The 72,089-nt window shown below is 44.6% G+C and overlaps 2 protein-coding genes across 2 annotated transcripts; both read right to left on the bottom strand.

Moving 5' to 3' along the window:
• Positions 1–27,025: 27,025 nt before the first annotated feature.
• LOC122930759 (odorant receptor 131-2-like) lies at positions 27,026–27,910 on the bottom strand. Its single transcript, XM_044284330.1, has one exon. It carries the CDS (start codon positions 27,908–27,910, stop codon positions 27,026–27,028), a length of 885 nt encoding a protein of 294 aa, XP_044140265.1.
• Positions 27,911–27,974: 64 nt separating this feature from the next.
• LOC122930758 (odorant receptor 131-2-like) lies at positions 27,975–62,237 on the bottom strand. The gene is made up of 2 exons (XM_044284329.1): positions 61,461–62,237; positions 27,975–28,022 (listed from the first exon to the last, which is right to left on the bottom strand). Exons 1-2 carry the CDS (start codon positions 62,235–62,237, stop codon positions 27,975–27,977), a joined length of 825 nt encoding a protein of 274 aa, XP_044140264.1.
• Positions 62,238–72,089: the final 9,852 nt, after the last annotated feature.

The raw sequence follows: 72,089 nt of genomic DNA, 5'->3' as shown, positions 1-72,089 counted from the left end.
GCTATACAGGTATATAATACATATCAATGCCAAAAAGGGATACTGCAAATATGAAGATAAAATAAAGGTTAGGCGTGAGATTATTTGTGTAATGATTTAATCTGCAGATTTGTAACTTTTTTATTATTTTACTTTTCTTTCATTTATATTAAGCACACAGAGGTATTTTATAGAGTACTGTATCTCTTTGGATTTTTAGTAATGTTCATTTCTGTCCATCCAGTCTGTGGATACAATGTGTTACAGCATACAATAGGCAATAGTTTCTGTGCCAACAGACTTAAGCCTCAGTCACACGTCCGTGTTTGGTCAGTGATTTCCATCAGGGATTGTGAGCCACATCCAGGTTGGAGCCTCCACAGACATAAGGTATAAGGGCTCATGCAAACAAAAGTATTTAGCGTTCAGTATACTGGCCGTTTTTTTTTGTTCAGTATATGGTACAAATACTGAACCATTCATTTCAATGGTTCAGCAAAAAAAAGTGTCTCCGTGTGCATTCCGTTTCAGTATTTCCGTATTTCCGTACTGTGAAAAGATAAAACATGTCCTATTCTTGTCAGCAAATCACGGTGCTTGGCTCCATTCAAGTCAATGGGTCCGCAAAAAAGGAACACATACGGAAATGCATCCGTTCCGTATCCGTTCCGTTTTTGCGGAACCATCTATTGAAAACGTTATGCCCAGCCCAATTTTTTCTATGTAATTACTGTATAATATATATGGCATACGGAAAAACGTAAAGGAAATGGAAACACAACGGAAACAAAAAACTGAACAGATGTGTAAAAAACGGACCGAAAAACACTGAAAAAGCCATACAGTCGTGTGCATGAGCCCTAAGGCCTAGTTCACACAAACTTATGGTTTTTATAGTTTTTTGCGGTCTGTTTTTCACAGATTCGTTGCTCCATTTTTGAGGTCCGTTGTGTTTCCATTTCCGTTCCGTTTTTCCGTATGCCATATACAGTATACAGTAATTACATAGAAAAAATTGGGCTGGGCATAACATTTTCAATAGATGGTTCCGCAAAAACGGAACGGATACGGAAGACATCCGGATGCATTTCTATTGACTTGAATGGAGCCACGGAATGTGATTTGCGTGCAATAATAGGACATGTTCTATCTTTCAACGGAACTGAAAAACTGAAATACGGAAATGGAATACTTACGGAACACATTCCGTTTTTAATGCGGAACCATTGAAATGAATGGTTCCGTATACAGACCGTATAAGGAACAGAAAAAAACGTTATGAAGAGGCCGGAGCCTCTGACGATCCATCGTCAGATATAGGAGTATAGGAGACCGGCGTCTAAAACAGAACAGGTGCAGATCTTTCCATTACACCCGATCTCTGTGGAGGTTCACTACTGGTTATGGCTCACAATAATTGACCAAATAACTAAAGTGTGAACTTGGCCTAAATGATTTTATGGATCCACATACATTGGATATAAAAAGTCTACACGCCCCATGTAAAATGTCAGCTTTCTGTGATGTAAAAAAAGAAGACAAAGATAAATCATATCAGAACTTTTTCCACCTTTAATGGGACCTATAAACTGTACAACTCAATTGAAAAACAAACTTTTAGGTGGAGGGAAGAAAAAATATAAAAATAAAATAATATGGTTGCATAAGTGTGCACACCCTTAAACTAATACTTTGTTGAAGCACCTTTTGATTTTATTGCAGCACTCAGTCTTTTTGGGTCTGAGTCTATCAGCATGGCACATTTTGACTTGGCAAGATTTGCCCACTCTTCTTGGCAAAAACACTCCAAATCTGTCAGATTGCGAGGGCATCTCCTGGGCACAGCCCTTTTGAGATCACCCCACAGATTTTCAATCGGATTCAGGTCTGGGCTCTGGCTGGGCCATTCCAAAACTTTAATCTTCTTCTGGTGAAGCCATTCCTTGGTTGATTTGGATGTATGCTTTGGGTCGTTGTCATGCTGAAAGATGAAGTTCCTCTTCATGTTCAGCTGTCTAGCAGAAGCCTGAAGGTTTTGGGCCAATATTGACTGGTATTTGGAACTGTTCATAATTCCCTCTAGCTTAACTAAGGCCCCAGTTCCAGCTGAAGAAGAACAGCCCCTTGGCATGATGCTGCCACCTCCATGCTTCACTGTGGGGATAGGGTTCTTTTGGTGATGTGCAGTGTTGTTTTTGCACCAAACATATTTTTTGGAATTATAGCCAAAAAGTTCAACCTTGGTTTCATCAGACCATAACACCTTTTCCCAGATCCTTTTGGAAGACTTCAGGTGTGTTTTTGCAAAATGTAGCCTGGCTTGGATGCTTTTCTTGGTAAGAAAAGTCTTTCGTCTTGCCACTCTACCCCATAGCCCAGACATATGAAGAATACGGGAGATTGTTGTCACACGGACCACACAGCCAGGACTTGCCAGATATTCCTGCAGCTCCTGTAATGTTGCTGTAGGCCTCTTGGTTGCCTCCCAGACCAGTATTCTTCTAGTCTTTTCATAAATTTTGGAGGGACGTCCAGTTCTTGGTAACGTCCCCGTTGTGCTATATTATCTCCACTTGATGATGACTGTCCTCACTGTGTTCCATGGTAGATCTAATGCCTTGGAAATTCTTTTGTCCCCTTCTCCTGACTGATACCTTCTAACAATGAGATCCCTCTGATGCTTTGGAAGCTCTCTGTGGACCATGGCTTTTGCTGTGGGATGCGACTAAGAAAATTTCAGGAATGACCAACTAGAGCAGCTGAATGTTATCTGGGGTTAATCAGAGGCACTTTACATGATGGCCGGTGTATGCTGACTCATATCTAACAGGATTCTGAATGTGATTGCTTAATTCTAAACACAGCTACATCCCCAGTTACAAGAGGGTGTGCACACTTATGCAACCACATTATTATTATTTTTTTATTTTTTCTTCCCTCCACCAAAAAGATTTCAGTTTGTTTTTCAATTGAGTTGTACAGTTTATAGGTCACATTAAAGGTGGAAAAAGTTCTGAAATGATTTTTCTTTGTCTAATTTTTTTTACATCACAGAAACCTGACATTTTAACAGGGGCGTGTAGACTTTTTATATCCACTGTATATGGATATATATTACCTAGTAATAAGCGAATCAAAGTCCACCAAGATCCGAATTTCAGGATAAATTCAATTCGCCGCAAAGCCGAATTTCTTTATGCTTCGCTGTAGCAAATCGATTTAAACTGAAATAGTGTAAAAATTTTTAAAAATAACACCTACCTGATACATTTGCTTGTGACGGGCCAGCCTCCGCCATCTTGCTTGAAGTTCTCGGCCAAAATTCTGGCATGATAATGTCATCTCGGGCCGTGCGAGATTTCAAGCCAGGTTCAAGCAAGATGGCAGCGGCCAGCCTGTCGTGAGCAAATGGATCAGGTAAGTATTATATATATATATATTTTTCACATTGTACACTCTGGTATTAATATCAGATGCCGCGATCATGTATGAATGCAGCATCTGAGCGTACAATGACAGGGAGCGGCACAATCATAATCTCTACAAAAGCAAAAAAGGACCGGCACTCACTATAAGTTGTCTGAAAAAAGGTTCTTGTTTATTGTCCCATAATCCTGTGACGCGTTTCGACACTCGCAGGTGTCTATCAATCCCAATCTCTGTCATGGCATCCACTTCTTACAAAGAAATGCGCTTCGTGATGAAGTAATTCGTCATGAAGCGGATTTTTAAAAAAAAAATTGGTGAAGTAGCCGAATCTATTTTATAAATACTTTGCTCCTCACTAATATTAGCTTCTGGGCCCACAGCACGGACACAAACACATTTCTGGGCTGCAAATGTAGTTTTTTGTTTTCTATTGGCTTTCAGACTGTTGCTGCGCCATATTGTGGTTATGTCTTCACTGTATTTTACAAATGAATATTCCTCACATATTCCTTGAGGCCCTCACTCTTTACATTCATCACTGGCCTTTTTAAGTACCAGACAAGTGAGAGACCTCGGATTATATCATAGACCTCGATCATTCAGTGCTCAATACATTTTCGGTCAGTTGAGCTGTTCATTACGTATTTTACATATCATTTTTGATCGCTTGATATCACACTTTTTGTGAGGCATGGTTATCCCAAAATTGCTCTTCTGGCATTGTTTTTATTTTTAGTTTTTTACGGCGTTCACCTGACAGGTTAGATCATGTGTTATATTTAAAGAGAAGGTTTTTACGAACGTGACGGTACCGAATATGTCTATTTAAAATTTTTTGTTTCAGTTTTACATAAAAGATTTTTGAAAAAAAAATCATGTTTTAGCACCTCCATTTTCTGAAAGACGTATTTTTTTTTTCTGCCAATCATTGTTTGTAGCGGCTCATCTTCCTGTGGGAAGAGTTTTTATTTTTATTGATACCACCTTTGGGTACAAAAGATTTTTTGATTGTTCAATATTTTTGGGGGGTAATATAGTGACCAAAAAATTGTTGTTTTGGCAGTTTTTATTTTAATTTTTTTATGGTGTTCACCTGAGGGGGTAAGTCATGTTATATTTTTATAGAGCCACTCGGCGATGTCTAATATGTCTATTTTTATTTTTTAAAAATTTGTAAAAATCGCCTGATGAAGGGAAAGAGGCATTTTTTTTTCTATAATATTTTTTTTTTTGCTTTTCTTTTTCCACTTTTTATTTTGTCCCAGTACAGGGACTTCAGCGTTTCAGGGTCTGATCCCTGTTTCAATGATGTATTGTACTACATTAAAACTGTCAGTTTCAGGCTACATGCACACGACAGTTGTTTTTTGCCGTCTGCAAATAGCGGATCCGTGTTCCTGTTTTTTTTACATCCACATCCGTTCCGTTTGTCCGCAAATTTTGTAGGTTGTGTTTCCATGTGTCTTCAGGTTTTTTTTTTTGCGTTCTGCAAAAAAAACCTGAAGGCTGTAATTCTTTAAATGTTATATATACAGGTTTCCCAGCAACCAAAAAAAAAAAACGGATGCAGATGACATACGGATGGCTTCCGTTGGTCATCCGCATTTTTTTGCAGACCCATTGACTTCAATGTGTCCGCAAAACGTTTATTGCAGACAAGAATAGGACATGCAATACTTTTTTTGTAGACAGGAAACACGGACAGCGGACGCGGAAAAGAAATTATTGACTACACCGCAATTCTAACGGCTCCATAGAAATGCATGGGTAACCATCCGATCAGCCCAAAATAATGGACTGGACGCAGAGAAAAATAACATGTTGGGTCTCACAGGCTTCCATATATGGCAGACCCCGAGGCCTTTGCTAGGCTGCAGCGTGGGTGGCCTTTTTATTGGAATAAATTACAACCACAAAGTAGCAATTAAAATTTTTGCATGAAGACGGAGTTGAAAGCCAAAAATACATTTTCTGCAGAAATTTGGAAAATGTATTATTAAGTTAATTTAGATTAGAAAACCCATTGTAGAAAATGTGGATTGACCAGATTATAAATGGAAGACATTCTATGACAAAGGCCTCTTTCACACTACCATTTTTTATTTCCGTTTTGCGGTCCGTTTTTTGCGTTCCGTATACGGTCCGTATACGGAACCATTCATTTCAATGGTTCCGCAAAAAAAACTGAATGTGTTCCGTAAGCATTCCATTTCCGTATTTCCGTTTTTCCGTTCCGTTGAAAGATAGAACATGTCCTATTATTGCCCGCAAATCACGGTCCGTGGCTCCATTCAAGTCAATGGGTCCGCAAAAAAAAAAAAACGGAACACATACGGAAATGCATCCGTATGTCTTCCGTTTCCGTTCCGTTTTTTGCGGAACCATCTATTGAAAATGTTATGCCCAGCCCAATTTTTTCTATGTAATTACTGTATACTGTATATGCCATACGGAAAAAACGGAACGGAAAAACGGAACAACGGAACGGAAACGGAACCACAACGAAAGCAAAAAAATAGAACAACGGATCCGTGAAAAACGGACCGCAAAACACTGAAATGGACATACTGTAGTGTGAAAGAGGCCAAAGCCTGTCCCCCTCATTTCTGTTGGTGGTCACCGTAGATCCTCTTTGGTCTTATAATTATGAGATTTTCACCGGATTTAAAGTATTTTTTTAAATCTTTTACTAAAATGGCTGAAATAGTATAATTGAGGTTTAAGCTAACATTTATAGAAAGACTCACCAGCTGTAGACAAGTCACAGTTCACTGAAGCTTCGCAGCAATAATATCTACAGAGGCTGACATTTATAGGGTTCTCACTCCCAGCAGAAATCTCAGGCTAATGTCAGGGCAGGTCTGGTTTTAATATTTGCATCATCTTTTTCTTCACAAGAGATTTGGATAAAGTTCATGCCCCAAATGTAGATGTCCCACATGAGAACCAATAATATTATTTATGGAATAAGGTCATAAAGTGTAAGAACATAGCATGAATGCAATCTGTTTAGATTTGTATGGCATAACCCATGAATGACCATATACCATAATGTACAAGTCAAAAGTTTGGACGCACCTTTTCAGTCCATGTTTTTATTTTTTTTCTTCCTATATTGTGGAAGGCATGAAGAAGATGAAGGAACACATTTGAAATTAACCCCTTCAGCCACCGTGACTTACCTATACCTGAGCCTGCTCCATACGCAATGGGTGTTGGCTGTATAATACTGTACATCAGGCACCCAGCCACAATGACCAGGATTGGCGATGATGCTGAAACAAGTTATTTAACCCCTCAGATGCTGCGTTCAATAGCAATTGCCGCACCTGTGAGGTTAGGCAAAGAGATGCAGTTGCCTCTACCTTCAGATTTCGAACTACTGCAGTGGAATCACATGGCTCCAATCATTTAGGCTAGGTCTACACGACGACATTTGTCGCGCGACAGATAGGGCGCAAAAAGTTGTCGGGCGACATTTTGTTGCACTAATGTCGCGCGACAATTTTTATAATGGCAGTCTATGGTGTCGCACTGCAACATGTGACATGTTGCGACTGCGACGCGACAGTCGCAGAAAAATCCATCTTGAATGGATTTTCTGCGACTGTCACGTCGCAGTCGCAGCATGTCGCATGTTGCAGTGCGACACCATAGACTGCCATTATAAAAATTGTCGCGCGACATTGGTGCAACAAAATGTCGCGCGACAAATGTCGTCGTGTAGACCTAGCCTTACCATGAGAGCCTGGGGCCTGCTGAAGCTTCCCAGGGCTTCCATGGTAATCAGCCTGCTAAGCTGTGCACGAGGCACAGCTCGGCAGGCAGAGCGGCAGAATCCCATTTACCATAATAGAGATCTATTATGGTGAATGGGACAAGGGATCAAAAGATCATAGGTGCTACTCTCCTAAGGGGCCAAAAGTAATTGTTTAACCGCCTCCGGACCGCCTAACGCAGGATCGCGGTCCGGAGGCGTCAGTCCCAGGCAGAGTCATGCATATATGCGTCATCTCGCGAGACGTCACTATGGAGCGCCCCGGGAGCCGCACGGACGGTAAGTATGCTGCTCCCCCACTCCCCACTACACTTTACCATGGCTGCCAGGACTTTAGCGTCCCGGCAGCCATGGTAACCATTCAGAAAAAGCTAAACGTCGGATCCGGCAATGCGCCGAAACGACGTTTAGCTTAAGGCCGGATCCGGATCAATGCCTTTCAATGGGCATTCATTCCGGATCCGGCCTTGCGGCAAGTGTTCAGGATTTTTGGCCGGAGCAAAAAGCTCAGCATGCTGCGGTATTTTCTCCGGCCAAAAAATGTTCCGTTCCAGAACTGAAGACATCCTGATGCATCCTGAACGGATTTCTCTCCATTCAGAATGCATTAGGATAATACTGATCAGGATTCTTCCGGCATAGAACCCCGACGACGGAACTCTATGCCGGAAGACAAGAACGCAGGTGTGAAAGAGCCCGGGCCGGCAAAAGTTCGAGGGGGGTCACGTCATCAGCTTGCCAGCCAATGATCGTGGCTGGCAAGCTGATGATTTTTTTAAAAACGAATCAGAAGCCAGATAACACATTATATTTGTAAATGGCTTCCTGCTCCTCTGCTGGTCCTTTTCGTCGGTTGGTCTCAGCAGAGGAGCAGGCATCACAGTGAGTAGCACCAAACACCACACAAAGCCCCAGATCACCCCCTACACCCCAGTTAACCCCTTGATCACCCCTTCTTGCCCCTGTCAATCACTAGTGAAAGGAAAAAAGTGATCAGTGTAAACTGTCACTTTTTTTTTCACTGGTATTGACCGTTAGGTTTTAGGATAGTTTAGGCCCCTTGGTTAGGTAGTTTAGGGATCGGTTAGCGCCCAGCCCACCGCACCGCAGTCACTGATTCGCTGATTAGCGTATCGCTAATCAGCATTTGTACTTTTATAGTATCTGTAAGTGATCAAAACTGATCACAGTCAGATCTATAATAGTATTAGTGTCACATTAGTTCGCCCTCCACCCAAAACGCAGTGTTTGCCCGATCAGGTCTGATCGTTCGCCCACACGTGCGTTCACCGACGCCCGCCCCGCTGCAGTGACAAAAAAATTTAATTTTTTTGATCACTGCACAATCACTTTACAAGCGCTGCGGCCATAAAAAAATCAGTTTTGATATTTTTTATCAAACGCAGCGGCCTCCGGTACTTCGCTAGCCTCCCATTTGTAAGACTGGCTTGCTTTTTTCCTTGGGTAGTCTCAGGGAATACCCCTAAATTTAGTAGCCCAAATGTCAAACAGGGGGTATTCTTCTGAAGAGGCCTACAGGCTTCTGACCCAGTCGGATGAGGAATGGGAACCCTCATCTGATGAATCTAGCGGGTCAGAATATGAACCTGTAGAAAGCAGTGGCAGTCTGACACAAAGTTCGGACGAGGAGGTTGAGGTCCCTGATACCACCAGGCGTACCCGGCCCCGTGTCGCTAGACCACAGGTTGCGCAGGATCCGCTTCAAGGGCAGCAGAGTGGGGCTGGCGCTGTCGGATTACGTGGTGAGGCATACACCAGCAGCGCAGCCCTCCCTGGACCTAGTACTAGCACTGCCATACAACATGGTGAAGTGGCGAGCACCAGAAGGGCAGTTGAAGCTGGTACGGTGGCACGTGCAGTAGTTACCCCGTCGCAGCCACCGCACAGACAGGCCCGTAGACCCCCTAGAATCCCTGAGGTGCTGGCAAATCCTGATTGGCAGTCCCCAACTTCAGCCGCACCATTAGTTCCCCCTTTCACCGCCCAGTCTGGAGTTCGGGTTGAGACAGCTCAGATCGGTTCAGCCCTGGGATTTTTTGAGCTGTTCTTGACTGCGGAGCTCTTGGACATAGTCGTGGCAGAAACAAATCGGTATGCCACACAATTTATAACCGCCAACCCGGGAAGCTATTATGCCCAGCCTTTCCTGTGGAAACCAGTCCAAGTTTCCGAATTAAATTTTTTCTGGGCCTTCTCCTCAACATGGGTCTAACCAAAAAGCATGAATTGCGGTCATATTGGTCCACGAACCCAATTCATCACATGCCCATGTTCTCTGCTGCCATGTCCAGGGCACGATTTGAGGCCATCCTGCGTTTCCTGCACTTTAGCGACAACACCACCTCCTGTCCCAGAGGCCACCCAGCTTTTGACCGCCTCCACAAAATTTGCCCCCTCATAGACCACTTCAACCAGAAATTTGCAGATTTGTATACCCCTGAGCAAAACATCTGCGTAGACGAGTACCTAATACATTTTACCGGGCGCCTTGGCTTCAAACAATACATCCCAAGCAAGCGCGCCCGGTATGGGGTCAAATTGTATAAGCTCTGTGAAAGGGCCACAGGCTATACCCACAAATTTCGGATCTATGAGGGAAAAGATCAGACCCTGGAGCCGGTCGGTTGCCCTGACTACCTGGGGAGCAGTGGGAAGACAGTCTGGGACTTGGTGTCACCCTTATTTGGCAAGGGGTACCATCTTTATGTGGACAATTTCTACACAAGTGTGGCCCTCTTCAGGCATTTGTTTCCTAGAACAGATTGGCTGCTGTGGCACCGCGCGAACTAGTCGCGCGGGCTTCCCCCAACGGCTCGTTACCACCCGTCTTGCAAGGGGGGAGAGGGCTGCCTTGTGTAACTGAAGAACTGCTCGCGGTGAAATGGAGAGACAAGCGTGACGTTTACATGCTCTCCTCCATTCACGCAGACACGACAATCCAAATTGAGCGAGCAACCAGTGTCATTGAAAAGCTCCTCTGTGTCCACGACTATAATTTGCTCATGGGAGGGGTGGACTTTAATGACCAGATGTTGTCTCCGTATTTAGTTTCCCGACGCACCAGACGCTGGTATAAGAAGGTGTCTGTATATTTAATTCAATTGGCTCTGTATAATAGTTTTGTTCTCTACAATAAGGCTGGGAGAACAGGATCCTTCCTCAAATTTCAGGAAGAGATCATCGAGAACCTCCTGTATCCAGGAGGTTCCGTGGCCCCATCCACCAGTGTAGTTAGCCGTCTACACGAGCGACATTTCCCCAGTGTCGTTGCCAGTACCTCAACCCAACCGTCACCCCGAAAAAGATGTTGTGTCTGTAGCAGGAGTGGAATAAGGCGCGACACCCGCTGTTTCTGTCCTGACTGCCCTGACCACCCTACCATATGCTTTGGAGAGTGTTTTTGGAAGTACCACACACAGGTACACTTGGCATAGGGATCACATCTCACAGGACAGGCACACAGGGCTATTAGGGCCCATTCACACACAGCTGCTGCAAACCTCTCCTTTCACTTGGGACAAAGTGCATAATGCACTTCGCCACATCTTTGGGCGATTTGCGCTTTGCACGTTGTCCCATGGGGAAGGAGAGGTTTGTCCTATAAAGGTAAAAAATAATAATAAAAAATCACTAGTAAGCAAAAAAGTTAACGTTCAGTTCAAAAAGTTAAAGTTTATATGTTCTGTTCAAAAGTTATTCTAAAGTTAATAAAACGATTGTGTTGCGGCCTGGTTTTTTATTTTTTGTTTAGTTTTTTTTACCTTCCAGGTGGACCAACTGATGAACCAGCTGCAGCACTGATGTGCATTGTGCGCTGCTGTCAGATTACACAAAAGTCGGTGTATGCGGCGCTGCAAGACGAGATTTCTCCTCTGCAGTAAAAGATACGTTTGCCGAGGCATATGAGCTGAGGAGGCGGCGGTGTTCATATGCTTTGGCAAACACTTTGTATATATATATAAAAAATAAAAAAATCCCGGCAATGATTTATTCATCCACATCGATTGATGTGAATGGAGAAATCGGGTTTGCCAGGGCATACGAGCTAAGTGGGTATGGATGTTGGGCGGAGCTCCTATGTCCTGGCAGACGCCTTTCCCCTCCTTTTTTTTTTTGGCAGAGATTTTTTCATCCACATTGATCGATGCGAATGAAGAAATCTGTGCCGTTCATTTTTTCTTTCAGCCCAGAGGCTGAACGGAAAAAAAAAATCTCATTACCCGTATGCTCAATATAAGGAGAATAGCAGAAACTCCTAATGCTGGCCATACATGTAATGATTGCGGAGACCCTCAAATGCCAGGGCAGTACAAACACCCCACAAATAACACCATTTTGGAAAGAAGACACCCCAAGGTATTCGCTTAGGGGCATATTGAGTCCATGAAAGATTTAAATTTTTATCTCAAGTTAGCAAAAAGGGAGACTTTGTAAGAAAAAAAAAAAATAATACAATTTCCGCTAACTTGTGCCCCAAATATTTTTTTCTATGAACTCGGCATGACCCTTATTGAATACCTTGGGGTGTCTTCTTTCCAAAATGGGGTCACATGTAGGGTATTTATACTGCCCTGGCTTTTTAGGGGCCCTAAAGCGTGAGAAGAAGTCTGGGATCCAAATGTCTAAAAATGCCCTCCTAAAAGGAATTTGGGCAACTTTGCGCATGTAGGCTGCAAAAAAGCATCACACATGTGGTATCGCCATACTCAGGAGAAGTTGGGGAATGTGTTTTTGGGTGTCATTTTACATATACCCATGCTGGGTGAGATAAATATCTTGGTCAAATGCCAACTTTGTATAAAAAAAATTGGAAAAGTTGTCTTTTGCCGAGATATTTCTCTCACCCAGCATGGGTATATGTAAAATGACATCCCAAAACACATTCCCCAACTTCTCCTGAGTATGGCGATACCACATGTGTGACACTTTTTTGCAGAGAGCACCTTTCGGATTTCACAGGGCATTTTTTACAGATTTTGATTTTAAACTACTTCTCACGCATCTGGGCCCCTAAAATGCCAGGGCAGTATAACTACCCCACAAGTGACCCCATTTTGAAAAGAAGACACCCGAAGGTATTCCGTGAAGGGCATGGCGAGTTCCTAGAATTTTTTATTTTTTGTCACAAGTTAGCGGAAAATGATGATTTATTTTTTTTCTTACAAAGTCTCATATTCCACTAACTTGTGACAAAAAAAAAACTTCCATGAACTCACTATGCCCATCACAAAATACCTTGGGGTGTCTTCTTTCCAAAATGAGGTCACTTGTGGGGTAGTTATACTGTCCTGGATTTTTGGGGCCCAAATGCATGCAAAGTAGTTTGAAATCAAAATCTGTAAAAAATGCCCTGTGAAATCCGAAAGGTGCTCTTTGGAATGTGAGCCCATTTGCCCACCTAGGCTGCAAAAAAGTGTCACACATGTAGTATCGCCGTACTCAGGAGAAGTTGGGGAATGAGTTTTAGGGGGTATTTTTACATATACCCATGCTGGATGAGAGAAATATCTCAGCAAAAGACAACTTTTCCCATTTTTTTATACAAAGTTGCCATTTGACCAAGATATTTATCTCACGCAGCATGGGTACATGTAAAATTACACCCGAAAACACATTCCTAAAATTATCCTGAGTACGGCGATACCACATGTGTGACACTTTTTTGCAGCCTAGGTGGGAAAATGGGCCCACATTCCAAAGAGCACCTTTCAGATTTCACAGGCCATTTTTTACAGATTTTGATTTCAAACTACTTCTCACGCATCTGGGCCCCTAAAATGCCAGGGCAGTATAACTACCCCACAAGTGACCCAATTTTGGAAAGAAGACACCCCAAGGTATTCCGTGAGGGGCATGGCGAGTTCCTAGACCTTTTTATTTTTTGTCACAAGTTAGCGGAAATTTTTTATTTATTTTTTCTTACAAAGTCTCATATTCCACTAACTTGTGACAAAAAAAAAACTTCCATGAACTTCGGGTGTCTTCTTTTTAAAATGGGGTCACTTGTGGGGTAGTTATACTGCCCTGGAATTTTAGGGGCCCAAATGAGTGCGAAGTAGTTTAAAATCAAAATGTGTAAAAAATGGCCTGTGAAATCTGAAAGGTGCTCTTTGGAATGTGGGCCCCTTTACCCACCTAGACTGCAAAAAAGTGTCACACATGTGGTATCGCCGTTCTCAGGAGAAGTGGAGGAATGTGTTTTGGGGTGTCATTTTACATATACCCATACAGATTTTGATTTCAAACTACTTCTCACGCATCTGGGCCCCTAAAATGCCAGGGCAGTATAACTACACCACAAGTGACCCCATTTTGGAAAGAAGACACCCCAAGGTATTTCATGATGGGCATAGTGAGTTCATGGATGTTTTTATATTTTGTCACAAGTTAGTGGAATATGAAACTTTGCATGGAAAAAAAAAAAAGGAAATCATCATTTTCCGCTAACTTGTGACAAAAAATAAAAAGTTCTATTAACTCACTATGCCCATCAGCGAATACCTTAGGGTGTCTACTTTCCGAAATGGGGTCATTTGTGGGGTTTTTCTACTGTCTGGGCATTGTAGAACCTCAGGAAACATGACAGGTGCTCAGAAAGTCAGAGCTGCTTCAAAAAGCTGAAATTCACATTTTTGTACCATAGTTTGTAAACGCTATAACTTTTACTCAAACCATTGTTTTTTTTCCCAAACAATTTTATTTTTATCAAGGACATGTAGAACAATAAATTTAGCGAAAAATGTATATATGGATGTCGTTTTTAAAAAAAAAAAATTACAACTGAATGTGAAAAATTTAATTTTTTTGCAAAAATTCCAATTAATTTCGATTAATAACAAAAAAGTTAAAATGTCAGCAGCAATGAAATACCACCAAATGAAAGCTCTATTAGTGAGAAGAAAAGGAGGTAAAATTTATTTGAGTGGTAAGTTGCATGACCGAGCAATAAACGGTGAAAGTAGTGTAGTGCAGAATTGTAAAAAGTGGTCTGGTCATTAAGGGTGTTTCAGCTAGGGGGGCTGAGGTGGTTAAAAAGTAAAAAAAAAAAATAAAAATATTAAAACTTGAAATCTCCACCCCTTTCCCAATTTTACATATAATATATAAACAATAATAAAAAAAACATGGTATCGCCACATTCGAAAATTTCTGAACTATTAAAATATAAAAATATTTTTTCCTTTTCATCCTCCACGATGGCATTACCATTAGAGAGACCCACCTACAATCAGGTAGGGACAGGAAGAATTAAGTAGATCATCCTCCAGCATTCCTTAGTGTCTTCCTCTCCCTTCCAAGTGGAAGAGGTTTTCTCATGGCAAGACTATGAGACAGCATCTGTGGAGGCAAACAGGAATGGTGGTTTTATTTCTTTTATTTTAAATGTCTCATGACATGAGTGGAACAGACAGTAGCCAGACCCTATTTGGGGTACCTGTGTTTGTCCGATGGGAACCGCATCTCCGGCAGTTGTATGTGGCAATGGTACTGCTCCTTCTTCTCCGCTCTGTGTGCGCCGGTGTTCCGTTAGATTTCCCTACCTCGTGAGAATTCCCTACCCTCGTCACTTACGGCCGCACCGGACATGATGTGAGGAGGTGTGTCGTGCTGCACAGGCGCACAACGACGGGGTAGGGAAATTTCACAGCAGAGTTAGCTGGACACCAGCCGACACTGCGCTTGCGCCGGGAGCCTCAACAGCGGTTAGGGTAGGGAAAAATTACGTACCAGTGCACAGGCGCGGTGATCGGATGGATGTTCTCAGCTGGACACCGTCCGACACTGCGCATGCGCTGGGAGCCTCACCAGCAGTTAGGGTAGGGAAAAAGCACTGGCCCGTAATTTTTCCGGAAGTGACGAGGGTAGGGAAATCTCATGAGGTAGGGAAATCTAACGGAACACCGGGCAAGGGAGATTCCATATGAAAACCGGAAACTCAAGGAGTCCCTCCGGTCATATGTGAACCCTAGCTACAATCTGATAGGTTCGGCTCTTGTGGCGGCATCAGGGAGAGCTTATAGCCGGCGTGCAAACGTGGAATGTGGAACATCCATGCGTCTGGTGGAAGCAGGAAGTGACGTGGTGGAATGCATAGTGAAGCTTCCAGCGTCAGAAAATTGGTGGAGGGCAGATAATTGGTGCGGGATCAAGGCGGAAGTCACCCTCTGATCTGGGGTCTGCAAGTGAGAGAGTCTATATAAGCACAACTTAGTAATGCATGAGGCTGCCAGCATGACTGTTCTGGGATCGGCAGTTGTAAGTGTCCTATGTGCTAGGGGTGAGTTACCAACCCCTATATTTTTTGTCTTTCTGGTGTGCATGTAATGGGAAAAGACAGCTCTCAAAAAGCAAAGGCAGTTCCTAAGATTAGGAAATGTACTTTTTGCTCTGTAAAATTGCCTGAATCCTGTGCTAAACTATGCAAAAGATGTACCAGAAATATTGCCAAAGATTTAGTCCCTTTTATCAGAGAGGACTTGAGGGACGTGATTAAGTAAGAGATGTGTTTACCTTTAGCTAAAAGTTTTATACTGTAGCTGGGCTGAGCCCATCCTCTCTCAAACATAAGGTGCCTAAATTAGTCAGCTCAGAGGAATCTTCTTCAGATTCAGATCCCGACTGATATAGAATCAAAAGATTTAGATGATTCTTCTGGGTCAGGCACTAATTTTAAGAGATTTTTATTCTCTTCTGAGGACACTATTAAGAGTTGATTAAAGTGGTTAAAGTAACCATGAATTTGTCTTATAAAAAAAGTGCAGTGGTCCATACAAGATGAAATGTACAGTGGCCTTGAACAACGGAAGAGACATGCTTCTCCTGTTCATATAAATATGCACTATTTAATTAAATGGGAATAGGAGGTACCAGATCTAAAGCTTTTTCATTCCCAGAACAATTAAACGTAGGCTTCCCTTTGAGGATGAGGATATAAAGCTTTTTACGGAGTGCCCCAAAGTAGATGTTTCACTATATCATTTGATCACAAATGGATAAAAATAAAAATTTGATCAAGCGAAAATGTGCGGAAATCTTTTAAAGCGCAAATGTGGGACAAATTATTGAAGAGCAAATGTGGTACAAGTTGTTAAAGTTTAAGCATTGAATGAAAGGATGTGGCGCGCATCAATTAAAGAAGAATTTAGTAGATTTTATTCCCTGTCAACTATGCAGAGCAGGGGTTTCTATCCAGCAAAATTTCAAAAATGTCACCTGACAATGTAACAGATGATTTTTTTAAATTTATGTTCCTGTCACCTATGCAGAGGTGCCCCCTGTGAGACACCCACCATCCATTTGGATATCTTCTCTATCAACTTTCGATGTTTTTTTATGAGCCTACTGTCGGGGGGTAATAATTCAATTAAGAATTATTAATTATGGTCATAAAATATAATTAACCATAAAAAATAAAATTTATAAAATGTGTCATAAATTCTTCAAAATCATGACCTGGTGAATTGTAGACAACCTAATTGATACAATTCACATCTGAGTCCGACTATTTCCTCAGATAAACAAGTTCTTTTTGACGTGAGATGACGTAAATGATAAAACTGTACTCCTACATTATACAATAATACACGGGTATTATAAAAATATGCAGATTTATTGGTTACAAGGTTATAAACATATATAAGTATATAAACACAATGATACATGCAAATGAATATATATATATAGTTAATATAAAGCATTACAAGCTTAACAATACGTGTGAGTGGAAATAACTTGTCATATTATAACCAAGCTATTATTAGGTTAGGATATCAAAATAGGAACATAAGTTATATACATTACTTATGTTCAGAGAAAACCTCATGATATCAGGATGGGCCTGTCTAATCCTAGACATCAATATGGAATGCTAAATACATTCCGCCCCCTCTAACCAACTACACATCACATGACTTCAGGCATGGGCAAATCCAAACAAGGATATAACTTAGAAGAGATAACTGTATCCTTCCGCCCCATCCTGGACTATTTTCACACATATAACTTTGGTAAGACTATTAAGACAAATAACAGGGATCTAGGATCTTTCCTAGACCATATCTTAAATGGGAAGGACTTGAAATAAGTATTTCCTGTGGGAATCCTTCACTTAGCTTGGCGAAGAATGTTCTATCAATATATATATAAGCAATCATTTAATGCTTTGCTAGATTATGAGTCTAGATTCTTCTGCAGGCAGAATGAAGCCTCACAATATCCTAAGACTACATCTCAATATGGAGATGATCAATTAATTAATGTATTTATTTATTCGCCAATCTAGATGGTATAATTTCACCCACACTATTAAATTAGTCTTATTAAAATGAAATATCATTTTCTGTGTCTCTTACCAAGTCCTAGTAGGAATCTCACTTCTGCTCCTAGGAAAGCTGGGTGGTCCATCATAGTGCATCTCACCATGGCTTTCATCTTGATAGACCCCTCTAGAGAGATCAACTTGTCTCCTCTCTCCCTCCTTTTTCCTTCTCTCCCCTTCTACCTTCTGTGTATGGTTTATGATCACAAACCTATCAGTTAAACACACCTTTCTAGTTTGGAACTTTCCAGAAGTTGAAGGGGGCAGACCCGTCATTCAGTACGTGTAGGCGTGTGCACACATACTGCTCCACCATGTTGGTGAAATGCTGCCTCCTGCTAAGACGTTCCATATCAGCTGGTGGTGCTGGTTGTTGTGGCGTGCTGACAAAGCTTTTCCACATTTCGGCCATGCTAACTCTGCCTTCTGAGGTGCTGGCGGTGCCCCAGCTGCGTTGGTGACCTCTTCCTTCTCTGCCTTCGCCTTGTGCTTCCACTGTGCCCAAGCTGTCAGGTGGGAATGCCATCAGCAGCGCGTCTACTAGTGTGCGCTTGTACTCTCGCTTGAACCCACCCTCGGAGCCACTTGTTAATGACTGTCCAGAAACCCTACAAAATGATCCCTCTTCCTCCTCCTGTGCCACTTCCTCTTTCATCATCGTCAGCAGCGTTTTTTCAAGGAGGCATAGAAGTGGGATAGTAAGGCTGAGAATGGCGTCCAGCATGTGCGAGTTGGAGTTCCACCTTGTGGGTACATCACATATGAGGCGGTAAGCGGGAAGGCCGAAGTTACGCTGCTGCGCAGACAGGGGAGCAGCAGCAGAGTGTGAACGCCGAAAGTGCGCACAGACGGCCCGCACTTTATGCAGCAGCTCTGACATATCGTGGTAATTTTTAAGGAATTTCTGCACCACCAAATTCAGCACATGTGCCAGGCAAGGGATGTGCGTCAAAACGGCTAGTCCCAGAGCTGCTACGAGATTTTGCCCATTATCGCACACCACCAGGCCGGGCTTGAGGCTCACTGGCACCAACCACTCATCGGTCTGTTGTTCAAGGCCCGTCCACAGCTCCTGCGCGGTGTGGGGTTTGTCCCCCAATCAGAAAAGTTTTAAAACAGCCTTCTGTCGTTTACCCCTGGCTGTGCTGAAGTCGGTGGTGAAAGTGTTAAGCTGACCGGATGAGGAGGCGGTAGAGGATGAGGAAGCAGAATAGAAGGAGGAAGCAACAGGAGGCAAACTGAAGCGCCCTGCAATCCTCGGTGGTGGAAGGACATGGGCCAAACTGCTATCTGCCTCAGGCCCAGTCGCCACTGCATTTACCCAGTGTGCTGTTATGGAGATATAACGCCCCTGACCATGCTTACTGGTCCACGTATCCGTAGTGAGGTGCACCTTGCCACAGATTGAGTTGCGCAGTGCACACCTGATTATGTCCCCTACTTGGTTGTGCAGGGAAGGGATGGCTCGCCTGGAAAAGTAGTGGCGGCTGGGCACGACGTACTGTGGGACAGCCACCGCCATAAGGCCTTTAAAACTATCCGTCTCCACCAGACAGAATGACAGCATTTCAAAGGCCGGTCGGGGGGTTCTTCCTCTCCAGTGTTTGGGAGATGGAGAGCTGAACGCTTCCGTGGGACATTGTGGAGATGCTTGATGACCCAGGTGGTGGTGTTGCTAGCAGATCCTCTGTTTGCGGGGTGCCAGGTGGCACTGTCACTCCAGAGGTGGATGAAGAGACCGAGACTGCAGCAGAAGAGGAAGCAGGAGAAGCCAGAGACCTTACTTGGTTTTTGAGGTGTCTACTCCACTGCAGCTTGTGCTTTGCACTTAAATGCCTGGTCATGCAGGTTGTGCTCAGGTTGAGAACGTTTTTGCCTCGCTTCAGGCTCTGATTGCACAGCGTGCAAACCACTCGTGACTTGTCGTCAGCACATCAGGTGCCAACTCTGATCTTTCAGCAGGAGACTGGGTGGGAGACAATGTGAAGGAACTGGATCCACTGTCAGCAACCCAATCTACTATCGCCTGTACTTGTTCCGGCCTCACCATTCGTAGAGCAGCATTAGGCCCGACAAAATACCGTTGCAGGTTCTGTCGCCTACTCGCACCTGAGAAAGGGGTTTCACTTGTGCGTGTAGCTGGCACAGATCGACCACGTCTCTCCCTGCAACAGGAGGTCCACCAGCAGCACCACGACCTGGGCCACGTCCCTTATTTAAATTTAGGATCTTGCCCTAAATGGGTGTTTAATTAATAGTAGAATAGAACGACAGTATGTAAAGGGTGTATCTCACACGGCCTGAACCAGACTAGGCCTCAATAAAAGATTTTTTTTGCCCAAAATGGCTGTATTTCAAATGCCTAATTCAATCCCCTGTATGTAGAGGTAGTATCTCAGAGGGCCGGAACCTCTGTAGGCCTGAAGTAAATATATATTTGCACAAAATGGCTGTATTTCAAATGCCTAACTCAAACTCCTGTATGTAGAGGTGGTATCTCACAGGCCCCGAATCAGTGTAGGCCTAAATTCAATATTGGCGCACCAAATGGCGGTATTTAAAATCTCTGAATATAACCCAAATGTATTACAGGTGTATCTAACAATGACATCTGCATCAAAGGCTGCCAACAAAATTTTTTGTGCCCAAACGAGTGTTTGTTTAAAAACTGAATTTGACAGCAGTATATAAGCCTGTAATTTCACACGTGCTGATGCTGCAAGGCCTGAAAATAGTGTTTTTTGTCAAAAGAGTGTGTTTTTCAAACCCCGGAAAATGATGGGTGTATTTCTACCTTAAATTGCACACTATAAGAAAATACAAGTGATACAGTGGCTCAAACCTCCCGTACCAACTGGATGCAGTGCGCAACCCTTGCGGCCTATCCTTGGTCGCAAAGAAAGCAAAAATGATACGTATATAATTAGGGGGCGCTCAACTATCTGGGACCAGATGGATGATCAATACAATATTAAAATTATATTTAATCAAATAACATAAGTAAATACAGAAATATATCACACATAAAAAGGCGCCATATAGAAAATAAAAATGTATAAAATTATACAAATTATCGATCACTGAATATTGCAAATGTGAATCAGCAAACTCCAGGTAGTCAATAACAAGTATCGCTGTTGCCTTGGCGTGAGGTAGCTAAGTGGGAGTCACTGCAGCCTGCCTCCCAATATATCAATGGGATAGATGGATTTATAACAGTTCGCAATGTTAAGGCCAACAAACTCCAAATGTAGCCAGATAATGCTGCTACCTCAATATGAGGTGATACTTATATGGATTGCTGCAGCCTGCTGCCCAATGTGTCAATGCTCCGTTGTGGGTATAGACAATAATCTATATTGTATCTGGTTAGAGCATAGGTGTAGTATATACGTAGATACTCTGTACATTACCCCTCCAGAAGACGTGTGGTCTGATTCAGTCCCTCTTGAAAAGATCGGGTCTGCATGCGGTCGAACGCCGGAATAGATGTCTAGGACCTTCCGGCTTGTTAATGTGATCCCCGGTCACGTGATCTGGGTTTATCCACGTAATCAGGTAGGAGGCGGTTTCGGAGGCTGGGTCAGCTTGTGACGTTTATGATGATTAAGCGCGCGCCTATTTGGCTGAAATCGATAAATTCTTTGAAGTGTTTAGGACACCATAGGGTCTGCAGACTCCTTTAAGTTCCGTAGCTGCTGTAACCAGCCTCGTTTCGGAGTCTGAACTTGCCCCTTCCTTCCAGAAAATGATGGGTGTATTTCTACCTTAAATTGCACACTGACTAATCCAGATGTTGTAGATTGCCAAAAAAGTCTTTTTTTGCTAACAGAATATGAAAGCTGTAGATATTAAACTTGAATTTAACACTTGCAGATCTGGAAAATACTGTTTATTTGAAAAAAATTGTGTGTTTTTAAAACCCCAGAAAATGATGGGTGAATTTCTACCTTAAATAGCACACTGACTAATACAGATGTTGTAGTTTGCCCCCAAAAAATTGTGATTTGCAATGTCCCAAAAGCTCAGATGCAGTGCTGGTGCACTGATCTTGCATAAAATGGCCGCCACCGCCACCCACCTAACTAAAAGAATTCTAAAAGTTTGGATTTTTATGGGCAATGAGCTCAGGGCAGGGTAAAATGATAGTGCCCTGGACCCACACAAATATTTCTCTGTAGATCGCTGAGTTAGATTCTCTCCTATTCTCTCCCTGAAATCACAAGTCCAGCAGCGTCCTCTCCCTACACTAGTAACAGCAGAGTGACGGGCGGCGCTACGTGACTCCAGCTTATATAGAGGCTGGGTCACATGGTGCTCTGGCCAATCACAGCCATGCCATTAGTAGGCATGGCTGTGATGGCCTCTTGGGGTAAGTAGTATGACGCTTGTTGATTGGCTGCAGTGCAGCCTTTCAAAAAGCGGCGAACACCAAACCCGAACTTTTACGGAAATGTTCGGATTCGGGTCCGAGGCCCAAAAATCTTAAAGTTCCCCTGATGCACCCCTAGAGTACAAACTCCAAAAAAGTGACCCCACTTTAGAAACTACACCCCTCAAGGTATTCAAAACTAATTTTGCAAACTTTGTTAACCCATTAGGTGTTCCACAAGAATTAATGGAAAATAGAAATACAATTTCAAAATTTCACTTTTTGGGCAGATTTTCCATTTTTATATTTTGTTTCCAGTTACAAAGCAAGGGTTAACAGCCAAACAAAACTCATTATTTATGGCCCTGATTCTGTAGCTTACAGAAACACCCCATATGTGGTCGTAAACTGCTGTACGGGCGCCCGGCAGGGCGCAGAAGGAAAGGAATGCCATACGGTTTTTGGAAGGCAGATTTTGCTGGACTGGTTTTTTGACCCCATGTCCCATTTGAAGCCCCCCTGATGCACCCTAGAGTAGAAACTCCAAAAAGGCGACCCCATTTTAGAAACTACAGGATAGGGTGGCAGTTTTGTTGGCACTAGTTTAGGGTACATATGATTTTTGGCTGCTCTATATTACACTTTTTGTGAGGCAATATACCAAGAAATAGCTGTTTTGGCACCGTTTCTATTTTTTGTTATTTACATTCATCTGACAGGTTAGATCATGTGGTATTTTTATAGAGCAGGTTGTCACGGACATGGGGATACCTAATATGTATATAATTTTTTTTATTTATGTAAGTTTTACACAATGATTTCATTTTTGAAACAAAAAAATCATGTTTTAGTGTTTCCATAGTCTGATAGCCATATTTTTTTTTATTTTTTGGGTGATTATCTTAGGTAGGGTCTCATTTTTTGCGGGATGAGATGACAGTTTGATTGGCACTATTTTGGAGTGCATATGGCTTTTTGATCGCTTGCTATTACATTTTTTGTCATGTAAGGTGACAAAAATTGCTTTTTTTACACTGTTTTTATTTTTATTTTTTTACAGGTTCACCTGAGGGGTTAGGTCATGTGATATTTTTTTAGAGCAGGTTATTGCGGACGTTGCGATACCTAATATGTATACTTTTTAAAATTTACTTTAAAAAAAATAATGTTTTACAGGGTCAGCTTAACTGCAGGCCCTAACATATAATGTTTTACAGGGTCAGCTCAACTGCAGGCCCTCACATATAATGTTTTACAGGGTCACCTTAACTGCAGGCCCTCGCATATAATGTTTTACAGGGTCAGCTCACCTGCAGGCCCTCAACTAAAATCTTTTACAGGATCAGGCCCTCACTGTTTTAGAGCATCAGCTCACCTAAAGGCACTCTTAAATAATGTTTTAGAGCATCAGCTGAACAACATGCACTTGAAAATAATGTTTTAGAGCATCAGCTGTACAGCATGCACTCACATATAATATTTTAGAGCGTCATTTTAACAGCAAGCACTGCATATAATGTTTTAGAGCGTCAGCTCACCAGCAGGCCCTCGCTCCTAATGTTTTAGAGGGTCAGCTCAGCAGCAGGCCCTCCTATATAATGTTTTACAGGGTCAGCTCAACTCTAGGCCCTCACATATAATGTTTTACAGGGTCAGCTCAACTGCAGGCCATCGCATATAATGTTTTACATGGTCAGCTCAACTGCATGCCCTCACATATAATGTTTTACAGGGTCAGTTTAACTGCAGGCCCTCGCACATAATGTTTTACAGGGTCAGCTGAACTGCATGCCCTCACATATAATGTCTTACAGGGTCAGCTCAACTACAGGCCCTCGCATATAATGTTTAACAGGGTCAGGTAACCTGCAGGCCCTCACCTAAAATCTTTTACAGGATCAGCTCAACTGCAGGCCCTCACCTACAATCTTTTACAGGGTCAGCTCACCTTCTGATGATGACAGCAAAGTCTTGCCTGTTGGTACTCTGTAACACATGGATGACTTCATGTTAGGCTGCCTTTCCCACAACCTGTGCGTTATGCGCATTTTAGACAACAAGGATTACTGGTTGTTCACCCATCTCAACCTCCGCTACAAAGATAACTTCTCATCTGTCATTCCTCTGGTCACGAGGACAAGCAAAACGGTGCTATATCAGAAGGTCCGTGTTGAAAAATTGCTCCAAAGTTGATAGGGCAGACATTCAAATGGATTGTCGCCGTCAAGGGGACGTGCGATTGCCTAGAAGTTATATAGAGTTAACAAAGCGGTAGCAGGCCCTCAACTACAAATCCAGTGTCAGTAGCCAAGAGTCTGGTCAACACAATCCTCACCATGATGGCACACTGAGTGAACATTGTGGAGTCTGGGAGCAAGTCGGCTGCTGGCACCAGACTTGCCCTCCAATAGATCCTCGTTAACGGAAAGTGTACTCATTCCAATAACAGGGCTGCTTAGGAGTGCTGTATTGTTATTTATCGTCACTACCTCCCCGAGTTGGGAGTGGATAATTGCCACGCGCCTGCTGCCTTCCTTGGATTCTTCTGCTTTAATAACTTGACCCAGCCTCTCTGGGTGGTTCACAATTAGGAAAAAAAAGGGGAAAGGCAACAACAGCCAATCAGATTTTAGCCAATGACCTCCCTTGAATGTGGTATCCCTTTCTCACGCTCCCTCTCCGGCATTGAACGCCGATTCCCCATTACCCGTGATCACCATGGTAGCCGCAGAAAAGAACATCGAAAGTTGATAGAGCATACATCCAAATGGATCGTCGCCGTCAAGGGGACGTGCAATAACCCAGAGGTTATCTAGAGTCACCAATGTGGCAGCAGGCCCTCGCCCCTAAGATTTTAGATGGTCAGATCAGCAGACCCTTGCTCCAAATGTTTTTGAGGGTCACCAGCAGGCCATCATTCATAATTTTTCAAGAGTGTGTATGATGCCCTCCTTTTTGTGTAACAAAGGGTGTATTGGAGTGCCGGTTCCTTGTAATTTTTGGCCGCCCTTTCACTTAGTGCATAGGCTTTATGAGTGTAAGAGTCCCACTACCTGAACAATTGTACCACAATGTGAATGAGGCCCTCCTTTATGTGATATACAAGCTGTTTAGGAGAGCCTCTTGCTTGTAATATTTTGCAGCACGTGCACTTTATATACAATTGAATATACAGGAAAGAATGTTTCTTAACAATTTTTTCTGTAAAATTGATTTTTTGGGGGGGTTTTGAGCGTATTTTTGTCAGTCTGTAAAAGTGGTGTACAACTCGGACAACATGGTTCTCAGCAGCGACCTGGGAATCAAAGATGCATCCAGACATCGTCCCCATGCTGTTCCCGATCCATTTCGGTGGTGTTTCTGTCACTCTCTGACTTTTTCCAATGGACCAGGCACCCTCCCCTCTTCAGAGCAGGGGGTGCCGGGTTGTCTCCCATTGACTTCCATTATACTCGGGTGCTAGGCCGAGCACACGAATATAGCAATGTGTTCGGCCCGAACACCCAAATACTTTGGTGCTCGATCATCACTAGTAGTTATCCTATTTCACTAGAAGCCTTCCGAGATATAGTGAACCTGAATACTTCAGGAGAGCATCCTGCAAATAATGTCACAGAGAGTTTGCCTGCCGCGAGGGAGAATGCACTTATTGGATAGCTCAAGATAAGTAGAAAACAGCATATTTAGTACCAGAGTGCTATAGTTTGGACTTAGAATAATTACCGAAGCCTTGCCTGTAACGTGTCAGCCTTAAAGAGAACTCCTTAACTGACAATTGCCTAAACCTGATAAAAGGAATACTACTGAACCTATTTCTGAGTCAACACTGATGCCATACAAATGAACTGTATCTGTACTGACTACCTGAAGATAATTGATTTAGTAAATGTTCAACTGATTTCAACTAAATCCTCATCCTTTCTACTACCCTCACATAATCTGTGCATAGTGTTAACCCCTTCCTGACACTTTCCATTTTTGCCATTTAATTTCATGTCTTCCCATAGTTATAACTTTTTTTATTTTTCCGCGCACATTGCGGCATGAGGGCTTGTTTTATACAAGAGAAGATTCCATACATTGTGGTGAGAAGCTGGAAAATAATTGTAATGTAAGAGCGGTCACACCATGGAGGTCTCTACTGTGAGAGCAGTCACATTATGGAGGTCTCTACTGTAAGAGCAGTCACACCATGGATGTCTCTACTATAAGAGCAGCACACTTTGGAGGTCTGTACTGTAAGAGCTGTCAGACTATGCAGTTCTTTACTAAAAGAGCAGTCACATTATGGAGGTCTCTAATGTAAGAAAAGTCACACTATGGAGGTCTCTATTGTAAGAGGAGTCACACTGTGGAAATCTCTACTATAAGAGCAGTCACAGTATGGTTATCTCTACTATAAGAGCGGTCAAACTATGGAGGTCTTTACTGTAAGAGCGATCAGACTATGCAGTTCTTTACTGTAAGAGTGGTCACGCCATGGAGGTCTCTACTGTAAAAGCAGTCACAGTATGGTGGTCTCTACTGTAAGAGCGGTCACACTATGGAGATCTTTACTATAAGAGCAGTCATAGTATCGTCGTCTCTACTGTAAGAGCGGTCACACTATAGAGGTGTCTACAGTAGGAGCGGTCACACTATAGAGGTCTCTACTGAAAGAGTGCAAAGAAAAAGGGGATCAGTAGGAAATATTTTACAGTATCTCTTCCTCTGGATGGAGACTGCAGGATTATACATTATAGTAGGTGGAGATAGAAGAATGTCTTTCAGCACCCGCTTGCTGTGCTAGTCAAGGACATTCACTTTTTATTCTCTAGAGATCAACAATCCCCTCGTATAAACACATAGACCAATGCTTTATGACTGAGCTGTTGTTGCTTTTGGCCATTTCTGGGGCAAATATTTGGTGGCATGTGATGGAAAAGCTGACAGTCATTGAGCTCTCCAGTATGACCACCTCCGCTGTCTTTACTCATAGAGACTTCTTGATATTATCAACCTGCTATCAATAGAACTCCTAGTGACCTCTCTGCCAAAAACAACACCTGTTTATATAGGAAAGGGAGAAGTTAAAAAGCATATTCATTTATGAAGTTTTTTATTGGAATAATTATCATTTTTTCAAACTTCAATGTGGACAACAGACATGAGTTATTAAGCAATATTTCCTTATATGTTTTTGGAAAGCTTCATCTCTTACTCCGTAGATGAGTGGACTGAGGAATCTGGGCACACATGTGAACAAAACATAATTTGAAATTATTAAAAAATACATGTAGTTATTTCCATGGGTCTCAGTTAAGGTGGAAATGAAGGCGACCATACATAATATGAGTTGAATGGCATGGAGCATCATAGTTTTACCAGCTTTGAGGGCTGAAGAATGACCAGAACCGACTCTTCTGGCAACCAGCATGACATTAATATAGGAAAATACAATGATCAAGGCCACCCCGGTGAAGCTGAAGGTATTGACGAATGTCCTGACCATGTTTTGTTTAAAGCCCACCTTCAAAACACCACACAACATATAAAGATTATATGGAGGTGTTTCGTCTAAGAAGACCGCGGCAGAGGAGCTTACAGTACTTAGAGACAACCCTATGGCCCAGACCGCAGCAATTGCATATTTAGCTCTCTTTGGTGTACACAACTCTAAGTGTCTCAGTGGGAAACATATGGCTATGTAACGTTCTAGAGACATGACGGCCAGGTTGTATGGAGTCACTAGAAAGATACAGCCACCCAGGGATCGAATCATTAAACAAACAATTATGGGGAAATATACAGAATGCATGTAAGAAACTATAATGAAATTTGTCAAGATGATATATAACGTGTCATTGATGAGCATGTGGACAAAGAGGACGTATCGAGGGTTCTCCTGCATGTGAGGAGTGGTGAAGAAGACCTTCAGCATAATCACAATGAAGTAGAAGAAGAAGGTGAAACACAAAAGGGACGTTATCAGAAAAACTGTTCGGGTGATGTCATCAACCTTATAAGAGAACATCACGGTAAAATTCCTAGAAGCAGATGTGGAATTCTTCATTGAAATCTGGATGGGAGCAATTCTTTTAGGAGATCTCACACAAGAACGTGACAGCTTTGAGCTTGTCCGATGTCTAGAATACATAGATATCTGCATTATAAGTCATTTCAGACTATTCTTGTGCTGCACCTACAGAACTTCTACAATGAGTAGTTACCTATCAGACTAAGGTTTAATCATAAAATGTCCATGTTCCTGGAGACATATGACAGGTCCTGCATACAGATAGAGCATTCTAATGTCAGTAAGAAGTAGTTTACTGCTATGGATCATCTTAAGGCGGTACACATTACATTTTTGGCATCACTATCCCTGGATTCTACTAGGGACTATTTTAGACGCTGGTCTTAATAACCCCTATAGCTGGCGGTGGATCCGCTGAAGTTATAAAGAGGCGCAGGCCTTTCCATATCTTCGGCGCATCCAGCGACTGTTCTAAATCTAAGCCAGCTTCCATGCTGACTTACATTTAGATCACTTTGGTAAAGGAGACGGGCCTGCTAGCCCTTCCCCGCTGACCCCACACCCACTTTTTTAGACAGGCACGAGCGGGGAAAAGTTGTCAGATTGCGGTGCACCACAATCTGTTCCTAAAATACACCTAATATAGGCGTAATAAATGACCCCCCATGTTTTGGTGCAGTGCTCCATATGACGCCCTACGATGGATGGAGCATGGTCTGTTGTTTTATTTTTCTTCAGATTCATGTGAAATCCAATAGAAAAGACCCTCTATATGTCTTGGTGTGATATCATAGTGTGGCCCTATTGAATTTTATGGGTAGCCTATAACAGTTCCACGCAGATCAGAGGTACTGTGTGGCTTTAAAGATGGTGCTGTTTGCTATGAGTCGATCTACGGAACCTGCAAAAAATGCCCAGTCTCCAGAAATAGATGAATAACTCAAGTCTGCTTATCATTCACTTATAGAGGGGTTCCTGAGTAACGGACCCCTAGCTCTGACACCAGTATAAACTAATATAGAACTTGGTGTAGAATCAGGCATACTATGGGGGTCATTTACTGATCTGAAATATTTCAGGCGCAGATGGCGGCGCAACAGTTAGTTCTGTGACTTTTCCCCGCTCACGCCAGGTCTAAAATTGTGGGCATGGCAGGGAAAGGGCCTGTTTCAGGCATAGAAAATAGTCTAAAGGTAAGACCGCTAGGAAGCTGTTTTATATTTAGAACTTCCGCTGGATGCGCCAAAGTTATGTAGATGCCTCCGACTCTTCATAACTTCAGCAGATCCATCGCTAGCTATGGGGCTTTATTAAGACCGGTGTCTAAGGCTACTTTCACACTCGCGTTTGGTGCGGATCCGTCATGGATCTGCACAGACAGATCCGTTCAGATAATACAACCGTCTGCATCCGTTCAGAACGGATCCGTTTGTATTATCTGTAACATAGCCAAGACGTCTTGAACACCATTGAAAGTTAATGGAGGACCGATCCGTCTTCTATTGTGCCGGATTGTGTCCGTGAAAACGGATCCGTCCCCATTGACTTAGGTTGTGTGCCAGGACGGATCCGTTTGGCCCAGTTTCGTCAGACGGCCACCAAAACGCTGCAAGCGGCCTCCAGAGCAGAATGGAGACGGAACGGAGGCAAACTGATACATTCTGAACAGATCCTTTTCCATTCAGAATGCACTGGGGCAAAACTGATCCGTTTTGGACCGCTTGTGAGAGCCCTGAACGGATCTGACAAACGGAAAGCCAAAACACCAGTGTGAAAATAGCCTAAGAAATGTGGCTCTATATCTTTTTTGGTATGTCCTTCAGTGGCGGAGTCCATGATTTGGGTCTCCCTTATGCTATCACAGTGGGACACTTGCAGAGCTAGTCTAGCCTACAGGGATACTGGGAAAATTCCCATTAGGCCGGCAGCCCTGACTGACGCACGGCCGGCCGCAGGCGACACCAGCCGCACTGGGTGACACCAATCTGCAAAAGCGCAGAGCGCTCAGGCAGCTCAGCGCACTGATATCACAGCGCTGTCAATTCAGGCGCGGCGGGAAGGAAGACAGACTTTGAGGGGCGCTGCCGAGTGCCGAATGAGCAGGTACTGGTAGTAGAAGTAGTCGACTCGCTCGTAGTACTAGCTGGCCTGGCCAAGACTGTGCTGTTGCTGTGTGCTGTGGCGGGGCCAGGGACTGGGGGGGGGGGGGAATGGATTTTCAAAAACTGAAAGGGGGTAAGGAACAAGTCTGCTGTGATTAAGAGTCTGTGAATGGCTACTGGGCTGGCACTGCTAAAAGGGGTTAATTATAACTACTGTGGGAGCAAAGGGGGAATAATTAACTACACTGAAGAGGGGACTGAAAGGGGTTAATAAATGCTGTAAATGGGGGACTGCTGAAAAAGGGGTTAATAACTACTGTGAAGGACCTTCACAGACAGTAGTTATTAACCCCTTTCAGCAGTCTTCACAGTATTTATTAAACCCAGAAGTCCCCCTTCAGTAAGGGGGACTGCTGGGGTTAATAAAAACTTTGAAGGAGGAACTTAAGGGGTTAATAACTACTGTGAAGGGGGACTGCTGAAAGGGGTTAATAACTACTGTTAAGTGGGGGACTGCTGAAAGGGGGGAATAACTATGCAGAGGGGACTGCTGAAAGGGGTTAAAATCTAACTACTGTGAGAGCAAAGGGGGGAATAATTAACTACATGAAGAGGGGACTGAGAGGGGTTAAATACTATGAAGGAGGGACTGCTGAAGGGGGTTAATAACTACTGTAAAGAGGGGACTGCTGAAAGGGGTTAATAACTACTATGAAGAGGGGACTGCTGAAAGGGGTTAATAACTACTGTGAAGAGGGGACTGCTGAAAGGGGTTAATAACTACTATGAAGAGGGGACTGCTGAAAGGGGTTAATAACTACTGTGAAGAGGGGACTGCTGAAAGGGGTTAATAACTACTATGAAGAGAGGACTGCTGAAAGGGGTTAATAACTACTATGAAGAGGGGACTGCTGAAAGGGGTTAATAACTACTATGAAGAGGGGACTGCTGAAAGGAGTTAATAACTACTATGAAGAGGGGACTGCTGAAAGGGGTTAATAACTACTATGAAGAGGGGACTGCTGAAAGGGGTTAATAACTACTGTGAAAAGGGGACTGCTGAAAGGGGTTAATAACTACTGTGAAGAGGGGACTGCTGAAAGGGGTTAATAACTACTGTGAAGAGGGGACTGCTGAAAGGGGTTAATAACTACTATGAAGAGGGGACTGCTGAAAGGGGTTAATAACTACTGTGAAGAGGGGACTGCTGAAAGGGGTTAATAACTACTATGAAGAGGGGACTGCTGAAAGGGGTTAATAACTACTGTGAAGAGGGGACTGCTGAAAGGGGTTAATAACTACTGTGAAGAGGGGACTGCTGAAAGGGATTAATAATTACTGTGAATAGGGGACTGCTGAAAGGGGTTAATAACTACTGTGAAGAGGGGACTGCTGAAAGGGGTTAATAACTACTATGAAGAGAGGACTGCTGAAAGGGGTTAATAACTACTGTGAAGAGGGGACTGCTGAAAGGGGTTAATAACTACTATGAAGAGGGGACTGCTGAAAGGGGTTAATAACTACTATGAAGAGGGGACTGCTGAAAGGAGTTAATAACTACTATGAAGAGGGGACTGCTGAAAGGGGTTAATAACTACTATGAAGAGGGGACTGCTGAAAGGGGTTAATAACTACTGTGAAAAGGGGACTGCTGAAAGGGGTTAAAAACTACTGTAAAGAAGGGACTGCTGAAAAGGGTTAATAACTACTGTGAAGAGGGGACTGCTGAAAGGGGTTAATAACTACTGTGAAGAGGGGACTGCTGAAAGGGGTTAATAATTACTGTGAAGAGGGGACTGCTTAAAGGGGTTAATAATTACTGTGAAGGGGCCTGCCCCCATAATATACATGCCAGCCATTGGGTCCTGCTTGACATCCAGGTGCCTTACCTTCTTTAGGGAAGTGAATCTGCAAACTCTTGGAGGCAGCGAGGAAAGGAGTGGAATATGGAAAGTAGAAGCTAGGTTTGGTGACTACATCTCTTACTGATTTCTTGTTTTATTTAGCTGATACTGTGATATAGATTCATGTTTTCATTCTGTTTCTAATAGTCACAATCTGTATAATGTAGTGTCTTGCATGGTGTAGTATTTAACTACTGTGTGCCCCTTTTATAAACAAGTAAATAATGACGCAATGCTGTGGGACTGGTATGCAACTTTTTCCAGGGCTGGTTTTTATCCCCAGTCCGGCCCTGGACACTTGGAGCTATACTTACTGGCTTTCAGTTTGGAGACAATCATAGACTTTAAGGAGTAATAATTGTCCCCCTTTTTTTCAGCCATTGATGGGGTCCAACCTCATTGTGCTAACTCTGGCCATACCTCTGTCTAGAACAGTGGCATTTAACAGACGGTGACTCTCCAGTGCCACAGGATGGAGAACATTTCTCTTGGGTATGGCAGAAGAGACACAAACCTGGAAAGCGTCACTGACTTCTATAATCTATATATTCAGTATCTACATACAAGATAATGGATACTCACATCTCTATAGTCTGCATTTTGGTGTAGACACATTGAGGGGTTCGGCTGCTCTTCTCTGAGGTTTCTTCAGGGTGCACATATTTATAGTTGTAGAGTGAAGCTCCTAGTAGAGTAGTAAATGAGCCTCTGGAGAATCTTCTCAATGTACCTTCACAGCCTTGGTTCTGCTTGGCTCAAAGGTGTATTTTTTAAATGTAAATATTATCCAGTAGTTGAGATCTGGCTGTTGAGGGGCTGAGATGGCATAGCCTAAGGTTCAGCCTAATTTTGATTCGGTAGGGGCCTCAAAGGGAGCGGGTAACCCTTTGGTGCATACGGTGGACGCGGCCCATGGTGAAGTTTGTTTGTTTTGACAGTCCGCTCGGGGCCCATTTAAAGAAGGAAGTGAGTGAGAATATATGGAAAGATGAGTATGTCAAGATATTTACCCTGCTTCCCTTTGAAAAATTTAATTTGGACAGAGGAAAAACAGACGAGAGTAAGAAAGAGGAGGAGGAACGGCGTCTGTATCATTTGATTCAGCGCACTTTTCCAATTGGCTTCCGGCATTCGCCATACTGGCCAATGTTTTTGGTGAACGTGCTCCACAGAATTGCTCAGCCCTTTTTTGTTACAGAAAATGTACAAATGTTTATGGCGGGGTGGCCTGGCTCCGGTAGGATGAGCAATTCCAGCACCGCAAGACAGTCCGTCCCTCTTTGCGGTGGGACCACAAGGATATCTCCTTGTGTATGTGTTTGATGATGGCTGCGCGGGCTCCTGCACAGCCTTTTCGTTCAGGGGCCGGGGGGTTCACCCTCAGGGGCTGGGTCCCCGGCTAACCAGTGACCCAGTTGTTGCTGGCAGCTCAATGAGGGGCTTTTCCGCTTCGGGGCCTCGTGTCGTTTTAAGCATGAGTGTGCGACCTGCGGAGCATTGCATGCTCAAGCGAAGTGTTTTAGACACAAAGCGAGGTCTCATCACAGCGATTCTGTGGGAAAAAGGGACGACGTTGGTTAGACTCGAAGCAATGCTACAGTTTCTAAGTGATTATCCAGTTTTTGGACAAAGGTTTTCGTTTTGGTTTTAACCCCTTAGGGACCAGGCTCATTTTCACCTTAAGGACCAGGCCATTTTTTGCAAATCTGACCAGTGTCACTTTATGTGGTGATAACTTTAAAACGCTTTGACTTATCCAGGCCATTATGAGACAGTTTTTTTGTCACATATTGAGCTTCATGACACTGGTAAAATGGAGTAAAAAAATTCATTTTTATTTATAAAAAAATACCAAATTTACCCAAAATTTTTAAAAATTTGCAAATTTTTAAGTTTCAATTTCTCTACTTCTATATACCTCCAAAAATAGTTATTACTTTACATTCCCCATATGTCTAATTCATGTTTGGATCATTTTGGGAATTATATTTTATTTTTTGGGGCTGTTACCACGCTTAAAAGTTTAGAAGCAAATCTTGAAATTTTTCAGAAATTTTCAAAACCCCACTTTTTAAGGACAAGTTCATGTCTGAAGTCACTTTGTAAAGCATATATAATAGAAACCACCCAAAAATGACCCCCTTCTAGAAACTACATCCCTCAAGGTATTCAAAACTGATTTTACAAACTTTGTTAACCCTTTAGGTGTTCCACAAGAATTTGTAGAAAATAGAGGTACAATTTCAGAATTTCCCTTTTTTGGCAGATTTTCCATTTTAATATTTTTTTTCCAGTTACAAAACAAGGGCTAACAGCCAAACAGAACTGAATATTTATGGCCCTGATTCTGTAGTTTACAGAAACACCCCATATGTGGTCGTAAACTGCTGTACGGGCACATGGCAGGGCGCAGAAGGAAAGGAATGCCATACGGTTTTTGGAAGGCAGATTTTGCTGGACTGGTTTTTTGACACCATGTCCCATTTAAAGCCCCCCTGATGCACCCCTAGAGTAGAAACTTCAAAAAAGTGACCCCATTTTAGAAACTACGGGATAGGGTGGCAGTTTTGTTGGTACTAGTTTAGGGTACCTATGATTTTTGGTTGCTATATATTATACTTTTTGTGAGGCAAGGTAACAAGAAATAGCTGTTTTGGCACCTTTTTTTTGTTATTTACAACATTCATCTGACAGATTAGATCATGTAGTATTTTTATAGAGCAGGTTTATGTAAGTTTTACACAACGATTTAATTTTTGAAACCAAAAAAATTATGTTTTAGTGTTTCCATAGTCTGAGAGCCCTAGTTTTTTCAGTTTTTGGGCGATTATCTTGGGTAGAGTATGATTTTTGCAGGATGAGATCACGGTTTGATTGGCACTATTTTGGGGTGCGTATGCCTTTATTATGGCTTTCTATTACACTTTTTGTGATGTAAGATGACAAAAAATTGCTTTTTTGACACCTTTTTTATTTTTACGGTATTCACCTGAGGGGTTAGGTCATGTGATATTTTTATAGAGCAGTTTATTACGAATGCGGCGATACCTAATATGTATACTTTTTATTTATTTAAGTAAGTTTAACTCAATGATTTCATTTTTTAAACAAATAAAATCATGTTTTAGTGTTTCCATTGTCTGATAGCCATAGTTTTTTTCAGTTTTTGAGCGATTATCTTGGGTATGGTATGATTTTTGCGGGATGAGATGACGGTTTGATTGGCACTATTTTGGGGTGCGTATGACTTGTTTATCGCTTGCTATTATACTTTTTGAGATGTAAGGTGACAAAAAAATAGCTTTTTTAACTTTTTTTTTTTTTTTTTTTTTACGGTGTTCACCTGAGGGGTGATATCTTTATAGAGTAGGTTATTACGGACGCGGTGATACCTAATATGTATACTTATTTTTTATTTATGTAAGTTTTACACAATAATATCATTTTTGAAACAAAAAAAAAATCTTGTTTTATTGTCTCCATAGTCTGAGAGCCATAGTTTTTTCAGTTTTTGGGTTATTATCTTAGGTACGGTGGCACTATTTTGGGGTGCATATGACTTTTTGATCGCTTGCTATTACACTTTTTGTTATGTAAGGTGACAAAAAATGGCTTTTTTTACACAGTTTTTATATTTCATTTTTTTACGGTGTTCATCTGAGGGGTTAGGTCATGTGATATTTTTTTAGAGCTGGGGCTTATGGATGCGGCGATACCTAATATGTATACTTTTTTAAATTTACTTTTACACAATAACAGCTTTTTTAAAACAAAAAAAATGATGTTTTAGTATCTCCATATTCTGAGCCATAGTTTTTTTATTTTCTTAGGCGATTTTTTTTCCAGGATGAGGTGACAGTTAGATTGGTACTATTTTGGTGGGCATACGCCTTTTTGATCGCTTACTGTTGTACTTTTTGTGATGTAAGGTGACAAAAAATGGTTTATTTAGCAGTTTTTATTTTTAATTTTTTACGGTGTTCATCTGAGGGGTTAGGTCATGTGATATGTTCATAGAGCCGGTCGATACAGATGCGGCAATACCTAATATGTCGATTATTTTTTACTTTATTTGGGGGAAATAATTTTTACTTGATTTTTTCAACTTTTTTGTCCCACTTTGGGACTTCATCTTTTGGGGGTCTGATTCCCTTTACAATGCATTCCAATACTTCTGTATTGGAATGCATTGGCTGTATGAGTAATACAGTGTGTATTACTCATACAGCTTCTGGCCTGTGAGATCCAGGGGGCTGGATCTCACAGGCTCGTCATCGGAAGACAGTGCCGATGCATAAGGAAGGCATCGTGCTGCCTTCCATGCCATCGTGTCCCCCCTACAGCCGCATGGCGACCTGATGGCACCGCCGACACGAGAGGGTCACGGGACCCCACCGCGCATTGACCCAAGGTGCCTGCTCAATGATTTGAGCAGGCACCTTGTTCCGATCACCGCCTGCCGCGCGGCGGTGATCGGAACTACACAGGACGTACAGGTACGCCCTGTGTCCTTAAGTACCAGGACATCAGGGCGTACCTGTACGCCCTATGTCCCAAACAGGTTAAATCCCTTCTGTGCCCGACGCACCGGTTTTCCGTCCTCAGAACCTGAAGTCAGCCCAACAGCACCATCACGTGGTGGTGGATAAGTTAGCCAAGGAGGTGACCTTGGGACGAATGGCGGGTCCATTTCTTGACCCACCGTGGCCCCACTTGCGGGTCTTTCCTTTAGGAGAGGTGCCCAAAAAGGAACCCAATAAATACAGACTGGTCCATCATTTGTCCTATCCAGCAGGGTTCTCTGTTAATGACGGTATTGGACATAAGTTGAATTCAGTAGTATACGCCTCTTGACAGGGCAGGGGATTGGGTACGTCTGTGCGGGGCGTGAGCCCTCATGGCCAAGGCAGATATTGAAGCGGCTTTTCGTTTGTTACCAGTGCATCCGGAGAGCTTTTACCTTTTGAGTTGCATGTGGGATAACTATTTTTACGTTGATCGATGTCTGCCCATGGGTTTCTCTATTTCCTGTTCGTACTTTGAAGCGTTTAGCATTTTTCTGGAATGGGTAGTGCGAATGAAGTCGGGTTTTCAGTTAGTGCTACATTACTTGGATGATTTCCTTTGTATAGGCCCAGACTGCTTCTCAGCAATGTTCTCTATTGCTTTATACTGTCGAACAGGTGGCACACCGTTTTGGGGTTCCTCTGGCCTCCGAAAAAAACGTTGGGCCGGTGACAGTGCTTTCCTTTTTGGGTATTGATTTGGATTCCATTGCTATGGAATGCCAGTTACCTCTCGACAAGTTAACAGAGTTAGGTAACCTAGTTCACAAACTATTTGGTTTGCGGAAAGTTCGCTTGGGACAATTTCAATCGTTGTTGGGCAAGTTGAACTTTGCATATTGCATTATACTGATGGGGCAGGTTTTTTGTTGACGGTTAGCGCGGGCTACGTCAGGGATCCGGAGCCCCTTACACTTCATCTGTTTAAATGTTGATCATAAGGCAGATCTTAGGGTTTGGACAAAGTTTTTCTGCGCGGGTTGGAGCGTGGGTTGGAGCTTAATACATAGATGTGTGCTCATCATGTTCCTGGAATGTCTAACACTATTGCCCGACTCTTTGTCTCGATTACAGTGGGATCGTTTTCGTATGCTGGCACCAGAGGCGGCGCAGAATGGGATTCCTTGCCTGAAACATCTTTGGAGTCTGGCACTTGGGTCGCCTTTGCCTTGATGAGTCGTGCCGTGCACTGAGTGATTCGTCGAGGCACTCTTTTTAGACGGTTTGGATAGAATGGTTGCTTTTCTGTGGTCAGTTAGGTCATGATGGGTTTAGTGGGGATTTAATCCAGTTCTTGCTGTTTTTTATTGGTTCTGCCTATGAGACAGGTTTCTCGGGTTCCGGTATATTGAAACGGGTAGCGGGTTTAGCTTACTGGTTTAAACTTTTGAATATTCCTGATTTAACAAAGGAATTTGTGTCAATTCAAGCGTTAAAGGGCTACCGCAAGTCAGTCACTTCTATGGATGGTCGTCGTCCGGTTTCTTTCGATTTGTTAATGGGCCTAGTTGCGGATTTACAGTATGTTTGCGTGTCTGTTTACGAACGTCTATTGTTTAAGGTGGCGTTTGTCCTTGCATTTTTTGGTGCTTTTCGCATCAGCAAGCTGATTAGTCGCACCTATGTGTCTCATGATGGCTTACAACGGAAGGATGTTTCTTGTCACGTGGATCGGGTGTAGTGCTCATTGAAGAAATCAAATTCCGATCAGCAGGGAAGGAGGCGTATGATTGAGCTGTCTGCTATCAATGGTTCGGGTGTCTGTCCGGTTCGGGTGTCTGTCCGATTAACGCCCAGATCGTAGGCAGCTCAGTTTCCTGAGGCGTAAGGTGAGCCTGCGTTGGATTGGAGTTTGAGGCTTGTTATGGGGTGGAGTGCTTCCAGAGTTGCATTTTTACTCCCGTTTAGACAGGCAGCTGATCCGGGATATTAAGTTCGATATCCTGAGATTGTTGTCCTGGTATTTTGTTGGTATGATTGCCGGCGTTTCCATAGAGGCAAGGGGGGCAATTGCCCCCGGGCCTCCGACTCCTTAGGGGCCCCCAGCGCCAGCCAGCAACTACTATCTATAATTCTATTCTGTGTGGGACGGACAGGAGTGTGTGGCGGTGCTGCACTGTCTGCAGACAGTGCTAATAAAAACCCTGCAGGAGTCCCGGGCGGTCCGATCTGGAAACGGAGTAATGTAATTAAAGTGGACTGGAGGGCCCCCACCGCCGGGCACTGGCAGCCGCTCTGCCTGCGCTGCTTGTCTCTTTAAGAGATTTGAGACTGGAGCGGCATGCATGGAAAAAAGGCAGGCACGTCTCGCCCCCCAGAGCAGAGAACTTGGTCTTGAAGAAGGAGCAAGCACCATTGGCAGCCAGCCAGCCACAGCCCAGTCTGACTCTGCCAGCGCCAGGGAAGGCCCGTGGCCTGCCGCCCACAGAAGGCAGCCAGCCAAGTTCCACTGACTTCCAAGTAGTGTACAGTTTACAGAACACAGTCACAGACCAGTTACAGTTACTGTCTGGTAGGTTGGTTATATTGTTGTTAATTAAACTGGATCGGATCCATGATCCATCCATTCCCAGTTTCCCACTCACTTACTTAATCCCAGGCACCATCTCACCTGTCTGGGCCGTTCCAGTGTACTACTAGCCCGCCCTGCAGCCCTGGTTCTTTTTGTGTTTGGAGACAGTTGGACTGGAGAAAGGTGCATTTGGGGGGGGGGCAGTTACCAGTAAGGGAGTAACTAGCCCCCTCCCCCCCCCCCCCAAATGCACATTTCTCCAGTCCAACAGAACCAGGGCGGGCTAGTATACTGGCACTGGGACGGGTGAGATGGCACCTGGGATGGATCCGATCCAGTTTAATCAACCTACCTATAAGTAACTGGTTGGTTGATTAAACTGGATCGGGATCCATCCCAGTCTGGTAGATTAGTTGAATAAACTGGATTGGATCCATCCCAGGCACCATCTCACCCGTGCCAGTGTACTAGCCCGCCCTGGTTCTGTTTGGAGTCAGTTGGACTGGAGAAATGTGCATTTGGGGGGGGGGGGGCAGTTACTGGTGCCAGCAGTGTACTAGCCCGCCCTGGTTCTGTTTGGACTGGAGAAATGTGCATTGGGGGGGAGGGAAGGAGAGATGTGCTGCTGCCAAGTGACGTTAAAGTCAGCAAGTGTCATGTGGGGGGGGGGGGCCTTATTGTTTTCCGCCCCAGGGCCCCATTTCACCTAGAACCGGCCCTGATGATTGGAAATGGTAGCCCATTTGCTGTGGAGGTGTGCTCGTTCAATAGAGAAACTGAATAGAGCGAGAGGTAGGATTATTAGTGAGGTGTCCCGTTTTGTTTCCCGTAATGGGAAGGGTGGTGGTTCACCACAGAGACCTCGAAGTGCCTGATCGAGCTATAATGAGATCCGATGGTGTACATTTGGTGGGCATGGACATTTGGAATCTCTGGATGAGCTTAAGGCCGCTATCGAAGCATCCTGGGCCTCCATACACCTCAGCAGTGCCACAGGCTGATGGCCTCCATGCCACGCCGCATTGAAGCAGTCATTTCTGCAAAAGGATTCCCGACCAAGTTTTGAGGGCATAACTGAACATCATTATTTGAAGGTTGACTTTCCTTGTATTAAAAACACTTTTCTTTTATTGGTTGGATGAAATATGCTAATTTTTTTAGAGCTGTATGCCAAAATCATCAATATTAAAACAATAAAAGGCTTGAACTACTTCAGTTGTGTGTAATGAATCTAAAATATATGAAAGTCTAATGTTTATCAGTACATTACAGAAAATATTGAACTTTATCACAATATGCTAATTTTTTGAGAAGGACCTGTACAGCTAAACCTGCCAATAGCCTTTATACAGTTCCTATGTTTATGTGTTAAAGACAAAAGCAGAGTTATTTACTGCAACATCATGTTTTGGATGTCATATAACTGTTATATTTTGTGTTCACAGAAGCAGAAAAAGATATTATGCCTTTAAGATTCATTTTGTAATGTAAGGTAAACTCAGTGACACAGCAGAAACAACAGAAAGCATAGAGTTAATCGGTTGTTACTAGACCAATCACAGCCAGCTTCTCATACAGAAAGAGATTTCTCAATCACAGCCAGCCACACAGACAGCCTGTCTGGGAATTCCCCCAGCTCCTGCTGCTAGAATCATTATTCACCAGAGACAGGAGCTGAAGAGACATTCACTCCACAGTGATGGGAAGGGTACACCTTTCTTCCCTTGGGACACACTCTGGTTTTGGGGTGCCCCTGCTTGATGATGGTTTATGTGCCCTTGTCACTGCGGGGAGCGGGGAAAACCCCCCACCGTGCGGTGTCAAAGGGTAAACGGGGATCAGCTTGGCCAAAAGGAGTAATAAGGGAGAAGGTAATCTCCTACAGCGTCCCTAATCCTCTCCCTGACTCCTCACCGTATGAGCGGAACCCGATGATGGGACGGCTCATACTCTGGATTCCTAGAGACCCTGAGTCGCCCTGGTGATACCTCACAAAGGAGCAGGGAAGAGACAAACTGTTCATCCCAGTCATGGAGGAACAGGAGTCTCTATATGAGGCCAGGCTGCAAGGAGAGGGGAACACATACAGCATATGGAGTTGGCAGGTAAGCGAAACCCATAACACACTTACCTGCCACAGACACACTGACTGGAACCCGTGCGCAAGTGCTGCTGTCCACACCAACATTAAAGGACACAGCACAAACCACAACCACACAGGAGCCCAGGACACCCATAGCTGCAATAAACGTGAGACAGGGGAATCGAGACCCATGCCCGGTGGCCGTGGTGAAGTCCACCATGGTTGCAATGGCACCATACATTCGAGACATTATAAATAGGGATGAGCGAACTCGAACTGTATAGTTCGGGTTCGTACCGAATTTTGGGGTGTCCGTGACACGGACCCGAACCCGGACATTTTCGTAAAAGTCCGGGTTCGGTGTTCGTCGCTTTCTTGGCGCTTTTGTGACGCTTTCTTGGCGCTTTTTGAAAGGCTGCAAAGCAGCCAATCAACAAGCGTCATACTACTTGCCCCAAGAGGCCGTCACAGCCATGCCTACTATTGGCATGGCTGTGATTGGCCAGAGCACCATGTGACCCAGCCTCTATTTAAGCTGGAGTCACATAGCGCCGCCCGTCACTCTGCTCTGATTAGCGTAGGGAGAGGTTGCGGCTGCGACAGTAGGGCGAGATAAGGCAGATAAACTCCTCCAAAGGACTTGATTAATTGATCGATCTGCAGCTGTGGATCATTGAGCTGCTGATACTCAATTGCTCACTGTTTTTAGGCTGCCCAGACCATTTGTCAGTCACTTTTTCTGGGGTGATCGGCGGCCATTTTGTGTCTTGTGGTGCGCCAGCACAAGCTGCGACCAAGTACATTTAACCCTCAATGGTGTGGTTGTTTTTTGGCTAAAGCCTACATCAGGGTGAAGCTGTCACACCAAGTGCATTTAACCAGCAATAGTCTGTTTATTTTTTGGCCATATACTACATCAGGGGCAAGCTGCGCCCGTCACCAAGTGCATTTAACCCTCAGTAGTGTGGTTGGTCAAGCTGTCACACCAAGTGCATTTAACCAGCAATAGTCTGTTCATTTTTTGGCCATATACTACATCAGGGGCAAGCTGCGCCCGTCACCAAGTGCATTTAACCCTCAATAGTGTGGTTGGTCAAGCTGTCACACCAAGTGCATTTAACCAGCAATAGTGTGGTTATTTTTTGGCCATATCCCAGTCTAATTCTGTCAGTAAATCCATACCGGTCACCCAGCGCCTAAATACTAGGCCTCAAATTTATATCCCGCTAAATCTGTCGTTACCGCTGTACTGTTCTGGCTGGGCAAGTTATTTAGTGTCCGTCAAAGCACATTTTTTGTTCAGGGTTGAAATACAATTCCCAATTTAGCAATTTCCTAATTTAGTGGTTTCTGCTGTATCAGAGCTATTTGAAATCTATCCCTAAAAGGGTATATAATATTCAAGGTGCACATAGGGTCATTCAGAATAACTTCACACACACACGCTACTGTGCATTTCCAAGTCTAATTCTGTCAGTAAATCTATACCGGTCACCCAGCGCCTAAATACTAGGCCTCAAATTTATATTCAGCTGAATTTGAATACAATACATTGGGCCAAATAATATTTTTGTTGTTGTGGTGAACGATAACAATGAGGAAAACACCTAGTAAGGGACGCGGACGTGGACATGGTCGTGGTGGTGTTAGTGGACCCTCTGGTGCTGGGAGAGGACTTGGCCGTTCTGCCACATCCATACGTCCTAGTGTACCAACTACCTCAGGTCCCAGTAGCCGCCAGAATTTACAGCGATATATGGTGGGGCCCAATGCCGTTCTAAGGATGGTAAGGCCTTAGCAGGTACAGGCATTAGTCAATTGGGTGGCCGACAGTGGATCCAGCACGTTCACATTATCTCCCACCCAGTCTTCTGCAGAAAGCGCACAGATGGCGCCTGAAAACCAACCCCATCAGTCTGTCACATCACCCCCATGCATACCAGGGAAACTGTCTCAGCCTCAAGTTATGCAGCAGTCTCTTATGCTGTTTGAAGACTCCGCTGGCAGGGTTTCCCAAGGGCATCCACCCAGCCCTTCACCGGCGGTGAAAGACATAGAATGCACTGACGCACAACCACTTATGTTTCCTGATGATGAGGACATGGGAATACCACCTCAGCACGTCTCTGATGATGACGAAACACAGGTGCCAACTGCTGCGTCATTCTGCAGTGTGCAGACTGAACAGGAGTTCAGGGATCAAGACTGGGTGGAAGACAATGCAGGGGACGATGAGGTCCTAGACCCCACATTGAATGAAGGTCGTGCCACTGACTTTCACAGTTCGGAGGAAGAGGCAGTGGTGAGACCGAGCCAACAGCGTAGCAAAAGAGGGAGCAGTGGGCAAAAGCAGAACACCCGCCGCCAAGAGACTCCGCCTGCTACTGACCGCCGCCATCTTGGACCGAGCACCCCAAAGGCAGCTTCAAGGAGTTCCCTGGCATGGCACTTCTTCAAACAATGTGCTGACGACAAGACCCGAGTGGTTTGCACGCTGTGCCATCAGAGCCTGAAGCGAGGCATTAACGTTCTGAACCTTAGCACAACCTGCATGACCAGGCACCTGCATGCAAAGCATGAACTGCAGTGGAGTAAACACCTTAAAACCAAGGAAGTCACTCAGGCTCCCCCTGCTACCTTTTCTGCTGCTGCCGCCTCGGCCTCTTCTGCTTCTGCCGCCTCGGCCTCTTCTGCTTCTGCCGCCTCGGCCTCTTCTGCTGCTGCCGCCTCGGCCTCTTCCTCCGCCTCTGGAGGAACGTTGGCACCTGCCGCCCAGCAAACAGGGGATGTACCACCAACACCACCACCACCTCCGTCACCAAGCATCTCAACCATGGAGATGCTGAACCACACGGCAGCGTTCAGCTCTCCATCTCACAAACATTTGAGAGAAAGCGTAAATTCCCACCTAGCCACCCTCGATCCCTGGCCCTGAATGCCAGCATTTCTAAACTACTGGCCTATGAAATGCTGTCATTTAGGCTGGTGGACACAGACAGCTTCAAACAGCTCATGTCGCTTGCTGTCCCACAGTATGTTGTTCCCAGCCGGCACTACTTCTCCAAGAGAGCCGTGCCTTCCCTGCACAACCAAGTATCCGATAAAATCAAGTGTGCACTGCGCAACGCCATCTGTGGCAAGGTCCACCTAACCACAGATACGTGGACCAGTAAGCACGGCCAGGGACGCTATATCTCCCTAACTGCACACTGGGTAAATGTAGTGGCAGCTGGGCCCCAGGCGGAGAGCTGTTTGGCGCACGTCCTTCCGCCGCCAAGGATCACAGGGCAACATTCTTTGCCTCCTGTTGCCTCCTCCTCCTACTCAGCTTCCTCCTCCTCTTCTTCCACCTGCTCATCCAGTCAGCCACACACCTTCACCACCAACTTCAGCACAGCCCGGGGTAAACGTCAGCAGGCCATTCTGAAACTCATATGTTTGGGGGACAGGCCCCACACCGCACAGGAGTTGTGGCGGGGTATAGAACAACAGACCGACGAGTGGTTGCTGCCGGTGAGCCTCAAGCCCGGCCTGGTGGTGTGTGATAATGGGCGAAATCTCGTTGCAGCTCTGGGACTAGCCAGTTTGACGCACATCCCTTGCTTGGCGCATGTGCTGAATTTGGTGGTGCAGAAGTTCATTCACAACTACCCCGACATGTCAGAACTGCTGCATAAAGTGCGGGCCGTCTGTTCGCGCTTCCGGCGTTCACATCCTGCTGCTGCTCGCCTGTCTGCGCTACAGCGTAACTTCGGCCTTCCCGCTCACCGCCTCATATGCGACGTGCCCACCAGGTGGAACTCCACCTTGCACATGCTGGACAGACTGTGCGAGCAGCAGCAGGCCATAGTGGAGTTTCAGCTGCAGCACGCACGGGTCAGTCGCACTACAGAACAGCACCACTTCACCACCAATGACTGGGCCTCCATGCGAGACCTGTGTGCCCTGTTGCGCTGTTTCGAGTACTCCACCAACATGGCCAGTGGCGATGACGCCGTTATCAGCGTTACAATACCACTTCTATGTCTCCTTGAGAAAACACTTAGGGCGATGATGGAAGAGGAGGTGGCCCAGGAGGAGAAGGAGGAGGAGGAGGAAGAGGGGTCATTTTTAGCACTTTCAGGCCAGTCTCTTCGAAGTGACTCAGAGGGAGGTTTTTGGCAACAGCAGAGGCCAGGTACAAATGTGGCCAGCCAGGGCCCACTACTGGAGGACGAGGAGGACGAGGATGAGGAGGAGGTGGAGGAGGATGAGGATGAAGCATGGTCACAGCGGGGTGGCACCCAACGCAGCTCGGGTCCATCACTGGTGCGTGGCTGGGGGGAAAGGCAGGACGATGACGATACGCCTCCCACAGAGGACAGCTTGTCCTTACCCCTGGGCAGCCTGGCACACATGAGCGACTACATGCTGCAGTGCCTGCGCAACGACAGCAGAGTTGCCCACATTTTAACCTGTGCGGACTACTGGGTTGCCACCCTGCTGGATCCACGCTACAAAGACAATGTGCCCACCTTACTTCCTGCACTGGAGCGTGATAGGAAGATGCGCGAGTACAAGCGCACGTTGGTAGACACGCTACTGAGAGAATTCCCAAATGTCACAGGGGAACAAGTGGAAGCCCAAGGCCAAGGCAGAGGAGGAGCAAGAGGTCGCCAAGGCAGCTGTGTCACGGCCAGCTCCTCTGAGGGCAGGGTTAGCATGGCAGAGATGTGTAAAAGTTTTGTCAACACGCCACTGCTAACTGCACCACCACCTGATACGCAACGTGTTAGCAGGAGGCAACATTTCACTAACATGGTGGAACAGTACGTGTGCACACCCCTCCTCGTACTGACTGATGGTTCGGCCCCATTCAACTACTGGGTCTCTAAATTGTCCACGTGGCCAGAGCTAGCCTTTTATGCCTTGGAGGTGCTGGCCTACCCGGCGGCCAGCGTTTTGTCTGAACGTGTATTCAGCACGGCAGGGGGTGTCATTACAAACAAACGCAGCCGCCTGTCTACAGCCAATGTGGACAAGCTGACGTTCATTAAAATGAACCAGGCATGGATCCCATAGGACCTGTCCGTCCCTTGTCCAGATTAGACATTAACTACCTCCCCTTAACCATATATTATTGGACTCCAGGGCACTTCCTCATTCAATCCTATTTTTATTTTCATTTTACCATTATATTGCGAGGCTACCCAAATTTGAATGAACATCTCCTCTGTCTGGGTGCCGGGGCCTAAATATATGCCAATGGACTGTTCCAATGTTGGGTGACGTGAAGCCTGATTCTCTGCTATGATATGAAGACTGATTCTCTGCTGACATGAAGCCAGATTGTCTGTTACGGGACCTCTCTCCTCTGCCTGGGTGCTGGGCCTAAATTTATGAAAATGGACTCTTACAGTGGTGGGTGACGTGAAGCCTGATTCTCTGCTATGATATGAAGACTGATTCTCTGCTGACATAAAGCCAGATTGTCTGTTACGGGACCTCTCTCCTCTGCCTGGGTGCTTGGCCTAAATTTATGACAATGGACTGTTGCAGTGGTGGCTGACGTGAAGCCTGATTCTCTGCTATGACATGCAGACTGATTCTCTGCTGACATGAAGCCAGATTGTCTGTTACGGGACCTCTCTCCTCTGCCTGGGTGCTGGGCCTAAATATCTGACAAAGGACTGTTGCATTGGTGGCTGATGTGAAGCCTGATTCTCTGCTATGATATGAAGACTGATTCTCTGCTGACATGAAGCCAGATTGTCTGTTACGGGACCTCTTTCCTCTGCCTGGGTGCTGGGCTTAAATTTATGACAATGGACTGTTGCAGTGGTGGCTGACGTGAAGCCTGATTCTCTGCTATGACATGAAGACTGATTCTCTGCTGACATGAAGCCAGATTGTCTGTTACGGGACCTCTCTCCTCTGCCTGGGTGCTGGGCCTAAATTTATGACAATGGACTGTTGCAGTGGTGGCTGACGTGAAGCCTGATTCTCTGCTATGACATGAAGACTGATTCTCTGCTGACATGAAGCCAGATTGTCTGTTACGGGACCTCTCTCCTCTGCCTGGGTGCTTGGCCTAAATTTATGAAAATGGACTCTTACAGTGGTGGGTGACGTGAAGCCTGATTCTCTGCTATGATATGAAGACTGATTCTCTGCTGACATGAAGCCAGATTGTCTGTTACAGGACCTCTCTCCTCTGCCTGGGTGCTGGGCCTAAATTTATGAAAATGGACTGTTGCAGTGGTGGCTGACGTGAAGCCTGATTCTCTGCTATGACATGCAGACTGATTCTCTGCTGACATGAAGCCAGATTGTCTGTTACGGGACCTCTCTCCTCTGCCTGGGTGCTGGGCCTAAATTTATGACAATGGACTGTTGCAGTGGTGGCTGACGTGAAGCCTGATTCTCTGCTATGACATGAAGACTGATTCTCTGCTGACATGAAGCCAGATTGTCTGTTACGGAACCTCTCTCCTCTGCCTGGGTGCTGGGCCTAAATTTATGAAAATGGACTCTTACAGTGGTGGGTGACGTGAAGCCTGATTCTCTGCTATGACATGCAGACTGATTCTCTGCTGACATGAAGCCAGATTCTCTGTTAAGGGACCTCTCTCCTCTGCCTGGGTGCTGGGCCTAAATATATGCCAATGGACTGTTGCACTGGTGGCTGACGTGAAGCCTGATTGTCTGTTACGGGACCTCTCTCCTCTGCCTGGGTGCTGGGCCTAAATATCTGACAATGGACTGTTGCATTGGTGGCTGACGTGAAGCCTGATTCTCTGCTATGATATGAAGACTGATTCTCTGCTGACATGAAGCCAGATTGTCTGTTACGGGACCTCTCTCCTCTGCCTGGGTGCTTGGCCTAAATTTATGACAATGGACTGTTGCATTGGTGGCTGACGTGAAGCCTGATTCTCTGCTATGACATGCAGACTGATTCTCTGCTGACATGAAGCCAGATTGTCTGTTACGGGACCTCTCTCCTCTGCCTGGGTGCTGGGCCTAAATATCTGACAATGGACTGTTGCATTGGTGGCTGACGTGAAGCCTGATTCTCTGCTATGATATGAAGACTGATTCTCTGCTGACATGAAGCCAGATTGTCTGTTACGGGACCTCTCTCCTCTGCCTGGGTGCTGGGCCTAAATTTATGACAATGGACTATTGCAGTGGTGGCTGACGTGAAGCCTGATTCTCTGCTATGACATGAAGACTGATTCTCTGCTGACATGAAGCCAGATTCTCTGTTACGGGACCTCTCTCCTCTGCCTGGGTGCTAAGTCTAAATTTATGAAAATGGACTCTTACAGTGGTGGCTGACGTGAAGCCTGATTCTCTGCTTTGATATGAAGACTGATTCTCTGCTGACATGAAGCCAGATTGTCTGTTACGGGACCTCTCTCCTCTGCCTGGGTGCTTGGCCTAAATTTATGAAAATGGACTGTTACAGTGGTGGGTGACGTGAAGCCTGATTCTCTGCTATGACATGAAGACTGATTCTCTGCTGACATGAAGCCAGATTCTCTGTTACGGGACCTCTCTCCTCTGCCTGGGTGCTGGGCCTAAATATATGCCAATGGACTGTTGCAGTGGTGGCTGACGTGAAGCCTCATTCTCTGCTATGACATGCAGACTACTTCTCTGCTGACATGAAGACAGATTCTCTGTTACGGGACCTCTCTCCTCTGCCTGGGTGCCGGGGCCTAAATATCTGAGAATGGACTGTTCCAGTGGTGGGTGACGGGAAGCCAGATTCTCTGCTATGGAACCTCTCTCCAATTGATTTTGGTTAATTTTTATTTATTTAATTTTTATTTTAATTCATTTCCCTATCCACATTTGTTTGCAGGGGATTTACCTACATGTTGCTGCCTTTTGCAGCCCTCTAGCCCTTTCCTGGGCTGATTTACAGCCTTTTTAGTACCGAAAAGTTCGGGTCCCCATTGACTTCAATGGGGTTCGGGTTCGGTACGAAGTTCGGATCGGGTTCGGATCCCGAACCCGAACATTTCCGGGAAGTTCGGCAGAACTTCTCGAACCCGAACATCCAGGTGTTCGCTCAACTCTAATTATAAATAGTTCCTTTTCCAGCGGTCAGGTGCCTGCTAGTCTGAAGCAGGCAGTGGTAACACCCCTGCCTAAGAAACTTACCATGACCGATCTGAGTAACCTTAGACCGATTTCGGGACTGCCGTTCGTTGCAAAGATAGGCGAGAGGGAGGTTGTTGCATAACTGCAGGGATATCTGGAGGCCAATCACATTCTTGACGACTTCCAGTCAGGATTCCGACCCGGAAGGGGTACTGAGACTGCTCTGGTCAATGTCCAGGACGATCTACTGATGGCATTAGACCAGAACGACTCTATGGTCCTAGTCCTTCTGGACCTATCATCCGCTTTTGACACAATTGACCATCAAGTGTTACTGAACCGGTTGAAAGTGGTAGCCTGATTAGATGGAAAGACCTTGGCATGGATGGTCTCATTTCTCCAGCACAGGGTACAACGAGTGAAGCTGGGGGTATTTCACTCAGACGATCTCTCACTGTCCTGTGATGTACCACAAGGCTCGGCACTATCTCCAGTCTTGTTCAACATCTATCTGAGACCATTGGCCGCTATCATCAGGAGCCACAATCTTCAGTTTCACGTTTATGCGGATGATACACAACTGTACTTTAGGCTTGCCAAAGGAACAGTGTATCTAGTCGATCTGGCCGGATGTCTCTTGGAGATTAATCACTGGATGAGTACCAATCATCTAAAGCTTAATGGCACCAAAACTGAATGTATTACATTCAGTGACCAGAAAATTACACCCTCAGCACCACAATGGTCATTGTCTTTTGGACCTGTCCCCGCGACAGCCATCCAGGTCAGGGACTTGGGAGTGGTCTTGGACTCCAGATTAACCCTGGCTCCCCAGATAAATCAGGTGGTTAGTACCTGCCACTACCAGCTGAAACTTCTGAGGAGGATCTTAAAATACATTGAATCCCCTCTCAGGAAAGCCTTGGTCGGAGCAGCGATCAGCAGTCGGTTGGACTATTGTAATTCCTTGTACATAGGACTCCCTAAGAAGAACTTGCATAGACTTCAACTTGTGCAGAATGCCGTAGCAAGGCTCCTAACGGGCGTTGCCCGCCGAGAGCATATCACTCCCTCTCTTACTACCTTGCACTGGCTCCCCGTCGAACGGGTGATGTTCAAGATTGGATGCTTTATGCATAGGGTATTCCATGGTGTGGGGTCCTTGTACCTGCAACGTAAATTCACCAGGTACGCCCCGTTGAGGACATTGAGGTCTAGTAACTCTGCAAATTTTAACATCCCGCAAGTTAACAAGATCAGACGTGGAGGTAGATCCTTTTCGGCTCAAGGGGCCAGATCTTGGAACCACCTACCTCTGGCCCTGAAAATGATTCCCAGTCTTCTCCCATTCTGACGTGACCTGAAAACCTTACTTTTCAAACAGGCGTTTGATCTTCCTATATAACACTTATTTGGTTCATATAATTTTGGGGGTTTTCTTAAATCTTAGTCTACAAATTCACGGCTGGCAATGTCTTTTTATTTTAAAGATACCCTCTCCTCACGTTTATTAATTTTGTTCTCTTCACATTTTCTATATCTCGTCCGAATCCTTTGAACCTTGAGATCCCCCTATCTTCCATCCCTTTTCCTTGACTCTCCATTTGATAAGTGCTAGGACATTGGTCTCTGGAATAGGTGCCTTGTTCTTTAGGCCTTTGTGGCCCATGGCAAAGTGTCATGCCTTCTTTTTTTCCTCCCTTGTTGAATTAGCCAGCTAAGCGCATCGAGGCCCGAAGGGTAAGACTGCATGTATACAAGACTATACATCATCATCATCATGTCTAGCAAACATGCTGGACACCAAACATCACCAGCCAAGTAACACAAAGCAAGACATACAACACCCTGAACATAACCCATGCAAACCAAAAGATAAGAAGGGAAAGAGACACCATAATAACATAAATGACCACAAGGGTGGCCCTCACTGGACAGATGTTAAAAGCCAGAAACAGTGAACCACCAGCATACACCAAGGCTGGAGGAACCCCCAGCCTCAGGCATCCAGCAGAGCCTAAATAGCTCAAGCAGCCACACCCACACACACATAAACCCAGTGTTCACAAGACACTAGGAAGGGAGTTAACTCTTCCAACACCAGACAGAGGAAGGAAGCCACTTAAAGGGGAAGTGCACACACAAGCATACCAGACCAAACGTTACCACCGGCAACAGCATGCGTGACAACCATGCCACGGCAATCACCCAGAAAGCCGAGACATTGGCACCGCATACTCTAACAGCAACGCATTGCCGTTAGCAACTGCAAGTGTGGCAACAGTGTCACAGCGCAAACCGTGACAAGGCCGTGACAGCCCTTGATGTTGAAGGTTTTGAGATGCAAGGCAGGGTCCCTTAGTGCAGCTGTGGATGTTGATGCAGTGTAGTGGCCAGAAAGCAGGGATGAGGCAATTGTGCAGCAAAATAGTTCTTTACTGAATAATTCAAATGCAAACAGATTTTTTTTTCATACTAGGCCACGCCTCTAACTCCACCCAAGGTATAACTATACAGACCCAGTCCCCTTAATGCCCCTACATAGTAACTATCCCCCTTTGTACCAACACATAGTATTAATGCCCACACTGTGCCACCTTCACAGCAGTTATGTCTAGAGATGCCCCCTTCATAGCAGTTATGCCCAGATATGTGCCCCCATTACAGCACTTATGCCCAGATATGCACCCATTTCACAGTAGCTATGCCCAGATATGTGCCCCCTTCACAGTACTTATGCCCAGATATGTGCCCCCTTCACAGTAGCTATGCACAGATATTTGCCCCTTCACAGTAGTTATGTTTAAATATGTGCCTCTTCACAATACTTTTGCCCAGATATGTGCCCTCGTCGCACTAGTTATGTCCAGATATGTGCCCTCGTCGCACTAGTTATGTCCAGATATGTGCCCTCTTCACAGTAGCTATGCCCAGATATGTGCCCCCGTCAAAGTAGTTATGTCCAGATATGTGCCCTCTTCAGAGTACTTATGCCCAGATATGTGCCCCCGTTACAGTAGTTATGTCCAGATATGTGCCCTCTTCACAGTAGCTATGCCCAGATATGTGCCCTCTTCACAGTAGCTATGCCAAGATATGTGCCCCTTTCACAGTAGCTATGGCCAGGTATGTGCCCTCTTCACAGTAGTTATGCCCAGATATGTGCCTCCTTCACGGTAGTTATGCCCAGATATGTGCCCCCTTCACAATAGCTATGCCCATATATGTTCCCCCTTCACGGTAGTTATGCCCCAATATGTGCTCCCTTCACAGGAAGTAAAAAAAAATACTCACCTAGTTCCTCATGATCACAGCTCAGCCTCCGACGCTCCACTGCAGTAGCACAATGTAGTGTCACATATTGCTCTACTGGTCGGTGTAGAAGGAGGCGCACCACATATTCCCAGCCAGTGATGGCCAGTTCGCATTGTTCGCCCGTGAACAGATGCGGGCTGCCATCTTTTCTCACAAGTCCGGCGAGGCACAGGTAAGCCCTTACCTGTGCCTGTGCTGCGAGCCTGTCTGAAACAAATGCGGTCAGTGGGAGCAGACAGTTCCAAAAACAGCCCGATGAAGGCCCCCGGCGGCTGTTCTCGGAACTGTCTGCTCCCGGTGACCGCATTTGTTTCAGACCGACTCACGCACAGGCACAGTAAGGGCTTACCTGTGCCTCGCTGGACTGGTGAGAAAAGATGGCAGCCCGCATCTGTTCGCGGGCGAACAGTGCGAACTGGCCATCACTGTTCCCAGCTACACCTCTCCAGACCTGCAGTGTGATGTGCCGGCTTCCTCTCCCCACTGAAGGCCATACATTTTAGATAGCTGACGATAAAATGCTCCCTAGGCCTTCAGCTATCCCCCAGTACTCCCTCATACTCTTGCACAATTAATGGGCTGACCTGTTACATGTGCACTTGGCAGCTGAAGGCATCTATGTTGGTCGCATGTTCATATGTGACCAAATTCCTGAGAAAAATTATGTTTTAATATTTACAAATGGGGACGTTACCATTACACCTATAGGCTCTGCTCTCTCTGTAACTGCCGCGCCCTCTGCACTTTGATACGGCCAGTTGTGATGACATTTTCACTGCCGGGCCCTGTCAAAGTAGACATGGAGCAGCAGTTACAGAGAGAGCTGAGCCTCTAGGTGTAATGGCAGCGCCCCCGTTGCTCCTAAAGGCTCATTTCCATATATTAAAACTTCATTTTTCAATGCAGCCACATATAAACATGGGACCAACAGAGATGCCTTCAGCTGCCGAGCGCACATGTAACAGGCCAGTCAGTGTCATATGTACAAAACTGCTGACAGATGCCCTGTAAAGCAGTTGTCCGTGATCAGAGCTTAACTCTGACATAACTCCTTCTCCCCCTACTCAGCCCCTCTGAAATTTCATGCTACAATGCTCTCCCTTGCCCGGTGCTGTATCGCGTAGGGCAAGGGCTGTTTTGTTTACATTTTTACACTGCTAGGCGGAGACTTCCGCCTAGCAGTGTTCCCAGTGACATCATCGGTACTAAAGGGCGGCTTTACAGGCTCGGACAGCGCTAAAGCCCCTCCATTAGTGCCGCCCCCCCTCCATAGTATCCCCAGTGGTAATAAGGCTCCCTACAGTGCCCCCAGTACTAATAAGGCCCCCTATAGGGCACACCTTATAATCTATATATAATCTATAAGGCACTTCTATAGAGCGCTCAGTAGTAGTAATGCCCGCCACCAATGCCCACAGTGTTTATAATATTCCCTGAAGTGCCCCCTGTAATTATAATGCCTTCTGCCGTACCTCCTGGAGTTATAATCTTCTCTGTAGTGCCCCCATACATTATAATGCTTGTCCTCTCCCTACAGTCTTCTATACAATGCAGTCCCATGTAAATAACATCGCCCCTTAACCTCCAGTCCTCTATAATATCCAGTCCCATGTAAATAACACCAGTCATCTCCCCCCAATCTTCTATAACATACAGTCTCATGTAACTAACACCCCTCCCCTCCATTCAGCCCCTCTAACATACAGTGCCATTTAAATAACATATTTCCCTCCCACTAAGCAGAGAAGAGGTATAACAGGGGAGAACCACATCTCCCAGCATTTCTCTGGCTCTCACATTCATTCTATGTACAGGTCTCCACTGCTGAGCGCTGCCTTTTTCTGCACTGGTCACATGATGGTGACCTCATCACAGGTCCTACCACTACTTCCACTGTTGAAAAGATCACATGACTATGATGTCATCACAGGTCCTTCAGATATGGAGTTTATGGACAATGGGGATCAGATACACAGTAAGTCTTAATTAAGGCCCCCCACCCCCAAACACCACCCCCTCCTGACCTCCACCCCAAGGTGACCAGGTTATCCTGTTGGCAGAGGAAGGGAAGTTCTGCAGCAGATGAGGTGTGTAAATTATGAGGTTCTGCAGCAGCTAAGGTGTGTATTATAAAGTTCTGCAGCAGCTGAGGTGTGTATTAGGAGGTTCTGCAGCAGCTGAGGTGTGTATTAGGAGGTTCTGCAGCAGCTGAGGTGTGTATTATGAGGTTCTGCAGCAGCTGAGGTGACTATGATGTTCTGTATCAGCTGAGGTGAGTATTAGGCGGTTCTACAGCAGCTGAGGTGTGTATTAGGAGGTTCTGCATCAGCTTAGGTGTGTATTATGAGGTTCTGCAGCAGATGAGGTGACTATGATGTTCTGTATCAGCTGAGGTGTGTATTATGAGGTTCTGCAGCAGCTTAGGTGACTATGATGTTCTGTATCAGCTGAGGTGTGTATTAGGAGGTTCTGCAGCAGCTGAGGTGTGTATTAGGGGGTTCTGCATCAGCTTAGGTTTGTATTATGATGTTCTGCAGCAGCTGAGGTGACTATGATGTTCTGCAGCAGCTGAGGTGTGTATTAGGAGGTTCTGCAGCTGACAGGAAAACATCAGTTGCGGCTGGATAAAATCCTTTAGATTTATGTGTCTACACTTTGTAAAATGTCCCTGTCCCGTTGCTCTGCCAGCACGCGTCACACTGTGACCTGACTGACCAGTCCGGACCTGACCCGATCCCGCACTATCACTAGTCCAGACTAGTGCTGTGAAGATCTGCTCCAGACCCTGATCACGCTCTGCAAGCAGCACATACAGTAAGGCGGCATTGGGGGGAGGTGAAGCAGGAGCAGGCACAGTTCATGGGGAAGGATGGCACACTATATAAAAAGAAGCAGCAGCGGGCACAATTCATCGGGTAAGGCTAGGTAATCACTTGCCATCAGATTTTGGTATTCTGTTCCAGCATACCAGCAGAATACCAGAATCGCCAGATCCAGCATATGCCAAACACTGCTGACACCTGCCGGATCCCATTCGCAATAATGAGGTCATTCAGATTGTTTTGCCCTTTGTTTTTGCTAGAAACTGCAACTGAGTCTTTTGCTGGAACCTCTGCAGTAGATGTGCACATACCCTAAGGGGTGCAATGAGTCACCCACAAGGGGACCCAAATCAGATTCTTGCCATGGGGCCCAGCGATTTCTATGTATGCCCCTGACTGCTACCATGCCTCATACCTTCCGTTTCAAAAATGTACAGATTTACCGTATTTTTCGCCGTATAAGACGCACCGGCGTATAAGACGCACCTAGGTTTTTGGGGAGGAAAATAAGAAAAAAAAATTTTTTAACCAAAAGGTGTGCTGTGGGTTTGGAACTAGGTGGTCTGTGGATGGCACTATTACTGGGGATCTGTGGATGACGGACACTGTTATGGGGGGATCTGTGGATGACGGACACTGTTATGGGGGGATCTGTGGATGACGGACACTGTTATGGGGGGATCTGTGGATGACGGACACTGTTATGGGGGGATCTGTGGATGACGGACACTGTTATGGGGGGATCTGTGGATGACGGACACTGTTATGGGGGGATCTGTAGATGACGGACACTGTTATGGGGGGGATCTGTAGATGACGGACACTGTTATGGGGGGAACTGTGGATGACGGACACTGTTATGAGGGAACTGTGGATGACGGACACTGTTATGGGGGGAACTGTGGATGACGGACACTGTTATGAGGGAACTGTGGATGACAGACACTGTTATGGGGGGATCTGTGGCTGGCACTGTTACAGGGGGGGGATCTGTGGATGGCACTGTTATACATGTGTCATCCACAGACCCTCCCAGCCCATAACTGTGCCATCCACAGATCCCCCGCCGCTCCAGTATACTAATATAATATGTCTTATTCAGTTAATAGTTATTAAATATGCCTCTTTATTCCTAAAAGTACCTTAAATCCTAAGCGCTTCAGTACAATGCCGGCAGGCCGGGCAGCCGGCGCGGCGCGTCACTCACTGACGTCACTTGCCTGCGCCGCCTGCTTCATTCATAAAGTAGGCGGCGCAGGCACGTGACATCAGGGAGTTACGCTGCCGCCCGCCCGGCCTGCATTGTACGGATGCGCTTAGGATTTAAGGTACCATTAGGCATAAAGGGGCATATCTAGTAACCATTAATTGAATATGACATTTTATTAGTACACCGGAGCGGCGGGGCGGGCCTTTAGTACAGTGACTGCACCGCCCCGCCGCTATTGCCGGCCCCAGCTCCTCCTCCCAGTCCCTCCCCGAGTCCCCGCTCGCTTTACATCGCATCCAGCGATGTAAAACTGACTGCATTCGCCGTATAAGACGCAGGGGCATTTCTCCCCCATTTTGGGGGAAGAAAAAGTGCGTCTTATACGGCGAAAAATACGGTATCTTAAATTAATGTCAGGGTCATGTGAACTCGTGTTGAGCACGAATATTCTAATCCCAAATTTTTATCACGAATATCGGCACTTCGAGAATTTGCAAAAATCTAGAATATAGTGATATATCTTAGTAATAGCAAATATTCAAGATTTTTTTTATCACTAGATAAACCTATAATCTTTTTTTTACTTATTGTATATAGCTTATCTTAATCCTTATTATGCTATCATCCATACCTTTTTTTTTACTTATGATTAATACATTTTTATTATAAGTATTTTCTCACCTATAATTAGCAATTTTCTTTATAGATACTATATTATTTTTTAAATAAATCATTACCTATAACATATAATAAGCAACATATAACAGACAATCACACAAAGGCTGTATGCCAAAAGCCGAGTATATGCAAGCCAACAACCTATTTATGAGACAAGTACGGATGTAGTTGAGTTAACACTCATGATTTATGAGACGTGTTATCTAAACTAAATGGGTTAAGCAAACACCTTCAATTCCTTTTCAGTGACTTTTGTCTCAAGATAACACAATGAGTTAAGAAATTTGAGTTAAGACCTTGTGTGCTACATCTATACAATCAGCATACCTTACAATGGCAGTCTTGTGCATTATGAGACAATCAAAACCTGCTCTCATCTAACTGAGAGCCAGTAAGCCTCAATGTTGCTTGATATGAGTTGGATGGCTTGGGGGACCTGCGCACCTAGATCATTATCATTAGGGGGACAAAAATTGGAACATTTTATTTGGATGCCAGCTAACTCTTCTCTCACTGCTAAGGAATGCTGCATAAAAATGTTCAGTTTTCTAATTGTCCTAACATTATATTCAATAACCTTTCTATACTGTTTTGTCATGTAAACTCATTTGCATAAACTTGGGCATATGTGAAAGACATGCAAATAGTGTTTCAGCTGAAAAACAAGGCAGATTCTGCTAATTTACATGTCTTCCCATATGCCCAAGTTTATTCAAATGAGTTTACATGACAAAACAGTATAGAAAGGTTATTGAATATAATGTTAGGACAATTAGAAAACTGAACATTTTTATGCAGCATTCCTAAGCACTGAGAAAAGAGTTAGCTGGCACCCACATTTTTTTTTTACATTTTTGTCACCCTAATGAAAATGCTCTAGGTGTGCAGGTCCCCGAAGCCAACCAACTCAAATCAAGCAACTTTGAGGCTTACTGGTTCTCAGTCAGTCACTGGCTCTCAGTTTATAATATAATTATAAATATTGAAATTGCATGCACATGATGTGTGCATATTACATTGCTGATTTTTGCAATTGTAAATTTATGGTGAATATTCAACTAAAAATTTTCAAAATATGGTGAATTTGAATATTGACTATGCTGCTAATCACTAATTTGAACCACTGTATTCATTTTCCTTGCCCTGTTTCATTCATTAATTCAGCCTATAGATCATTGCGGTCCACATGCGGTCGGGCTGCTCCCCCAATTGAAGACACGCCACAGTGTCAGGGGTTTGGCAGCTCCTCCAGAATTGCCACTATATATTTTTTTGTTTTTTTTGCTTCTGACTTGTTAGATTTGAGTGCGTTTGCCTTACTTGGCATTCTAACACTTTTTTGCACCTGGTAACCTCCATCACATGGTCTGGTGTGGGTGTGGCTCGCGGCCTGGTTCCATTCACATAGTACTACTCAGTATCCATGCTGGGCATTTGTGGGGGAGCTTGGCTGCGAGCTGAACTACATCACCTTTAGACCGTGTTCACACCATAGTTAGAGCAGCGGTTAGGACCCCTTGCCATGCTGAGAACCGTGACGTGGTGCATGATGGGCTCCGATATCTCCATGACTGGAATATATTGGCAAAAGTCTCAGCTTTTAATACCTTTACTTATGTCTTGCCAGCATAGTCAGTGTTATATCTGTTTGGTGCATTTTCTCTCCGTGTATTATATGATTGCTACATTCTGTGTAGTTTGCTCTTGTGGTGCATGTGGACCGCGCCGATATCCTCCATTGTATGCATATTTTGCTGGGGTTAGTCGATCATTGCGGTCCACATGCGGTCGGGCTGCTCCCCCAATTGAAGACACGCCACAGTGTCAGGGGTTTGGCAACTCCTCCAGAATTGCCACTATATATTTTTTTGTTTTTTTGCTTCTGACTATAGACAAGCTAGTTGCTGGTCAAGAATAGTCCTTCCATGGCAAAACCTTCTGTTATGGAAATCCCATGATGTAGTGGGTGAGAATGAGTTTGAGCAGGAGAAGAAGCAGTTGATGATGATGACAAGGACACTGTACTGCTTGGGGATACAGGCTGGCTGCCACAAAGAAGACCAGGAGAAAGAGGACATACTTGTTCTGATTGAGAATGCTGTACAGTTCTATTTTGCCATAGGATCCAGTGATGCCATCTTATGTGCTGCAATAGAACCCTGGTACCTATGTTTGTGTTTGAACGCCCATATCTTATTTTAATTCTGCAGATCTGGCACATGGCTGTGGTTTTGTGTGCCGGCCATGTGGTCAAAAATTGGAGATACAAAGAGCTAGAGGCATTCGAGCTTGGCCTAACTCTGGCATGTTTTGAGCCTCTGCCCACAATATCAGTTTCATCACCAGTTTCCGAGCTGACCAAAATAGAAGCAGATCTGGCTCTGACAGTTTTTTGGGGGAAGTTTTGGCTGTACGTTGCCATCGCCCTACTCCGCTTCAGTCACCTAATCCTCTCGACCCTGATCTTGCTCCCAGGTCCTGTCCAACACACAATCATCATCATAGTCCTCACCCTCCCAGCAATTTACTTTTCCCGACAACCACTGTCATTACCACTGCCCCTACTGCCACCACCATTGCTAAAAATGCCACTACTATTACTAGTTAATGATAGCTGTTGGTTTTACTGCTGCTACTAAGCACATTCTGACTCTTGGATGATGAGGTCTTGGTCTTTCGTTTTGCACGTTTTATTATGAGGCCTACAAATGAAATGTCATCTCTACTGTAAGAGCAGTCACACTATGGAAGCCTCTACTGTAAGAGCAGTCACACTATGGAAGCCGCTACTGTAAGAGCAGTCACACTATGGAAGCCTCTACTGTAAGAGCAGTCACACTATGGAAGCCTCTACTGTAAGAGCAGCCACACTTTCGTGGTCTCCACCGTAAGAGCAGTCACACTATGGAGGTCTGTACTGTAAGAGCAGTTCTCTATTGTAAGAGTGGTCACACTATGGAAGCCTCGGCTGTAACAGTGGCCACACTATGGGGGTCTCTGCTGTAAGAGCGGTCACCCTATGGAGGCCTCCACTGTAAGAGTGGTCACACTTTGGAGGTCTCCACTGTAAGAGCGGTCACACTATGGACGTCTCTACTGTAAGAGCAGTCACACTATGGAGGTCTCTACTGTAAGAGCGGTCGACCTATGGATCTCTCTACTGTAACACTATGGAGATCTACTGTAAAAGCTGTCACACTATTAAGCTCTCTACTATAAGTACAGTCACACCATGGAGGTTTCTACTCTAAGAGTGTTCACACTATAGAGGCCTCTACAGCAATAGTAGTTACAAGAGTGTGGTTTCTATTGTATGAACAGTCACACTATGGAGGTCTCTACTGTAAGTGCAATCACACTATGGAAGTATAATCTAACAGCGGTCACATAATGGAAGTCTCTACTGTAAAAGCAGTCACACTTTGGAGGTCTCTACTGTAAGAGATTTAACAGTATGCATCTTTCTTTTGTAAGAGCTGCCACATCTACCGTTAGATCTGATGGAAAAGCTTACAGTCATTGAGCTCTACAGTATGAATACTGTACCGTACCTCTAATATATTTACCAATGGAGATTTCTTGGTGTTATGACCCTGATACCAATGTGAATCCTAATGACTCTCTACCAAAAACACCACCCATTTCTATGAGAAGTTGAGAAGAGTGTTCTTTTATGCAGTCCTTTATTGGAATAATTATAATTTTTTCAAATCTCATAGTGTCACAACCAGACAGCTGAGAAGCTCTGACAGAGGCCTTTCAGAACCTCCTCCTTGAGTTTCTGTGTTGTGGTATTCAGCTCCTCATCTCGTTAGCCTCTCTCAGCTGTCATGTGTTGGACTAATTGCTTCCCTTTAAATTCTTCCTCAGAAGGCTTTTCTGGGCGGCTTATACTACTTCCTGGAGTGTGTGTGCACGCTGACTCTGTCCTCCTGTTTGCTTCAAAGCTAAGTGTTGTACCTTTATCTGTTATTTTCTTTTTGCTGGATCCCAGGTGACCCTGACTCCCTCCGTATCTTGTGTAGGGAGCCGGTGGTCGTGTCCCCTCACTATTGTAGGGTGCTCAGGGCTTTATAGTCAAGGTTCGTGGATATGCAAACCTCCACCATTCGGATCTTTGCATAGGCTGAGCAGCCAGGGAAAGTGCCAGGTCTTCTGCAGGGGTCTCCCTTGGTTCCTTAGTTTTTGGATCCAGCGAGTCGTTTATACATGTTGCTTTGCCTTGTTTCCTGTACACCGTTCGTGACACATAGTGGGCGACAGACACAAGATATTGTGCAATATTTCCTTATATGTTTTTGAAAAACTTCATCTCTTACCCCATAGATAAGTGGACTGAGTAATCTGGGCAAAGACATGAACAAAACATAGTTCAAAACGAGCAAGTAATATGTGTAACTCTGTACATAGGTCTCGCTTACGTTGGCAATGAAGGCGCACAGGCATAATAGGAGTTGGAAGGCATGGAGCATAACAGTTGTTCCAGCTTTAATGGCCGAAGAACGACCCGAACCGATCCTCCTAGCAACTAGCATGACATTAATGTAGGTGAATACAATGATCAAGGCCACCCCAGCAAAGCTGAGGATATCGGAGACGCTCCTGACCAAGTTTTGTATGGGACTTACCACCTTTATAGCATCACACATATCATAAAGGAAAAAGGAGGATCTTTCTGCGAAGTAGGTCAAGGTAATGAAGTTTGCAGTACTTATAGACAACCCTATGACCCAGATCACAGCAATTGCATATTTAGCTCTCTTTGGTGTACACAACTGTAAGTGTCTCAATGGGAAACATATGGCTATGTAACGTTCTAGAGACATGACGGCCAGGTTGTATGGGGTCGCTAGAAAGAAACTGCCCGCGTAGCTTTGAATGATGAAACAGATGATTATAGGGAAGTATACCGAATACATGGAATCCACTACAATGTAATTTGTGATGATGATAAACAAAGTGTCATTGATGAGCATGTGAACAAAGAGGACGTATCGAGGGTTCTCCTGCATGTGAGGCGTGGTGAAGAAGACCTTCAGCATAATGGCGATAAAGTAGAAGAAGAAGATGAAACACAAAAAGGACTGTAATCTGAAAAACAGCTCGTGCAATGTTATCAACCTCTGTGGTATAAGACAACGTCAGGGTAACATTGCCAGGAGCAGATGTGAAATTCTGCATTGGAAACTGGTTGGTAGAAATTCTTCTAGATTTCCCACAAGAACGTGACTGTGTTGAGCTTGATAGATTTCTAGAATACATAGATAACTGCATTGTAAGTCACTTAGACTTCTCTAGTGCTATTTCTAGAATGAGTATCTACATATCAGACTGACTTCGTTCTAACTATAAAGTATCCATGTTGATAGGGGCATATCACAGTTTCTGTATACAGATGAAACATTTGATTTAATGCTATGGATTCTCCTAATCTGGTGTACATTGTATCTTTTTTCATCCCTGTCCATGCGTAGGACACCCTATTACGGATAGAACATGCTCTGTTGTTTTTTTCTTTAGATTCATATGGAATCCAATAGAAAAAAATCCCTCCATACGCCTAGGTGGGAAATTAGCGTACGTCCCCATTCACTTGTATGGGTGGCATGTAACAGTTCCACACAGCTCAGAGGTACTGTGTGGCCTTAATGAAGATACTGATTGCTATGAGTCCTTCTCCTGCACCCCCAAGAAATGCCAAATGGCTGGGAATAGGTGGATGACTCAGTTCTGACAGAATGGAATATCATAGAACTGCTTATAGAGGGTTTTTTGGTTAACAACCCCTCCCTATAACACCCATGTAACCTAATATGAAACTTGGTGTAGAACCAGGCATCTGTTTGACGTTTACCTGTATTTGTAGAGTCCATGGACAATAAGGAGATTGTATGCCTTTTGATTCCAGCCATTGATGGGATCCAACCTCCTACTGCTAACTCTGGCCATACCTCTCTCTAGAACATTATGACTCTCCATTGCCACAAGTTTTATACCATTTCTTTGGGATATGGCGGAAGAGACACAAAGCTAGAAGGGGTCACTAACCTCTATAATATATATATATATTCAGTATCTAGATGCAAGTAAATGGATACTTACATCTCTATAGTCAGCATTACAGTGTAGACACATGGGGGGTTCGGTTCCTCTTCTCTGAGGTTTCTACAAGGTGCACATATTTATAGGTGTAGGGTGAGGATCCCAGTAGAGTGTTATATCCCTGAGTTCAAGGAGTCAGCAACTGCCATTTATAATACCAGAGACATAGAAAGCTATTTCAGTATTTTAGTTTTGAGACACTAAATGAGCCTCTGGAGAATTTTCTCAAAGTTCTATTATAGACTTGGTTCTCCTTGGTTCAAAGGTGTATTTTTTTTATGTGAATATTATACACTAGTGGAGGTCTGGTTGTCCAGTGGCCAAAATAGCATAGTCTACAGTGTGGCCTAGATAGGCATTGGTAGTGGGCTTGGGTTGTGGCCTGATTGGGATGGTCCAAAGGGCAGTAGGGTGAACCATATGAATGATGGAAAGGGTGGTGTAGTAGGTTCTATTATTCTTTATTAAACATTTTTTGCATAACTTACATAATAAAGAATATTAAAGAATCATTATAATTTCTCTTCCATATGTAATATATTTTATGTATGTCATTTTACAAATGACCCATAGGGTTCTCTTGCTATAGGTAGAATATAATGCTATATTTTAAATATTCGACAATTCTACCAAGTCAACCATTACTATGCTAAAGCTTTTATGCGATTCGATCAAAGCGCATATTTGAAAGAAGAATGTTCGCATAAGCTAAACTATAGCCTCATTTGTGACCCTCAAAGGCCACAAGTTATGTTCCATTAACCGGGCCGCTTTTTCTCTGTGGGCCAATGTGAAAATTCACATCTATGATGCCTAAAAAAACATTCAGTACTCTATTTCAATATAGTTTATCTTATGCAAAAAATCGGTAGTTCCAGGGTGCATATCTTTGTTCGAGATGTGAGCAAATAACCCGTTTGGAATCGCAAATCGAGTCTCTAAACGGGCAAGTTGCAACACTGAGAGGCATTGATAATTTGCAAAAGAGTTTGCTTCTCACCGAGCAAGCACTCTTTGGGGTAGATGAGGGGGAGGGTGACAGAGAGGAGGCTGAGGAAAGTGAGGTAGCTAGCTGGGTAACAGTTAGAAAGCGGGGTAGAGGGAAGAGTGCCAGGGAGGCTAGCCCTGATCTGACACACCCCAACAAGTTTGCATGTTTAGCAGATGAGGGGGATGTCAGTCCGGGGACGGCACTGCTGCAGCCGGACCCTTCCTCTGCCAGTCAGGGGAATGTCAGCTCCGGTAAGCAGGGAACCAGGAGAGCAGGGCAGACGGGTGCTGGTAGTGGGAGACTCAATTATTAGGGGAACAGATAGGGAAATCTGTCACAAAGACCGTGATCGCCGAACAGTGTGCTGTCTTCCTGGCGCTAGAGTTCGACACATCGCGGATCGGGTTGACAGATTACTGGGAGGGGCTGGAGACGATCCAGCGGTCATGGTCCATATCGGAACCAATGACAAAGTTAGAGGTAGGTGGAGAGTCCTTAAAAATGATTTCAGGGATTTAGGTCAAAAGCTGAGGGCAAGGACCTCAAAGGTAGTATTTTCCGAAATACTGCCTGTACCACGAGCCATACAAGAAAGGCAACGGGAGATTAGGGAGATTAACAAGTGGCTCAAGAACTGGTGCAGGAAGGAGGGGTTTGGGTTCCTGGAGAACTGGGCCGACTTCTCAGTCGGCTACAGGCTCTATCGTAGGGACGGGCTGCACCTCAATGGGGAAGGGGCAGCTGTGTTGGGGAAGAAGATGGCTAGAAGGTTGGAGGAGTGTTTAAACTAGGGACTGGGGGGGAGGGTAATTATGTTATAGAATGGGAAGATAGTGCAGATAGAGACCGGGGGCAAGGTAGTGAGACTGGGGGAGGAATGGAAGGAGGGACTAGAACAGTTCAGAAGGAAAGGTGTAGAGTAAAAAATATACATAAACCTCTCAAATGTATGTATACTAATGCCAGAAGCCTGACTAATAAAACTGGTGAACTGGAATTAGTGATGTGTGAGGAGGACTATGACATAGTGGGAATAACTGAGACATGGCTGGATGATGGCTATGACTGGGCAGTTAATGTACAGGGTTACAGCCTCTTTAGAAAGGATCGTCAAAACCGGAGAGGGGGAGGGGTCTGCCTCTATGTAAAGTCCGGTCTAAAGCCCACACTCCGCGAAGATATAAGTGAGGGACATGAACATGTGGGGTCAGTGTGGGTAGAGATACATGGCGCTAAAAACAATAATAAATTACTAATAGGAGTTTACTATAAACCACCTAATATACCAGAGTCCACAGAAAATCTACTGCTAAACGAGATAGACGAGGCGGCAAATCATAATGAGGTGGTTATTATGGGGGACTTCAACTACCCAGATATAGACTGGGAAACTGAAACTTGTATATCTCATAAAGGAAACAGGTTCTTGGCAATAACCAAAGACAATTACCTCTCCAAACTGGTTCAGGACCCGACTAGAGGGACGGCCATACTGGACTTAGTATTAACCAATAGGCCTGACAGAACAACAGACGTGCAGGTTGGGGGACACCTGGGAAATAGTGACCACAAAGTAATAACCTTCCAATTGTCATTCAAAAGAGCGTTTCTACAGGGAGGAACAAAAATACCAAACTTCAAAAAAGCTAAATTTAGCCAACTAAGAGAGGCCATAGGCCTAACTAACTGGGACAAAGTCCTCAAAAATAAAAATACAGCCACAAAATGGGATATCTTTAAAAGCATCCTAAAATCTCAGTGTGAGAGGTACATACCGTATGGGAATAAAAGGTTAAGTAACAAAAAGAAACCAATGTGGATAAACAGAACTGTAAAGAAAGCAATAAATGACAAAAAGAAAGCATATAAATCACTGAAACAGTAGGGGAGCACGGAAGCACTAAAAAACTATAAGGAAAAAAATAGAACATGTAAAAAACTAATAAAAGCGGCCAAACTAGAGACCGAGAGATTAATTGCCAAAGAGAGTAAAACTAACCCTAAAATGTTCTTCAATTATATAAATGTTAAAAAGTATAAATCTGAAGGTGTCGGCCCTCTAAAGAGTAATGAGGGGGGAGTCGCAGAGAGCAACGAGGAGAAAGCAAAGCTGTTAAATATTTTTTTCTCCAATGTATTCACTGAGGAAAATAAACTGTCAGATGATATGCAGAATGTTGAAATAAATTCCCCATTAAAAGTGTCCTGTCTGACCCAGGAAGAAGTACAACAGCGACTTAAAAAGATTAAAATAGACAAATCGCCAGGACCGGGTGGCATACACCCCCGTATCCTAAGGAAATTAAGTAATGTCATAGCCAGACCCTTATTTCTGATATTTGCGGACTCTATACTGACAGAGAGTGTCCCACAGGATTGGCGCATGGCAAATGTGGTGCCAATATTCAAAAAGGGTCCAAAAACAGAGCCTGGAAACTATAGGCCGGTAAGTTTAACATCTGTTGTGGGTAAACTGTTTGAAGGTTTTCTGAGAGATGCTATGTTAGAGCATCTTAACGGAAATAAGCAAATAACGCCATATCAGCATGGCTTCGTGAGGGATCGGTCATGTCAAACTAATTTAATCAGTTTCTATGAGGAGGTAAGTTCTAGACTTGACAGCGGCGAATCAATGGATGTCATTTATCTGGACTTCTCCAAAGCATTGGACACTGTACCACATAAAAGGTTAGTATATAAAATGAGAATGCTCGGACTGGGAGAAAACGTCTGTATGTGGGTAAGTAACTGGCTCAGTGATAGAAAACAGAGGGGGGTTATTAGTGGTACACACTCAGATTGGGTCACTGTCACTAGTGGGGTACCTCAGGGGTCAGTATTGGGCCCTATTCTCTTCAATATATTTATTAATGATCTTGTAGAAGGCTTGCATAGTGAAATATCAATTTTCGCAGATGACACTAAACTGTGTAAAGTAATTAACACAGAAGAGGACAGTATACTGTATATATACTACAGAGGACAGTATACTGTATATATACCACAGAGGACAGTATACTGTATATATACTACAGAGGACAGTATACTGTATATATACTACAGAGGACAGTATACTGTATATATATACTACAGAGGACAGTGTACTGTATATATACTACAGAGGACAGTATACTACTACAGAGGGATCTGGATAGACTGGAGGCTTGGGCAGATAAGTGGCAGATGAGGTTTAACACTGACAAATGTAAAGTTATGCACATGGGAAGGAATAATGCAAGTCAACCATACATACTAAATGGTAAAACACTCGGTAACACTGACATGGAAAAGGATCTAGGAATTTTAATAAACAGCAAACTAAGCTGCAAAAACCAGTGTCAGGCAGCTGCTGCCAAGGCCAATAAGATAATGGGTTGCATCAGAAGGGGCATAGATGCCCGTGATGAGAACATAGTCCTACCACTTTACAAATCGCTAGTCAGACCACACATGGAGTACTGTGTACAGTTCTGGGCTCCAGTGAACAAAGCAGACATAGCAGAGCTGGAGAGGGTCCAGAGGAGGGCAACTAAAGTAATAACTGGAATGGGGCAACTACAGTACCCTGAAAGATTATCAAAATTAGGGTTATTCACTTTAGAAAAAAGACGACTGAGAGGAGATCTAATTAATATGTATAAATATATCAGGGGTCAGTACAGAGATCTATCCCATCATCTATTTATCCCCAGGACTGTGACGAGGGGACATCCTCTGCGTCTGGAGGAAAGAAGGTTTGTACACAAACATAGAAGAGGATTCTTTACGGTAAGAGCAGTGAGACTATGGAGCTCTCTGCCTGAGGAGGTGGTGATGGTGAGTACAATAAAGGAATTCAAGAGGGGCCTGGATGTATTTCTGGAGTGTAATAATATTACAGGCTATAGCTACTAGAGAGGGGTCGGGGATCCAGGGAGTTATTCTGATGCCTGATTGGAGTCGGGAAGGAATTTTTATTCCCCTAAAGTGAGGAAAATTGGCTTCTACCTCACAGGGGTTTTTTGCCTTCCTCTGGATCAACTTGCAGGATAACAGGGCGAACTGGATGGACAAATGTCTTTTTTCGGCCTTATGTACTATGTTACTATGTTACTATGGTACTGGAACATTCGCATACACCTATTCATGTAATGTTGTTAACATTAGTGACGCCTAAAATACCATTCTAGACTATTTCAATATAGTTTATCTTATGCGAAAAATCGGTACTGAAACATTCGCCGAAATCTATTCGCGTAAGGGCGTTAAGCTATTTTCCTATTGAGTTACCTTGGCAAATTGTCGAATATGTGTAGAATATAGTGATATATTCGCAATACGAATTTTTTTTTTTTTGTTTTGTTTATAGTACATGTGAGATGACTCATAATCCCTCCCTACTCCTAGATTGAAAAGCCAATGAGAAGGCTTTGTCACAGCTTAGCAACGTCCTTAGCAACCAATCGGAAAGTAGCCTACCCCTTCACTATATAAATGAAGGCACTCCCCGGCAGCCATTTTGTGGTGTTGGTTTTGAGAGTGAAAGGAGCTGGTGTGTTTGTTGGGGAAAAAACTAGCTTTTCATAAATTGTAATTTATAATATAGCTATTTAGTGTTAGGTAGGGTCCAAATAATTTAATATAGTTTAGAATAGGATTAGTTAGTAGGAAAATATAGTTAGTGTTAGGGCTTAGTGCAGCAGATAGGGTTTAGGGACTTGAAAAATATATATAGATAGTGAGTCATAGTTTAGGTTAGGGTTTAGGACTACTAATATTAAAGTTTATATTTGTCAGGGTAGGGTGTAGGTTAGGTTATTTAGGGATATAGTGTAGGGTCTATCTGTTTGTGGTGTCTGTCAGTTAAAAAAAAAAGAGTCCTATTCTTAGTGTCTGTCCAGTTATTTTAAAAAGTACTTCATTTGTTTTATTTAGTGTTTGTGTGTTAGGTGTATACTTTTTTTTTTTTTTTTACGTTTTCGAGGTTTACTAGTTTTTTTCCTCCTTTGTCTAAGCATCTTATTGTCTCTGTGTTTTAGTTGCTGTTTGTGTGTTAGTTGTTAAATATATAAAAAAAGGTTTTAGGTTTTAATTGTTTTATGTTTAGTGTAGGTTTATTCGTTCTTTGCCTAAGTGTCTTATTGTCTTCGTGTTTCAGTGTTTGTGTAAGTTTAAAAAAAAAGTTTCAGGTTTTAAGTGTTTTGTGTTTAGTATAGGTTTATTTGTACTTTGTCTAAGCGTCTTGTCTCCGTGTTATAGTGTTTGTGTTAGTTTAAAAAAAAAAAAAAAAAAGGTTTTAAGTGTTAAAAAATAGTTCAGGTTTTAAGTGTTTTGTGTTTAGTGTAGGTTTATTTGTCCCTTGTCTAAGCGTCTTATTGTCTCCATGTTTCTGTGTTTGTGTTAGTTGTTTAAAAAAAAGCTTTCATTTTTATTTGGTCTATTATTTTAGTTAGGGTATTAGGGTGTGAGTTATTTGAAGATCCTTACTATTATTTCATTTAGTTTTTTTGTTTTTGTTTTTTTTTCCCGATTTTTTTCGCCCATCGTCCCCACCCCAATAAAGTTTTCCCCCAATCACTTTTTATTTATTTACTTATTTTTAAGCTTATTTAAAAAAATTTAATAAAATTATAATGAGTGTACCGGGCTGTGCAGGTAACTGCGGTCGTGATCGGGCCAATAGGGGAGTTGGTTCTGGTGCTGGACCGCTGCCAGCACGGGGCCACTCCTTCAGCCACGAACAGGTGGGCGCAGGTGGCTGGGGCGTCCGCCTGATCTGTGACTTTTTTAGTTGAGGCAGCCGGCCCACAACGTCACAGGATGCCGAGGCTGTGGTGGCTCTCATGGCTGATTCAAGTGCCACGGAGTCTTCAGCCCCGACTCGCAGCAGCTGCAGTACCAGCAGCTCAACGTCTCCTGTAGAAGCAACCCCCACCCCCACAGAATTGTCCCCGCTCATGTTTGAACACGGGGACACTGAGCTGGACATTTTGGGGGAGGAAATGCAGAGGCGGAATTACAGTTCAGCCCTCCAGATGGGCAGGACTTGTTGGAAGGGATGAGGGATGATTATGAGGAGGAGGGGTTAACGCCAATAAATACCCCTTTGAAATCTCTTCCAACTGATGCGGGTGGTGTCAGCCCCACAATCCCCGCACCTAGTCAGACCCAGGCGTCAGCGAGAGGACAACGGAGCCTGGTCAGGGGCTCCATGTCTGCTGTTCCCCTCAGTCCACAACTGTTTGGCACTGGGTCTGACATTGAAGATGAAGAGGGTGATGCCGAATGGGTGCCACTTACTTTGTCAGGTGACAGCAGCACTGATGAAGGTAGGCACCCAAGGCAAACGGTCGACCAGTTCACCAGGGAGCTCATTGTCAGGGGCTCTACTGGTAATAGCAGCAGGAGCAGGCAGGAGCAGGCAGCAGCAGCAGTAGCAGCAGCAGCCAGCTCCACCTGTGTGCCCCGAGCCCCAACAGGTGCAAGCCAGCACCACCCCATCGGACAGGAGGTTGATGCGGAAGTCGCCTGTTTGGGTTTACTTCGCCCTGGCAGCAGATGATGTTACTGTTGGCATTTGTAACCTTTGTTATGCCATGGTGAAGAAAGGGAGGTTGGTGGCTCGGCTGGTTATCACAGCCCTCACCCAGCACATGCGACTGAACCACTGGCGGAAGTGGGAACAGATAAAGGGTGGTCGCAGCAGCAGCGCTACTAGTAGTGTGCAGGGGACAGCAGCTCCTGCCACTGTACAGCAACCACCCCAACCACTTCCAACAATTGACTACCACTCCCCCGCTCCCTGTAGTAGAAGTACTGGCAACCATACCTCTGCCACCAGTGCACCCTCCTCTATCTCCTCCTCCTCTGCTGTCTGGCACCAGCCATCTGTTGCAGACGCTTTTGAACGCACCACGCCCTACGCCCCCGGGGACCGACGCATGCGTTTACTCAATGGGCTCCTGGCAAGGGTTATTGCCCAACATCTGCTGCCTTACAATCTGGTGGACAGCAATTCATTTAGGCAGATGTTGGAGCAGGCCCAACCCAAATGGCGTGTCCCTAGCCGCCATTACTTTTCCAGGACTGGCGTCCCTGCCCTACACCAGCACGTTGTGCAGAGTGTATCCCTGTCGCTGGATCATGCTGTCAGTGACAGGGTGCATCTCACAATGGATGCTTGGACCAGCAGACATGGGCAGGGACAATACATTAGCCAATGTCTCCACGGCTGCTGAGCCCCCAAGCAAGCATCCCCGTTGCTATGCAAGTGTGGGGCACGTACGCTGCCAGGCCGTGCTCCAGCTTCTGAGTTTAGGGGACTGGAGACACACTGGACCTGATGTTCTGGCCACACTACAGGATCAGGTCCAGAAGTGGCTGATACCCCGAAGGCTCCAGGCAGGTATGGTTGTGTCACGGCCTTTGGTTTGCGCCGTGACACTGTTGCCACACTTGCTGTTGCCCGCGGCAACATGTTGATGTGGGAGCATGCGGTGGCAGTGTCTCGGCCTTCTGGGTGATTGCCGTGACATGGTTGCCACGCATGCTGTTTATGGTGGTAACGTGTGGTTTGGTATGCTTGTGTGTGCACTTCCTCTTTAAGTGGCTTCCTTCCTCTGACTGGTGTTGGAAGGGTTAACTCTGAACACTGGGTTTATGTGTGTGTGGGTGTGGCTGCCTGGGCTATTTAGCCTCTGCTGGATGCCTTAAGCTCAGTATTCCTTCAGCCTTGGTGTATGCTGGTGGTTCACTGTTGCTGGCTGTTTCCATCTGTCCAGTGAAGGCTACCCTTCTGGTCATTGATGTTATTATGGTGTCT

Source organism: Bufo gargarizans, chromosome 3 (genome assembly GCF_014858855.1).
Source record: "Bufo gargarizans isolate SCDJY-AF-19 chromosome 3, ASM1485885v1, whole genome shotgun sequence".
In the NCBI taxonomy this organism is placed as follows: domain Eukaryota; kingdom Metazoa; phylum Chordata; class Amphibia; order Anura; family Bufonidae; genus Bufo; species Bufo gargarizans.
Note: the sequence above shows the minus strand (reverse complement) of the source record. Positions and strands in the feature narration are given on the sequence as shown.

Coding starts and splice junctions, on each gene's coding strand:
- LOC122930759 (XM_044284330.1), bottom strand. CDS start 27,910: ATGTTCTCTTATAAGGTTGATGACATCACCCGAACAGTTTTTCTGATA.
- LOC122930758 (XM_044284329.1), bottom strand. CDS start 62,237: ATGCTGAAGGTCTTCTTCACCACGCCTCACATGCAGGAGAACCCTCGA. Junction 28,023..61,460: donor AATATTGCACAATATCTTGT/GTCTGTCGCCCA, acceptor TATGTATTCTAG/ACATCGGACAAGCTCAAAGC.